Below are 70454 nucleotides of genomic sequence, written 5' to 3'. Positions count from 1 at the left end.
TATGTTAAACCTTATGGTCCTTATCCAAGCAGCACCCTCCATGAAATAAAAACAGGTATCGAGAATCTAATTAAATCCTTTGTTTAAGAGTGTCAAAATCGAATCTGCTTGGAATTAGTGTGATTGCATTCAATGCAGTCTTGAGAGCTAGAGTCGATGCTTATAAACATCAGAAACGAAAACTACATTGAGATACGGCATATTCATTGAAATTATACCAGTATATAATTAATTCAAAACTTGGTAAATGCACTTAGCTTAAAATAGAGAAGATGACTGGAAGAAGGAATACCCAACACCATCAAGTTATACATGCACTCAACTTGTGATCTGACTTAATGACCAAAATGTGACATATATGGAGCTAGCACATATTTCTTTGTTCTTTCTATTTCTTTTTTTTCTTTTTCTTTTGTCTTTTTTTTTTTTTTGATGAATAAGTGAGGACTTTTATTACCAACAACCAAACATTACAACCAGAACCTGTCCAACCAAAACAGAGGACAAAACCAAAGCAAACCAAAGCTCACACCCACCAAAACAAAATAGAACAGCAAGACTGCAAGAAGAACTAAACCAGAACAGAAAATGATATGTTCCAGTTTAAACAGAGATTAACACTCTCCCTAGTCTTTGAGAATTACCATTTCCAGAAAATCGGGAACGAACATCCCAATAGATCGATCGAAGCACCTGCTCTTCAGTTTTGGGACATCCATTGTGCTTAATTTCATTTCTTGCTCTCCACAGATGATAAACAGCAAATTGTAGGACTAATCTGCAAAGAGCACTCCACATTCTCTTAGTTTTCCACTGCCTACAGCCTGTACCCATCACATTCAGCCAGTCAATATCAGGATTTTCAATATTACATCTCCACATACAATTTTTCCAGATTCTGGAACTAAAGCTACATCGAAAGAACAAATGGTCCCAGCTTTCCAACCCATGTCTACAGAAACCACACTGAGTGTCCCCTTTGTATCCCCAAACCAAAAGCCTATCTCCAGTAGTAAGGCGGTTTCTCACAGCCAACCATAACAAGAAAGTTTGCTTAGGGATTGCATAAGGGAACCAAATGAGAGACCACCAAATAACCTCCGGTTTCTTCTTCCTCAAAGCATTCCAAGTTTCTAAACTCACATAAATTCTTTTACGAGCCACAGTCCAAACCGGATTATCAGAATCTCCTAAATTAATTTCCGGCAACCTACTCTGAATAGTGACTAACTCTTCAGACCGGGCAGGTTTCCAATGCCATTCTCCATTCTTTAAAACAGAAGCTACCTTGCCATCAATGCTACTCTGAGAGTCATAAATAACTTTGAAGCCGATGCTCTCAAGGAGAGGACCACAGGGATGCCAGTCATCATGCCATAAATGAATACCATGCCCATCTCCCACTTCAAACTTAAGAAAGCCTCGAGCAAGATTTCGGATACGAAGTAGTTTCCTCCAATTCCAAGAGCAGTCTTGAGGGAGTTTTACATTCCAAAAACTTCTCCCCTTCAAATATTCTTTCTATTTCCTTTTCTACTCGAGTTTCTAATCTCGTGTCCTTTGTATGTCATGCAGAAGATGGATGTTTTATCAGTTGCAGACAATGGAAATGCACCCAAAATCCATCGAGGCTTGAAGGACCAAAACAACTAAATCCAGTTCTCCTTCTTAATGGTCATTCTACTGAGAGTTACTGGTTGCCAACAGAACCAAATGATTTAGTCAGAACTTTACTGGAAGAAGGCCATGAAACATGGCTACTGCAACCAAGGTTGCATCCTTTGAATCCTTCAAAAGAATTCACGATTGAAGATATTGGAAGATTTGATGTCCCAGCTGGTAAAAGAATGCAAATTCATACATGCTTCATTTTATCAATTCTTAGTTTCTTGATCCGATGTCTATTCAGTTCTCACTTAATTTTTCTTTTGCAGCAATAAATAAGATCCTTGAATTGCATGGCCAGCATACAGTAATACATGTAGTTGCACATTGTGTTGGAGGCTTAGCCGTACATATAGCTCTCATGGGGGGCCATGTATCTGCAACCCATATAGCTTCCATGTCTTGCACCAATTCTTCAATGTTCTTCAAGCTTAACGCTTCATCAATGTTCAAAATGTGGCTTCCTCTGGTCCCGGTAATCTCTCTCTCTCTCTCTCTCTCTCTCTCTATATATATATATATATATACAGAACTTGATCGACATAAAGTTGCTACACTATGTTGGGACCGTTCAGAGAAGCAATCCGTATTGAGTTCAGAAAGACAGGAGGTGGGGATGTCAAAGAATGATGATAATGTCAAAATTGCTAATATTTTGGATGCTTGCTTAGTTGTGTTGATATTATTTTTTCTGTCCCTTTGTCTAAACATGCTCAGCCAATAATAATAAAGAATGACAATTACAAAGCAATTACTAACATACGAACAAGGAAGGAAATGATGAATTTAATTATTCCTGACTCCGTAAGTAATTAAGCTAATAAGTAATGATGAATTCAATTATTTAAATTGATATTTTAACAAAACCTCTAGGTCTAATGAATACATAATGTAATTTAGCACAATTTCTCAAGATCTCTTTCTCCTTGAGCTCAAGAAGGTGCATGTTTCAATTCGACGTGCAGCTTTCCATGGTTATACTAGGCAAGAACAAAATCCTGCCTCTGTTGGACACATCAAAGTGCAGTTTCCGTCATCGGCTCTTGAAATTTATTGCCTGCTTGATACCACGGCATGAGAGATGCACCTGCAACGAGTGTGAGGTTTTTTCTGGTATATTTGGAAGCACATTCTGGCATGCAAATGTAAGCCCCAAAATACACTACTGGTTAAACAAAGAGAGTTTGACAAGGCTTCCCATGGCAGCATTCCCCCACCTCAGGAAAATATGCAAAGCCGGCTTCATTGTAGACAGCAACGGCAACAACACATATTTGATCCATCCTGAGAGAATGGCGCTCCCTACGCTTTATATTTCCGGAGGACGGAGTCTCCTTGTGACTCCAAAGACTTCTTTTCTTGCTAACAAGTACATGACGTTACACCAGCCTGGTTTTAGACATGAGAGAGTTGTTGTGGAGGGTTTTGGGCATTCGGACCTTTTGATTGGAGAAGAGTCTGATAAGAAGGTTTTTCCTCACATTTTATCTCATATCAGATCAGCTGAAGGAGGAAATGATGCAATCGGTGCTCCGGGAAGGAAGTACACTAAAGAGGCAGCCCTGGAGTGGGAAGATGATCCAGATGAAGAATATGGAGGGTTTGACAGTTGGTTTTCTCCTTTAGTTGTTGTTTTGTTGTTTTTCTTGTTGTTTCTCATGTTAGTTTCATAGTACTTGTAACTTGTGTCGGTGGTTTGTGAAGTGGGAATTGAAAGAGTCCTTGACCATATGTAGTCGAATGATGTAATAATTCTTTGGACTTCTCTCGAAAACAAAATCGATCGAAATAGTTCATTTAATTGAGCCTAACTAGTAACTACGAGACCTTTTTGGAAATGGTTTTGCCTCCATATATATTATGCTAGAAAAAAGCTCCTATTTTACTGGTGGAGTTTTCTCCAAATTGGATTGGTTAAATTTTTAATAGCATGTTAGAAACATATACATTTTTAATAGAATTTATTCCAACTCTTTAAATGCTATTAAAAAAGAATCCACTTCTCACATACCCAAAGTACACATGACAATTTTATAGGAATGTAAAAATAAAGAATTTTCCTTCAAACTGAAATAAAGAGTCATTTCATGATTCAAATTAAATTTCACGAATCTAATAGTATATAGGTTAACACATCATTTAAAATTTTAAATAATGTGGCACCATATGCACCGGTATATACAACAAAATTAGTGTTGGCAATTTTTGACACGACCCGCGAACTCGGCATGAACACGACACGAAAATACAGGGTTTGAGTTTATGGTAATCGGGTTCGGGTCATAATCTGGTCAACCCGATTATGACCCGGTTATAAATGTGTCTGGACCCGCTAACACAATAATAACCTGTTTCTTTAAAAAAAAAAAAAAATCGAAACAAACTTACAAACCCTAGTAGCACCCACATGCCCGGCAACCCATATCACTTTTCTAAGTTTTCTTTTCAATATTCACACCTCCTTCACACTGAAAATGGACGAATCCTTGCTTTGTCGTCGTCGACGATCTCGCGGCCGACGATCCTTACAAAAGTGATTTGGCTGACGATCCTTACAAACCCTCGAAAATGGACGAATCCGTGCTTCGTCGCCGCCGACGATCTCGCGGCCGATGACTGCAATGAGGCAGGCTTGGATCTGGGTTTTGTGGTCATTTTGGCATGGGTTTCTGTCGGGTCATCAAGACGAAGACAAAGACGAACACAAATTCAGCTTCAAACTAAGACAATCCTTATTCGGACGAAACTTCTTCTTCGGAAGAGGAAATAAACATGTCAATCGGGTTCGTGTCGGGTAACACGATTTACAATTGGGTCGTGTTCGGGTCATATGTTTCAACCTGATTAATAATCGGGTCAGGTTCATGTTATACCTGTTTATGTAATCGGATCAGTCGGGTTGACTCGAACCCGACTCGTTTACCCGAATTGCCAACCCTAAACAAAATAAATTTTTAATTGTAGAAATGAAGAATTTACTAATACATTTTTCTGGATTGATGTGACAGTGCTCATAAGCCTTTAAAAATTTATTTATTTTCAAATAAGAATTGATGGTACTGCATGTCACATCAGTCCAACAAAATGAAAGCGAGAGGGAGGTGCACGTAATATTTAGTATTTCTGTTTAATTTTAGTATCCCAAGTAGTTAACGTAACAATAAACCCTTTGCCATTGCCCTCACGATCAGTCATCAAATCATCCACTCACATTTTCTCCTTTTATTTTTTCTATTTGCATCAGGTGGGGCAAGAACCCTACTGTGTAATTCTCTTTCCCTACTTTTCCCTATTTGAATAGAAAAAAGGAAAAAAGAATCAACAAAAAAATAATTGGTCTATTCCTTGACTTGCCGATAAAGTTTGAATCACACTGGCAGGTAGGCATGTATACGAGTCGAGCTTGGGCTGTTAAAAATAATTTAGACATGAAATTATTTTAACCTAACATGCGCAGCGGAAAAAATAAAAAAACGTAGAAGAGTTTTTAGGCATACCTCCGGCCATTGTTGCTCAAGCACTTCTTCAGAACTTCTAGGAACAAAATATGAGTGTCTTCTAACCTATGCCTATTGCTTGATGGCTGTACTGATGGTGTACACAGGCACTTTATTTATAGGCTAGGTTAGGGACCCTCAAAATGGTAAACACCGATTCCATCAAGGAAACAATATCGTTAATTGATTTTAAAATCAATTAACCGATTCCATATTTACAGTAATCTAAATTAATAGAAATAACCATAATACCGATTCCATATTTACGGTAATCTAAATTAATAGAAATATCCATAATACCGTATATGTTTATTATTAAAATAATAAACATATTAAACACCGTAAATGTGATATAAAGGCCACAACCAAAAAGGAATAATATATATTACATTCTCCCACTTGGACTTTATAACACATGACCATATGGTATTAGGTTCTTTAGTTTTGGCCAATCTTTTTTGGAATCCTCCAACTCAGTTAAGAAATGTTTCACACGAATCATGGCGGTAAAATCATTATAAAAGTAGGTCGTCCCTTCCATGTATCACAATGTAAACCACTCCTTACATGAGTACCTTATGGATAATCAAGCTTTATGAATGAACTTCCTATAAGTCATTCGGGTCCAACTTTATTTATCCTCATGGATAAAAATAACAAATGTGCACAATAAACTTTATTACATTAACTTTATGTCTATAGATCAAAAAAGAGTACAAAGTGAATCAACAAGTCCCATATGGTCCACATGACCTTTAAACTGTTTTACCGGTAAACCTTTTGTCATGGGGTCCGCAACCATTGATTTTGTACTAATATGCTCAATAGAAACTTCACGTCTCTTAATGTTATCCCTAACACTAAGATACTTGATGTCGATGTGCTTACTTCTGCTTCCACTTTTGTTATTCTTAGAGAAGAAGACTGCAGCAGAATTATCGCAAAAGATCTTAATGGGTCTTGCTATTGAATCGACAACCTTTAGTCCACCAATGAAGTTTCTCAACCACAGTGCCTGTGTAGTGGCTTCATAGCATGCAATGAACTCTGCCTCCATGGTAGATGTAGCAACTATAGTTTGCTTGCTGCTTTTCCAAGATATAGCCCCTCCAGCTAGAAGAAAGATATATCCTGAAGTAGACTTTCTGCTATCTACACATCCAGCAAAGTCTGAATCTGTATACCCAAAGACCTCCAAACTATCAGCTTGTTTGAAAGTCAAACTGTAACCCTTGGTTCCTTGCAAGTATCTCATGACCCTCTTGGCAGCTTTCCAATGCTCTAATCTCGGATTACTTTGGTACCGTCCCAGTATTCCAACTGCTAATGCAATATCAGGTCTGGTGCAGACTTGAGCATACATCAGGCTTCCCACTGCAGATGCATATGGGATACTTTTCATCTGCTGTTGTTCCAACTCATTTTTGGGACACTGGTCTTTACTGAATCTTTCTCTTTTAGAAATAGGTGCCACACTAGACTTACAGTCACTCATCTTGAATCTCTCTAAAACCTTTTCAATGTAGGCCCTCTGAGACAGTCTTAATATTTTCTGTTGTCTGTCTCTGTGAATCTCTATGCCAATGACATAAGAGGCTTCACCCAAATCCTTCATTTCAAAGCTTTGAGAGAGTAACTGCTTAGTTTCATGTAGCAAACCTAAATCATTGCTTGCAAGTAAAATATCATCTACATACAGGACTAGAAATATCACTTTACTCCCACTGACCTTAAGGTATATGCATTGATCAACAAGGTTCTCAATAAATCCAAATGAGGTAATAACCTTGTGAAACTTAATATACCATTGACGGGAGGTCTGTTTTAGTCCATATATAGATTTCTTCAACTTGCAAGCTCTCTTGCTATCATCATCGAAGCCTTCGGGCTGTTTCATATAAACCTCTTCATCAAGATCCCCATTCAGAAATGCTGTTTTCACATCCATCTGGTGTAACTCTAAGTCAAAATGAGCTACTAATGCCATGATTATCCTAAATGAATCCTTCTTTGATACTGGAGAGAAGGTTTCGTGATAATCAATGCCTTCCTTTTGAGTGAAACCCTTGGCCACAAGTCTAGCCTTATATCGTTCAACATTACCAGAAGCATCCCTTTTGGTTTTGTAAACCCATTTGCAGCCTATGGCTTTAGCTCCCTTTGGTAAGTCAACGAGATCCCAGACTTGGTTTTTAGCCATGGATTCCATCTCTTCCTTCATGGCATCGTACCATAGTGTGGAGTTATCCCCACTCATGGCTTGTGAAAACATACTTGGATCATCCTTAGGTCCAACATCAAAGTCAGACTCTTGGAGGTATACAACATAATCTGTAGAGATTGCTGGTCTCCTTATTCTAGAGGACTTTCTTAATTCTACTTCCTCTGCATTTTGCAATGGGAGAGTAGATTCATTCTGAACCTGTTCTGTATGAGTTGGTTGTTCTAGAACTGGTTGTGGCTCAGGAGGATCAAATTGATCTCCCTGTTCTTCATGAGCCGGTTGTTCTAGAACTGATTGTAGCTCAGGATAATCAATCTGATTTTCCCTGAATACAATCAATCTTCCTCTGTGAGGAGGAGATTTGGCCAACTCTCGTGCTTCCACTAATTCTATCCTTTGTGGATGAGCACTCCCACTAGGTTCAGCATCCTCTAGAAACTTTGCATTTATAGACTCAACAATCCTAGTACTGTGAGAAGGACAGTAAAACCTGAATCCCTTTGAGTTTTCTGCATAGCCAATAAAATAACCGCTGGTTGTCCTTGGGTCAAGTTTCTTCATGTTCGGATTGTAAATCCTTACTTCAGCAGGACAACCCCATATGTGTATGTGATTTAAACTTGGTTTCCATCCCTTCCATAATTCAAAAGGTGTCTTGGGGACAGCCATGGATGGAACTCGGTTTAATACATACACGGCAGTCTTTAAGGCTTCACTCCACAAAAACAAAGGTAATTCAGAATTACTAAGCATGCTTCTGACCATGTCCATAAGTGTGCGATTCCTTCTTTCTGCTACACCATTTTGTTGTGGTGTGCCAGGCATTGTGTATTGAGCAACAATACCTTCTTCTTGAAGGAATTGCGCAAATGGACCGATCATTTGTCCCTTTTCTGTGTACCTGCCGTAGTACTCTCCGCCTCTATCAGATCTCACGATCTTGATTTTCTTTTCCTTTTGCTTCTCCACTTCCACCTTATAGGTTTTGAAGGCATTGAGCGCTTCAGCCTTGTCAGTTAGGAAGTAGAGATACATATATCGCGTATGGTCATCAATAAAAGATATGAAATATCTTTGACCATTGAGGCAGGGAGTAGAAAAAGGTCCACAGATGTCTGTGTGTATGATTTCTAGAATCTCAGAACTCCTTCTGGCACCTTTAGTGGTCTTGTTGGTTTGCTTTCCCTTTATGCAATCCACACAAGTACCAAAATTAGTAAAGTCAAGAGTTTGTAAAACTCCATCACTTACTAATCTTTTGATTCTCTCGATGGAGATATGTCCCAATCTCCTGTGCCATAGCCAAGCGGAGTTTTCATCTACAAGGCTTCTCTTTATGCCAATATCAGTATGCAACGATAAATAATTGTTCTCAAAGTTGGGATCTAAAGAAAGTTTGTATAGACCATCAATTTTTATTCCACCACCAACAAAATTATTATTTCTAAAAATACTGAAAATTGAGTTAATAAACCAAAAACCGTATCCAAATACATCAAGTTTTGAAATAGAAATTAAATTTCTAGAAAATGATGGAATATAAAAAACATTCTCAAGGTCTAGTACATATCCAGTTTTCAAAATAAGTCTATAAGTCCCAACTGCTACGACCGGTGAGAACAATTTATTTCCTGAGTAAACACGTTGCTCACTTCTTATCGGCTTCCTTGTTTTGAGAAATCCCTGCAATGTATTCACAATGTGGATTGTAGAACCAGAATCAATCCACCATGTATTGCAAGGAGCCTCAACAAAAAAAGATTCATGACATACAAAAGAGATGAGATTACCTTTCTTTTCCAGCCATTTAATGTATTTCTGGCATTCTTTCTTCATGTGCCCCTCCTTCTTGCAAAAGAAACAAGCATCCTTATTGCCTTTGAATGACACCTTGTTTCCTTTCTTGGAGTGGTGGGCAGCCTTGCCTTTCTTAGTCTTTGCTTTAGCATGAGCAACCAAGTGAACACTTTCTGGTTTCTCGTGTTTCAATCTCTCTTCCTCTTGAACACACATGGTCAAGAGTTCATTAATTGACCAGTTATCCTTATGTGTGTTGTATGAAATCTTAAAGGGACCATACTGAGGAGGAAGAGAGTTGAGAACCAAATGGACCAAGAAGGATTCGGAAATCTCAACCTCAAGGGACTTTAATTGAGCTGTTATATCCCTCATTTCCATGATGTGCTCACGCACACCTTTGGAACTGTCGAAGGCTTTGACTTGATAGTCTCTTCATTAGAGTGCTGGCCATGGCTTTAGTTGAACTCACAAACTGTGCTTCAACGGCTTTCAAAAAATCCTTAGCCTTAGAACATTCGGGGATAGAACCCCTAATGCCTTTGGCAATGTGAGACTGCATAAACATTAAGCTGAGGCGATTGGATCGCTCCCACCTTTCATGTTTAGCCATCTCTAGTGCAGTACTGGTATCCGTTAAAGCGGGTGGTTCATCCGTCCGGAGTGCCATGTCTAATTCCAAACACCCTAATGTAAAGAGTAAGTTCTCTTTCCATTCAGTAAAATTATTGCCATTGAGTTTCGGAACATGAAAAGTACAGTCAAATAATCCAGCAGGTATAGCTGCAAGAACCAAGGAAAAACAAAACTACTTAATTGCTATGAAGTGACTTTAATTTAAATCAGCCAATGTTAATTTAAATAGTAAATTTCAACCTACCTGTGGGCAAAGGTTGCATCACGCATGAAATTTACTCTTTATTAATAAGACTAATCCAAATTTGAATATTAGTAAGCAAAATCATCCGTACCTGTGGGCCTAAGAGAAATTTTTCTTCTAATATTAAATTTGTTATCTTATTCTAATTAAGTCATAAAAATAAAAACCTTCCCTGTGGGGATAAGTAATTAAATTTATGAATTAATTACAACACGATGTTAATATTGCTATATGAAGTTCATATGTATGGTCTTGATGCAATTATTATTCAAAATTTTGGACGCTGTGGCTCTCCAAAATTATCATAATAATTGCGACTTCATTAACATCTAATGACTTTATAGATGCCCACAAATGACCCTAGGAATAAGACAAACCAACACGTAAATGAGGTAAATAGCATTCTCCAAGGTGCAAGCAGATGAGCTCTCAGGAAAGTGAGGGGGGTCACACCGGACACACTTAAATCCCAAGACTTTCCTTGCCAGAACTTTCCCCGACATTGCATTCTTAGATAGCGCCATAAACCCACACTAACATATTAGGTTTTGCTAATTATCCCTTAGGTCTAGGCATCAATCAATTTAGGTAAATATACAATAAAATAATTATTTCAATACACAATAATTTAAACCTCAACCTTAATAAAAAGATATTAAGAGGACACAATAAGCTTATAGCCTAATGGTTTAGAATGTGGCTTTAGGCCCTTTTACACTAAGTGAACCCAAGCTCTAAACCCCATAAAGTCCCTTTTTTTTTTTTATTGAACAGGCCCAATTCTGGATTGGGTCAGCCCACTTAATGTCAGGTTGGGTTCTGGATTGCGGGTCAGCCCACTTGATGTAGGGTTGGGTTTTAAACCCTACCCAAATAATAACCCGACCCGACCCGGCCCCGTCATGTTCTTTTTGGGTTGAAACCCTAGAAACCCTAGCCACCACCCTTGCTGCTGCCAAGCCTACCGCCGCCACCCTTCACTCCTGATGCGGCGGCCAAGATAGGCCGCCGCTGTGATGAGTCCGGCGACCCATATGGGTTGCTGTTTGCTGGAGAAGCAGCGGCCATAAGTCCGCTGCCTGGAGCACTGTCGGCGACCCATGGGTCGCTGACTTCTGGAGAAGCAGCGGCCTTTAGCGCTGTCGGCGACCCTGATGGGTCGCCGATTGCTGGAGTAGCAGCGGCCGAAACGGCGACCCAAAGGTCGCCGATTACTGGAGGTGCAGCGGCCTTTTGGCCGCTGCTCGTGGCGTTGTCGGCGACCCTTGGGTCGCCGACTACTGGTACCGTTCGACGACAGGGGGGGGGATTTTTTCCTGGGTTTCCAAACAAGGGCAAAAGGGTAATGTCCCCTTTCTTAATGGGTTTCAGTAACCTGTAATGCTCAATATTGCAATTCAGAACCCAAAAATTGCAATAGTGTGTAACAAATAACGAACAATAACAAATAAAATACACTTGATTCAATATTGAAAAAATACTTGATTCAATATTGATAACGCATAGTAAAATTATATGCCAAGCAAAATAGCACAGAGGCTGGCTCTGATACCACATGTTAGAAATAATTTAGACATGAAATTATTTTAACCTAACATGCGCAGCGGAAATAATAAAAAAACGTAGAAGAGTTTTTAGGCATACCTCCGGCCATTGTTGCTCAAGCACTTCTTCAGAACTTCTAGGAACAAAATATGAGTGTCTTCTAACCTATGCCTATTGCTTGATGGCTGTACTGATGGTGTACACAGGCACTTTATTTATAGGTTAGGTTAGGGACCCTCAAAATGGTAAACACCGTATTTGTTTCCTTCCATCAAGGAAACAATATCGTTAATTGATTTTAAAATCAATTAACCGATTCCATATTTACGGTAATCTAAATTAATAGAAATAACCATAATACCGATTCCATATTTACGGTAATCTAAATTAATAGAAATATCCATAATACCGTATATGTTTATTATTAAAATAATAAACATATTAAACACCGTAAATGTGATATAAAGGCCACAACCAAAAAGGAATAATATATATTACATGGGCGAGTAGTGGTTGTCCAAGCTCGGCTCGTGGAGAATGTTCATAAGCTCGAGCTCGGCTCGAGCTCGTGACGGGTATTGAATGTTGAGCTTGGCTCGGCTCGGCAAGAGTAAATTCTTGTCCAAGCTCGAGCTCGAGCTCTGTTTTTTGACAAGCCGAGTGCCTTATCGGGCACTCGGCTCGCCCGGCTCGTGAGATACTGCAGCGTAGCATTCCGGCTCGTCCTCCTCGAGCGTCAACAACCCTTTCTTCAGCCCCACCTTGCTGTAGCACGACGTCGTCGTCGTTGACTTGCTAGTGACTGTCGCCGACCCAGACCTACCTCCTGCCTTTGCTGATGCCTGCTTTAGTGCTTTGAAAGGCAAAAATGAGAAGAATCCTTCACAACTCGGAAGGTGTAAGAGGAAGAAAGAAATGAAGAAGGAGAAGTGGAGAACGGAATAGAAAGGGGAAGGAAAGATAAAAGAAGAAAGAAACAGGAGCGAAGACGTGTGTGAAGTGGATTGAAGTGACTGAGGCAGTAGACAGCTGGCTTGATTTAGAAGAGTCCGGAAACTTAAGGAAACACACAGTTTAAGGGCATAAAACGCGGTTTTGTAGAAAGAGTATAATTGTTTGCAAAAAAAAAATTCAGACATTTAATTTATTAACAAAAAAAAAAAAAAAAAATTCAGACATTTGAAAGTCGCTCCGCACAGTCCTCGGTAATGTGCATCCTGACGCAACAGTGCATTGTCACTGTCTAAGACTGGTGGCTATAAAATCAGAAGCGGGTCTCATTAATTCTGCACAGAGAAACAGCAAAACATGACCTGTGGGTCCCCTACTCTTTCATGTTTACACACATGCACCTCTCTTTTCATTTCTTCTTATTTGGAGACGCCAGATTCACCCAAGGGACAATGATATCCCTTTTAAATATGCATGTTTTTATGCAACATGGGCACAATGATATTGTATTATCATAAAAATAGGAGGGGGGTCACACAAATAGGACCATGTTGGGTCCTCGAACCAAAACCAACACGTAAAAGTTGAAACGGTCAGAATTCAGAAACAATTATCAATAAGCCTATAATTTAATTAAAAAATTATTATTTATATTTAAAAATAATTAACTCTAACTTATAAGTTACATATTATCATATAATATTATGATATTGACCGGACCGGTTTAATATATTGTGAAAACTTAGTCAATAATTTTAAATGATACCTTTTACATTTAATAATTTTTTTTTAAAAAAAAAAAATTATAATACATTTATATATAAAATTAATTTTTTTCACCTGTGAGATATAACTTTATCATATTGATAGTAATAAATTTGTTAGAAATTCCTTTTTAGATTCAATTAATTTTTTTATTATTTTATTTTTAACGTTTTTCATATCCAATGCATATTTTTAGCTAACATTTATAAATAAAAATTTTATACAAATGAATAATTGAACCTAATTTATCAAAAAGAGCTTCATTTCATAACAAGATAATCTAACATTAAACATAATATTGTTTTATAAAATAAAAAAAAATGTAAAATGTATTGTTTACGAGTAATAACATGCCTCTATTACGTAATTACGTCCTTAATAGTAATTTGCTAATTTAAGTTTTATTGACAAAAATAATATAATACTATTTTATAAAAATTAAAAAATAAAGTGAGGCTATTAAAACAGCAAAAATAAAAAAACCTTTTTAAAATGATTGAACTATTGCTAGCATGCCTTAGCCTCCAAATCCTTCTTCCGTCAACTTTATACTGTTTCCACTTTCCATTACTTCAGTCCACTTCACGTCACGCACATCTTTGGCTCTTTGCACTGCTCGATGCTACTACCCGAACATTCAAACTCAAACCCAAAGGACCGCCTGCTATTCTCTTCTTCTTATTTTTCTTTCCTCTTACAAAAATGAAGACTTACGGTGCGAGAGATTTTTGAAAGGGGAAGCAGAGAGGCCGACACGAGAGCTGGCTGTGGTCAAGCGGGTACTTTCTGACTATCGGGGAAGAGAGTTATTTTGGTAATTTGCTAGAGAGACGTTGATTTGTGTGTTTGTCTATGTGGGAGTTCTAAAGTCGCCCAATGGACAATAATTTTTTTACAAAATTATTGTGTTCCCAAACATGTAATGGTTGGATTTTCTATATGGGAGTTGTAGAGTCTGTAGAGAGATAAATCACTTTTCTCTTTTGAAAAATCGTGTTTATGAGCCTTAACTGTTGGTATTTCCGGTGGAGAAATAAAGCACTTTTTTTTTTTTTTTTTTTTACAAAATCGCTTGTGTATTGTAATTGGGCCTTCTTTTTTTTCTTTTTTTCTTTTTTTTTTTAATACAAATATAAATTTTATCATGGGGCCTTCTTCCCCTGTGGGCTTAGGCGATTGCCTAAGGGTAGAGCTGAGCCTGGATATTGATATAATTATACATTTATATTTAATTAATTGATCTGTTAAATTTTATACTTAAGCTAGAAGTATCAAGTATATATCAAAGTTATTTAAGTAATTATCTAAGTAACTAGATACTTAATCATTATATTAATTACTTAGTATGAATTGTATATTTATGAGTTATGAGTCATGACTCATGACTTGTGTAGTTATGTGACTATGTCATTATGTGGCTATAATAATTTATTGTTATAGCTTAATTTTTAATTATACATAGTTATGAATTATGATTCACATTATATGATATGAAATTATTTATAATATGATATGAAAATTATGAATCATACTTATCATAACTTTCTTAGTATCTAATAATAATATTTATATTATATAATATAACTAGATAAACATTATCATTATAATTTAGATACATAGGAGATTGGACCATATGATTATTATGAATCATACTTATCTTAACTTCCCTAGTATCTAATGGTCCTAACTTTTAAGATTTAGTATCAAGTATGTATTAAAATTATCTAAGTAACTAGATACTTAATCATCATAATTTATATTAGTTACTTAATGTGAATTGTATACTTATGATTTATGTAGTTATATCGTTATAAGTTATGTGACTATGTCATTATGTGGCTATAATAATTTATTGTTATAGCTTAATTTTTAATTATCTATAGTTATGAATTATGATTCATATCATATGATATAAGTATTGTTGATATGATTATTACATTATACATTGTGACATATGACATGAGATTTAATATCATATAAATTGTTAAATCATACTTAAATTTAATCAAATAAATTGTTATATCATATCATATATTGTTGTTAGATCATAGTACATTGTTAAAACTTAAATCACACTTAATTATACAATTATACAAAATAAGTATTGTTGATATGATTCTTACATTATATAATAAGGATATAATGTGTCATATCACCTAAAATTTAATATCATATAAATTGTTAGATCATATGCATTTCATATAAATTCTAGTGATTATAAATATGATCATATAATCTAATGGTATAAATTATAATGATTATACTTAATTTGTGATTAGAAGAAACATGTTGTTGATTTTTAATTTGATGTTTTTACTATTGGTAATGTTGTTGTATAGTAAATAACTTTGACTTTGTGATTCATGTGTTAAATATGAAATGATATTTGTAAGAATGCCGTGATCATATGATTATTACACTATACATTGTGCCATATGACATGAGATTTAATATCATATAAATTGTTAGATCATACTTAAATTTAATAAAATGAATTGCTAGATCATAGTATATTGTTAGAACTTTGATCACACTTGATTATACAATGATACAAAATAAGTATTGTTAATATCATTATTACATTATACATTGTGCCATATGGCATGAGATTTAATATCATATAAATTGTTAGATCATATTTAAATTTAATCAAATGAATTGTTAGATCATATCACCCAGTTATTGTTGTTAGATCATAGTACATTGTTAAAACTTTGATCACACTTAATTATATAATGATACAAAATAAGTATTATTGATATCATTATTACATTATATAATAAAGATATAATGTGATATATCACATAAGATTTAATATCATATAAATTGTTAGATTATATGCATTTCATATAAATTATAGTAATAATACATATGATCATATGTACGTACTTGCGGAACAAGCCTTTTCTAGATGATTTTATAAAAGATTTATGATCTCTCTCTCTCTCTCTCTCTCTCTCTCTCTCTCTCTCTCTCTCTCTCTATATATATATATATATATAGAGAGAGAGAGAGAGAGAGAGAGAGAGAGAGAGAGAGAGAGAGAGAGAGAGAGAGAGAGATAGAGAGAGATATATATATATGAATTCTAATAATTATACTTAATTTGTGATTATAAGAAACACATTGTTAATTTTATTGCTAATCAATTGATTAATTTGAGATTATATCAATTACATTGTCATTGTATATGATATGATTATTTGAATAATACGATTAAGTATCAAGATTTTTATTAAATCATATGATTAATAATTTATTGTTAATTCAATAATCATTAGATATTTAATTATTAGATTTAGAGTCTTGAATCTTGATCTCTTAGATCATATAAGATATAATCATATTAATTATCTTTTGTAATTAAATTATATATTATATAGATACTTATAGATATAGCTAATAATTATATATTGTATAACAATAAATCAATAATTAATTATTGTTAATTAATAAGTGATATAATAAATAAGTTATTTTTTATCAGTATATATGCATATATTTATTAATAAATATGTATATTAATAAATATATACGAGTCGAGCTAATAAGCGAGCCGAGCCTTTTTACGGGTATGTTCGCGAACTTTAAACGAGCGAGCCGGGTTTTATACGGGTATGTATCGTTTAATAATCGAGTATAGTTTCGTGTCCACGAATAGCTCATTTAATAACCGAGTCGCGCACGAGCCGAGCCTTATCGAGCCGAGCCCGAGCGAGCTCACGGGTAGCTTTGCTTCATTTACATCCCTACTGGCAGGCAATCGAAACAGTTTCTTAATGTGATATAGAGTATAAAGAAAATTTTATATTTTTTTTAAAGAAAAAGCGAAAGAAGCTGTTCAAAAGTAATTAATGTGGTTAAAAAATTAAAATAAAAAATTATTAAAAAAATATAAAAATTAAAATAATTTAAAGTTGATATTTTTAGACAAACAAAAAAAAAAAAAAAAAACAAGGTTACCAAAGAAGCCCGTAAAGTCAGCTTTACAAAATGGGCAGCTCTGATTGACTGGATTGATCCACTCAAGTCATGCATTCATACGGATTTTCTTCCGTCCTTCTACCTCTTTCCAAATGTCGTGGCGGCCGGAAAAGCATGCATGCAACAGCTTAACCTAGAAAAAATTAAGGTAGACTTATTGATAGGGGTGACAATTTTTTATACGGCTTGCGAATTTGACACATAGTTATAAGGTTTTGGTTTAATTTAAATGAGTTTGGGTTATAAACAGATCGACCCGTTTATGACACGTTTAATATACGTATCAAACTGGTCAACCCGCTTGATCCGCAGATAATCCGTTTGACCCCTTTAAAAAAAAACAAAAGGTTAAAAGTAGTTTATGTCGGACCCTTATTTTGCTATTGAGATATGTAGTTAATATTCATTGTAAATTGTATCGAAATTTTTACATTAAGTTTGAAAGCAATTTTTGGTAGTTTACATTAAAGATTGGAAGTAGTTTATAACTTTATATTAAGGTTGGAATATTAGATAGTTATTGTAAAAGTTTGGAATGATATTTCAATCCTTAATTTATTTTTTATTTTATTTTTTAAAAAATTATGCTGCTAAGTGCTAGCTTAGAAGTTAGAACCATCAAATTAATTAGGTGATTATATGGTTTTGGGCCTTTTCTATGCGGAGACCTTTGAAATTGCATTACTTTTAAAATTTTTGAAATGATTGAACATTAATGCTCCGTTTGTTTCGGCGTAAAATGATTTCTGGAAAACAATTTCAGCATTTTTCGGTGTTTGGTAGGGGCGAAAATAATGGTCAACGAAAATCATTTTCGGTTTGACCGTAAAAGCTTCTTTAATTTTCGGAAAACGATTTACGATTTTTAAAACCGTAAATCGTTTTACGAAATGAAACTCTTCGTCCTTACACACATGTTTGATATCCGATCGTCAGAATTTAACAATTATCGGTCGTCGGAATTCGGTCGGCGTCGGAGTCCGACAACATCCGGTCGCCGGAACCCTGCCGGTGCCGGAATCAGTCACTGGAATTTTGCCGGCGCCGGAATCCGGCCACCGGATGACCAAATTCCAGCCGGATCCGGAAGATTCCGTCCGGATCTGGCCAAAATGGCCGGGATCCGGCCGGAATCCGGTCAAACTTTTTCGCCGGAATCCGGCGACGGCGATCGGACGTTGCCGGATTCCGGCGACATTTGCCAAACTCTGATTTTTGCATTTCGTAATTTTTTTCGTGCAAACCAAACACCGAAAAATATTTTCAAGAAAATCATTTTTTCTGAAAATAATTTCGTCGAAATCATTTTACGACGGAAATCATTTTACGTCGAAACAAACGGAGCAAAAAAGAACAAAAATAAAAAGTGGGCAAAAAATAAATTAATGGGCCGTTTCGGGTCAATCGGGTTGTGTCAATCCAACATGACTTGTTAACTAAACGGGTCGTGTCGTGTCGTGTTACTCGTTAATTTAACGTGTCATGTTCGGGTTGACATGTTTGACCCGTTAATTTAATTTGGTCGTGTTGTATCAAGCCTAAACGGGTTGGCAGGTCAAATATATTGACCCGAACCCGACACACCAACCCGTTTTGTCACCCCTAGTTGTTGTTGAAAAACCCTATTTGATCTCGATGCATGTTGACCGACTATCCTTTGATATTTGCTAACAATTGGTTGCCAAATATTTTGGAAGGAAAATAATCATTTTCTAAGATCATTAGCAACAGTTTTTTTTTTTTTTTTTTCTTAATATAAAAATTCAAATCACTCTATGCTTTCCTATTTTAATGTATTTCACAATACTTTCCATTATCTTTTCTCTATACCATTTGAATATTCTTTTTAAATTAAATGGTAGGAGAAAGAAAGAAAAAATAAATCATTTAAATATTGTTTCAAATAAATGGTAGATGAATAAGAGAGGCAAGATAAAAAATTATATATTGAAATAATGTTAAGAAATTACTTTTGCTTCTTTTGATGTTTCCTTAGTTTAGGAAACAACAAGATAATCTGATTCAATGAATTTTTTAAGAGTTTTTCCTACGTATAAGAAATGGAATAAGATCTAAGGAAGCTGATGCTAGTGCTCTAATATTTTATAATACTGCCCTTCATTTATCATATGTTTAATCCTGAATTAATTTCTATAATTATTCTCTAATTAATTTAGAAACGTTGGCCTACAATTAAGTTAAAAAGTTTCTCGGCGTCCGAACACGAACAGAAGTTGCCTACGAATTGAATTAGTACAAATTGGTCTCATAAAAAAACAAAAACTAAATCGATAATTCTCTAAAAGTGGCAAATTTAACTTTCTCCAGCCGCGTCTAGATACGGATTGAGATCCCCGGCAATAGCAAAAAATTTGCCCAAGAACAATTTCTCCAATCTAAGCCATCCATTTAAATCCATTTAAAATAACGGCTATTAATACGCCACCTCATCGATCCGCGTCAACCTCAGAAAAAAACATCTTCTCCCTCCGCCAAATACGGTATGCGTCTCTCTCTCTTCATTCTTCATTTCTTCTTCTCCTGATTCTTTTTTTTTTTTTTTCTTACCCATTCTCCATTCTTCTTTCCCCCAAAACATCTTTATTTTCAGAAAAATCTTTTCTTCCCCAAAACTTTCCCCCAATTTTTTCCCTCCTTCCTCACCCCACTGACGGCCATCCCCCCGCCACCCATCAGCGCACTGCCCACCGCAGTTCGCCTCCCACTGCCGACCAGGAGAGCTGCCTGCCGTATTCTCTCTCTCTCTCTCTCTCTCTCTCTCTCTCTCTCTCTCTCTCTCTCTCTCTCTCTCTCTCTCTCTCTCTCTCTCATGGTTTTTTTTTTTTAAAAAAAATTTCTCTCTTGCTTTGGGTTTGTTTGGATCTAAGCTTCTGATTCCCTAAACGTTGCCAAGACCGTTGGATCCAAAGCTTCTTTTCCGTTTTCTTCAACTGGGTCTTAAATAAGTTCTTGTATTTTGGGCCTGAGCCTAAGATTCAAGCTCTTACCTTTTTCTATTTGAAAATGGTAGTGAGGTTCTGTTTGGTTCCCTGAAAATTTGAGGGAAAAGAACGAGAAGGGTAGATGCATAACGAGAATTTGAAACACCATTTCAATGGGGATTTTCCCCTGCTCTAGGGCTGTAGATGTTGTTGGGTCAATTACACCATAGAAAAGGGAAATTACAATCTCAAGTACGACATAACCCATCTAGGCCATGCTTAAAATTTTAAAAAATTACACTATCAAATGATACTCAGATTGAACAGAAGGAAAAAGAACAATCATGGGTACCTTTTGTTACCCATGGGATTCGCGACTAGAGCCAACCATAAGAAGTCATAGGTCTAATACTTTTACTATTTTGTTGCTGAAAATCTTTTGCTAGTCATGTATTTTGGGTGGCTTTCTTTTTTATTAGCTCTTTTCTGCTGAACTTTTTCCTTTTAGAAAGTAAAGGAACTGATTTGTCTGATTTATTAGAATTGCCCTTGTGGTTGGCTTCTAAGGAGCCATAGGAAAATAGCCCATAGTTCCCAATTTCTCTCAGTTTTTTTTTTTAGTTACTTTTCCTCAGTAGCCAATTTGGAACATCAAGGTCTAGCATTTTTTTAACACTAATTGATCAAATTACGGTGTTCCAACTTGAGTTCCATGATAATCTAAAATCACAGCTTTGTCTTCTTTTTTCGTTATCCCCATTACTTTAACAAAAAAAAACATGTTTTATGGTTTGGTTCAATCCCATGCGGTCTTTTTTCATATGCTGTAATCTTTCTCTTTCATGACTATCTGTAAATCATTTTTTGATTGTTTTATGGGCAAGACATAGTAGTGACATACATGACAAATTGCAGAGAGGAACCCCCACGAGGTGCTCGAAACTGTTAGCAGTACATGAAGTAGCTAGCTTGTTGTTCAAATCTTAACCATAGAAGCCCAAGTAATATTGCAGTCAAAAGAATGTCCTCCAACGGCTGAGGCATTACTGTATGGAATTCGAAGTTGAAGATCAACAGGAGGGACTTTCTTCATTGGTGGACCAATTTGAATCCATCAAACTTTGTACATTAAGCTCAGACTTGTGACATGGCTGTATTGTGATGATTGATTCTACGTGTATCATAACTTGACCCCTGGGCTCTAATGGAGTTGTCAACTGTGTTCCACATGGAGATTCTCTTTGTATCATTGGCTGGCGACTTCCAATTAAAAATAACAGAAAAAGGACAACTCAAGGAAATGAAACTAACAAATCGAGGGGGTGCTCTAGCAAAATTACAACTTGATCACATTACATTTAAAAGCTTTGTATTTGTATTCAGATTATTGATCAATATGACTCAACCAACCAAAAATCAAACAAGCAAAAAAAAGCTTCTACCTCAATATCACGTACAATACGTCAAAGTGCCCAAATTGAGGATCTTTAGGAAACTCCATAACGGAATTAAAGTTCGATATCAATTTACAAATCATTCTTTAGAGCCTCAATACAAACCAATTTAAAAACAAAATGACATCAAATATTCCTCAAATAGAAATATTGAATCACCCTGTGCATTAATTTGCCTCACATCAAATGCTCCACCAAAACACTAAAGTATGCTCCATGGTAGCATTTCTGATGTATGTTTCTAACCCAATCTCCATGACAAGCAATGTCTCCCTGCATGTTTTAAAAATGACCATATCAGCAGAGAGAGAGAGAGAGAGAGAGAGAGAGAGAGAGAGAGAAAAGAAAAAAAGAAAATAAAGACAATATACATAATGCTATATAAGTATGATAAACTTGCAATTTAAACAACATAATTACCAATAGTGACAACTAGAAAATCAACCTTGATTAACAGTGTCACAACCTGATTCTCCAGGAATTGAGATTATAGATAGTACCAACATTTATTTATACAATTCATCGGTTATCATATGAAGCTTCTTTTGTTTTGTAATACCTGAGTAATTACACTATTTTTAATTCCAATTACATTGTCACGTTGAAAATCAATTACAGGAGGCCAAAAAATATTCAAACAAACATAATTAAAATACAAGGAATAGAAGCGTCTTCTTTTTTTCTGTTTTGTTTGTTCTTTGTGTCGATTGGTTGTTAAAATACATTAGAAACAATCCTAGTGCAGGGAAAAAGAAACAATGGATGTTAAAATACAAGCATAATAGAAAAACATGAGTGTCTTTAAAAAAAAAAAAAAAAAAAAATCAGAAAAACCAATGTATTGTTTGGGGAAAAACGTGGAAAAAATAACATTGACAAGCAAAGCTAATAGTGGTTCTGGTGGAGGGCCAGGACAAACAAATTGAACAAATTCCATTAAATACCAAGGTGGCAATGCCCTTGGTGAACGAAAAAAAATTGTCCTGCTTCCAAACTCGCCCTTGTACATATCTGACTGTTGTATTTTCGAACTCGACCTTTCGTGGCCCGGAAAGTCTCACCAAAAAAAGATGAAACAAACAGAGACGAAAGCAAAGCAGGAAATGAAAAAAACAAAAAGAAAAAAAAAAAGAAAAAAAAAAAGGACCCAATCTGCAACACTTAAATACTACATTGTCTTTGACAACAACATGCATTTCGGAAGCAGAATTTACAACAAATTTCGGATCTGTACAGTGGGAAGAGATGGAGATGGGGATGGATCAAGCAACTCAAAAAAGCAGATCCAAAAACAACTCAAAAAACCGATCTGTATGAAGAGAAAATCGAAAGGAAAATCGAAACAAAAATGAGAAGACCTTACGGTGGATGGGTCGTCGGAGTCGTCTGCTGTGTTGGTGGTGATTCGGCGGCAGCGATGGACCGGCTGGGCTCGTTGTGGCGGAACGGTCGATGGTCGTTGGAGTCGTCGGAGCTGAATAGGGGATGGAGGCCGGAGATGGAAGAACCGGTGGCGGTGGTAGCTGGTGGTCGAAGGCGCTCAACTGGTGGGTGGCTGTCGGTGGGGTGGAGGGAGGGAGGAGATGGAGCAAATTTTTTTTTTGGGAGAAATTGAAATGACGCTGGGTTTGTGGGATGATCTGAAAATTTTGAGAGAAGGAGAAAAATGAGAGAGAGAGAGAGAGAGAGAGAGAGAGAGAGAGAGAGAGATGGGGAAATCAGCAGATAGATGAGAAGAAGTGTGCGTCTGAGAAAAAGAGGATTGACGCGGATTGTGATGATGTGTCATGATAATAGCCGTTCTTTTAAATGGACGGTACAGATTAGAGAAATTGTCGCTGGGCAATTTTTTTGCTATTGCCGGGGATCTCAGTTCGTCTAGATACGTGTGTAATTGAGCAAAAGAATGAATTAAGATCCCCTCAAATTCTTTGCCTGAATTTGATGGAATTCGGGCAGGTAGTTGTGAGTGAGCATTTATGGGATCTACCTGACCAAATAAAAGTTGGTCTGCCCAACTGTTTATCCGGTCAGGTGGATTCCATAAATGCTTACTCACAACTACCTGCCCGAATTCTATCAAATTCGGGCAAAGAATTTGAGGGGATCCTGATCCCAAAAGAATGAGAATTTGAAAGACACGATGAACAAGACCCAAAATAATTAATCCACCTTTTAATTAATTATTGATGATACCAAATACCTGAATTAAGATCCCCTCAAATTCTTTGCCCGAATTCAATAGAATTCGGGCAGGTAGTTGTAAGTGAGCATTTATGAGACCCACCTGACCAAATAAAAGTTGGGCTGCCCAACTGCTTATCCGGTCAGGTGAATCTCATAAATGCTTACTCACAACAACCTGCCTAAATTGTATCAAATTCGGGCAAAGAATTTGAGGGGATCCTGATCCCAAATACCTACCCTTTAGACCGGGCATTGAGTTCTCAGGTAACCATCACTTTCATTAGGAACGGAATTCGAATTTCTCCTAATTAAGGGATCAAAACATGAATAATGGGCCAAACCTAATTCTGATAGGAATCATGTCCAATTTTTGAGCCGAAAAATTTTCAAAATCGGAGCCCTGAATAAAAGGTACCATCGACAATCTATGGCAAGGGTCACCCCTACATATATAGGGCTTCTTGTCGGGTACGGTGGTACCGGTGTATATATGTAAGGAACAATGGCTAAGATTTTTCCTAACGAATTTGGTGTTAATGTCTCAATGGGTATTATAACTTAAATAATCATAATTGAGCAGGAAAATTTGACTTCTAGGCTTGATTTACGGCTAAATAACTTTCCTAATTCTGATAGGAATCATGTCCAATTTTTAAGTTGGAAAATTTTCAAAATCGGAGCCCTGAATAAAGGGTACCATCGACAATCTATGGCAAGGGTCACCCCTACATATATAGGGCTTCTTGTCGGGTACAGTGGTACCGGTGTATATATGTAAGGAACAATGGCTAAGATTTTCCCTAACGAATTTGGTGTTAATGTCTCAATGGGTATTAGAACTTAAATAATCATAATTGAGCAGGAAAATTTGACTTCTAGGCTTGATTTACGGCTACATAACTTTCCTAATTCTAATAGGAATCATGTCCAATTTTTAAGCCGGAAAATTTTCAAAATCGGAGCCCTGAATAAAGGGTACCATCGACAATCTATGGCAAGGGTCACCCCTACATATATAGGGCTTCTTGTCGGGTACGGTGGTACTGGTGTATATATGTAAGGAACAATGGCTAAGATTTTCCCTAACGAATTTGGTGTTAATGTCTCAATGGGTATTAGAACTTAAATAATCATAATTGAGCAGGAAAATTTGACTTCTAGGCTTGATTTACGGCTACATAACTTTCCTAATTCTGATAGGAATCATGTCCAATTTTTAAGCCGAAATTTTTTCAAAATCGGAGCCCTGAATAAAGGGTACCATCGACAATCTATGGCAAGGGTCACCCCTACATATATAGGGCTTCTTGTCACCCCTACATATATAGGGCGGGCTTCTTGTCACCCCTACATATATAGGGCTTCTTGTCGGGTACAGTGGTACCGGTGTATATATGTAAGGAACAATGGCTAAGATTTTCCCTAACGAATTTGGTGTTAATGTCTCAATGGGTATTAGAACTTAAATAATCATAATTGAGTAGGAAAATTTGACTTCTAGACTTGATTTACGGCTACATAACTTTCCTAATTCTGATAGGAATCATGTCCAATTTTTAAGCCGGAAAATTTTCAAAATCGGAGCCCTGAATAAAGGGTACCATCGACAATCTATGGCAAGGGTCACCCTTACATATATAGGGCTTCTTGTCACCCCTACATATATAGGGCTTCTTGTCGGGTACGGTGGTACCGGTGTATATATGTAATGGCTAAGATTTTCCCTAACGAATTTGGTGTTAATCTCTCAATGGGTATTAGAACTTAAATAATCATAATTGAGCAGGAAAATTTGACTTCTAGGCTTGATTTACGGCTACATAACTTTCCTACTAATTAAGTTTTGTTAGCCTACTTAATAGAGATTGTAGGAGTCTCTTCTCGTAGCCAAATATTTCTCAGCTACAAAATTAATTAATGGAACCCAATTGAAGTGGGAACAAACCTGTGCTGCCAATTGACTTGAGAAATTCCAGTCACAGGAGGTTAACTTATAAAAGCTATATATTATAAGTGCATGGTCTTTGTGGGCAAGGAAGTGATCGAAGACCGTGATCACCATCGACAGCTTGTTTTTCTCTTGACCTGGGATTTCAAAGAAAATAATGAAGAAACAAGCAGAGTTAATGAGAAGGCTTGGAGATGGAGAAGAAGGTGGTTATGATGCTATTGTTGTGGGGTCTGGATATGGTGGTTCTGTTGCTGCTTGTCGGATGTCAATGGCGGGAATAAAGGTATGTTTGATTGAGAAAGGCCGGAGATGGGAAGCTCAGGATTTTCCAACTGACAGCTTGAAGATCATGTCTGCTGTGAGGATGGAGAACCAGAACTTAGGTGTCAGCTTTGGCCCAAAAGATGCTTTATTCCAGGTTAATTACTTTACTTCCTCTTAATTTGTTATCTTCTTCTCGATCTTGCATGGAAATCAAACATATATAAACATGCATGAAGATCGACGTACAAGGTTACTTCACAATAATTAACGTTTTAGTATTTGGATATATATTTGGAATCATTGAAATGAACAACTCATGAAGAAAAATATCATGCATCCGTTGTCAAATCACCAAATACGTACAAGAGATATGTTATACATTCTCTTATTGTCTTTACCTCATTTTTTTCACTTTTGAAAATTATTATTAAATGTTTTACGTGGCCCATATAAGGGACTTACATGAACCCTATATATCCAAGGATGATTTTAAAGAATTGGAAGGATGAAAGAAGAACAGAAGGAGTGTGGCGTCCCACATTGCTTGGGTATAAGAATTAGAATGTGCTTATATGTATAAATGCATCATTCTTGACACAACGTTTTTTAAAGCCGTGATGACCATAAACCTATCAAAACTTTGCAGTTAAGCGTGCTTCTGTGAAAGTAGTATTAGGATGGGTGACCTTTTGAAAAGTCTCATTTGAGGGAGCTAAAAGCGGACAATATTATTGTGTCAATGGAGGTATGTCATTACAAATGATATTAGAGCCGTTGTTCAGCCTTAGATGAGGGAGCGTGCACAAGCTTATGAGGGTCACTAGCGGGTACTCTTTGGGATGCCAAGAATTGGGTGATCCCATGAGGGTCGCCAGCGAGGACGCTGGGTCCCAAGATGGGGTGATTGTGACGTCTCATATCGCCTGGGTTTGAGAATGAAAATGTGCTTATACGTATAAACGCATCATTCTTGACACAATGTATTTTAAAGCCGTGATTGTTATGAACCTATCAGAACTCTGCAGTGAAACGTGCTTCTGCGAGAGTAGTATCATGATGGGTGACCTCCTGAAAAGTTTGGTTTGTGGGAGTTAAAAACGAACAATATTGTGTTATTAAGGTGACCGGGTCGTTACAAGGAGGAAATAAAACATTTCTCTTTTATGAAAATTCTCAACGTCTATAAATTTTTGAAAAGTTCAACTTGTTTACTTTGTTTAAAAGTCCACTTTTTACATAAAAAAATGTTATTTCATTTTCTGTAATACATCTCTCATCCATCTTTTGTTCAAATCAAGCATTGAAAAGTCTTGGAAGAAGATGAAAAGTCCCGTGTAGAAATATATAATGAATCGGTTGTCAAAAGAACTTAAGCAGGCCAAAAAACGGTAGTCACATGGAGTTGAAAATTAACCAGATTAAAACATGCTTAGTTTCTAATTAACTCAAGACTTCAGTGTAAATTAATGATAATATATATGAATCTGTTTGATGAAAATATATATAGGTACATGAACAAAATGATTCTCTAGCAGCAGTGGCATGCGGGCTTGGTGGAGGTTCACTTGTGAATGCAGGAGTGACGGTGCCAACCCCAGTTCGAGCCAGAAGGAATCCGAAGTGGCCAAAGGAATGGGAAAGGGATTGGGAAAATTGTGAAGCTTCTGCCGCAGCCATGCTGAGAATACAAAGTGTTCCTGTCAAGTTTCCTGTTGCCAAAGTCTTGGGAGAAATATTAGCCGATGGACAGATTGAAAAAAGTTTTGAGACGTCTTCATTGCAGCTAAGCATGAATTTTGGTCTTGAAGAGCCTCAAAGCAATATTAATCCCTGCTTAGCCTGTGGAAACTGTCTTGCTGGATGTCCTTATAATGCCAAAAGTTCTACTGACAAAAACTATTTAGTTTCGGCAATCCAGGCATTATTTTCTAGCTATCATTTAATTTGTTTATATTAACTGCAAACTATATGTTTTTAGGAATATATATAGTACGTTTGTATTTTCAAATGCCATAGGGTATTTACGGCTACTTTTGGTACTTGAATAATTAATAATGGTTCTTTAGAAATTAATAGGAAGAGGTATTATTAGAAATGAACGAACATTCTTATTCTTAATTAGTATGGTTACAATACAAGAATAACCAAAGTTTTTAAATGAAAATGAATTATATTTTGCCCAGTTTTTCTAAAACATCATAACCGTAAATATTATTGTCCCTATAGGTGGCTGGCATGGCCACCCGGTACCAATAGAAGCTCTAGGGGTGGTTGCGGGCTTGTGGCAACCACTGGTGCACCATGGGGGTGGCTACGACCACCCCGAATTGCACAGGTTGCATGTCCAAACAGTTTCTTATTCATATTTGGATCATACTTTTTCTGTTAAATTTCTTTGTGATGCAGGCAGGATGTCATGTAATAACAGAATGTCAAGTTCAATATGTGGTTAAAAAACCATATGAAATTTACGAAGAAGAAGGCATAATTGGCAGAAAGAGAAGAAGATGGCATGTTTACTTGAATGAGATTGACTGCATAACTGCTGATTTTGTAGTCCTTTCAGGTACGAAGCAGTTCTAGCAACAACAAATGATATGTATCTTTTGTTAGAGAATATTTTCCATATCATTAATTGTGATTGGATTTGGTATGAGAATTTATCTTGTGAAAGTAAGTTGTACACCGAATTAAATAAAATCTCGTCTCTGTTTATCTTTATTCCCCTTTATCTTTACTTTTCTATTTGATTATCAATTCTTTCATTTTTTTGAAATTTTGTCTCAAAACAAAAAGTTAAACAAGTTCGAAATATGTTTCCTTTTTTCCATAGCGGGAGTTTTGGGCACAGCTGAGATACTTTTCCGGTCACAAATGAGAGGATTGAAACTTTCAGATGCACTTGGGTCTGGATTCAGCTGTAATGGGAATAATGTGGCTTATCTTGCTGGAAGCCCAGCACCCATGAGTGCTTACGGATTAAACCGAAAGCAACTCTCAAACATACCTTTTCAAGAACGGCCGGGGCCATCCATCTCTTCATCTTATACATCTTCATTGGGATTCACAATCCAGGTCTCGAAACTTCTCTACATCTAAAACCTAAATTCACTCATGTAGTTCTAACTGGGTTTTTTCTTCGGGTCATTGTAAATTTTTATAAACACGTAAAATCGTTAGTTATATTTGCGTTATCATTCCAAAATGACTAATCAATTTAATTTAAACTTTCATAGAATCACTTATAAAGCACAGTTTTACTTAATAAGTAAGCAATGTAAAATCATGGGTGGTTTGAGCCTTAAATAATTTAGGCGGTCGCCTAAGTCCCCCAACTAATAATTATACAATAAATTTATATATTTTTTTTTAAAAAAATAGTTAAGGCTAAAAAAAACATTTTAAAGCTCTAATATGGTAAAAAGTTAATAAAATACTATTTAATTAAGGCCCGCACTTAATAATTTTACAATAAAATTATTTCCGCCAAAACAAATTTTAAGATTCTAATATGGTAAAAATTTAATAAATGGTTTCTAATTAAGGCCCTCAATCATGGTAAAAGTAATTACAAATTGAAAGTCTCATTATTCACATTAAAAAGAAAAATTCATAAATTCTTGAAAAGTTTCACTTATTTACTCTCTTTAAAAGCCTCATTTTTACATTCATGAAATTAGTCTAACGTGCATAATTTTTTTTCCAATGTTTATTTGAATTGAATGTTTAGAAAAATATAAAAAGTCTTCAAATTAAGTGCATAAATTCTCATTATTTGCAATGTGCATAATAGATAGAATTACACATTCGGTGAATCTTCAATGCCCAACAATTTTTTCCATATTATGTTCTATTACAAATCAATCTTTATATAACTTATTTTCATTTTCCTCTTTATTTTTCTTTAAATCTTATTATTTCATGTCTTTGAATCAAGTGATAAGTCATTCTATATCTAATAAGTTATTAAAAAAAATTAAAATACATTTAACAAATATAAGAAAATGCTCTAATTGACATATTAAGTAAAAAAACTAATATAAATATTAAAATAAATTTAATTTAATTAATATTTAAATATAAAAAAATGACATCACTTAAACTTATTGCCTTAATCCTCAAAATATATCGACCAGGCCCTGTGTAAGACTAAACACCCATAATTATGTTTATAAATTATCAACTCTACGTGAATTACTGATCTTTCCAATATGGGCCGGTGTGTTACACCAAACATGATTTTTATTTTTTTCAATACGGCGAAGAGGAAAGGGGATACACCAAGCATGCATGCTTGCATACATAGATATACATTTGAACATATAAGGATAAAAACTCTCTTTCATTTAGGATTCATCCAACATTTTCCCTTTTTCTGCATGTTGGCTCAGAGTGCTATACTTCCAACAGCTTATCCTTACTTGCTGTTCAAAGGGATCGTAACTTATGGTTGGCCAGCTGGATCCTGGTTCTTTCATGGGATAGTTGACAAGATAAAACACATTGCAGGTTTTAAAGCAAGCCAAGCAATGATTCTCAATGTAATGGGATATGATGACAGTGATGGGAAAATTACATTTGATAAGGACATGAATAGAATCTGCTTTAGTCCACCTCACGATCCTTTACTCCCAAGGAAAATCAATGCCTTTCAGAAGCTCACTAAGAAATTAGGAGGAATACTCTTCATGTCAAGGTACCGAAGCACATCAGTTCATCTTTTAGGTGGGTGCAATGCATCGTCCGATCGTTTATGTGGTGTTTGTAATCCGAGTGGTCAGGTTTTTGACCCAGAAGGTACCGCCATTGTACACGCCGGCCTCTATGTCTGCGATGCCTCTTTAATCCCGTGTTCTGTTGGCATAAACCCATCTCTTACTATTGCAACTGTGGCTGAGTGCGTAAGTAGGCACCTTGTGAGGGATGTTCTTAAGCACAAGAGCAATAACGGTATTGAAATTCCTGTTAAAACTGTTCATCAAGATCCACATGATTCGATCACTGATAAGAGTATAAAGAGTGATTGGAGATCGATGGTCACTTTTAATGAAACCATGGAGGGTTATGTAGGCGGTATGCCATGCATAGCTTATCTGAAAGTGAAGATGAACTCTCAAGATCATCAGGGCCCGGGTGAGTGGAAATGTCATCCTCTTTTAAGAGGGAAAGTTGGTGGATATGTGGAATTTAAAGCCATTGAGAAGGATAATTTACATATAATAGATGGGGAAATAAATTTGTGTAAAGCAGAATGCAGAACTCCTTACACACAGTATATGCATTATCATCTTCTCCTTGCAGCTTCTTCTGGTTCGAGGTACGTATGAGAAGGTTTAAGATAAATTTCCTCGTTATTTTCTTCTCTGATATTAGAGAACTAATAAATTTCAAGTTCATGCAGATATATTCTTGAGGGAAGGAAGATAATGAATCCTTATCTCTTTGGATTATATGCTTGGAGGGAGACAACAACACTGCATGTGACATTTAAAAAAGTTATTGAGAACAATTCAAGGGAAGACATGGTGAATCTAAAAGGCGAGCTTTGTATCTCCATGGTACAGCTTTTGAAGAGCATCTTAAGTCTTGGAGGAAACGAGAGAGGGAGGTTCATAGGTCATCTATTACACACTCTCCTAAGAACCTATTTTTTACAGATACCGCGAGGGAGTCAAGCGGACTACACCCTATCAGATTCGCATGTTAAACCTTATCCAAGCAGCACCCTCCATGAAATAAAAACAGGTATCAGGAATCTAAATCAATTGTTTAAGGGTGTGAAAATCAATTACGTCTACTTGGAATTAGTATTTGTGAGGGAGATTGATACTTTAGAGTCTTTTACACTCGTACGTGTATATTCAACAATCCCTTTTCTACGATTGAGTTCGTGACCGCATTGCTACACTCCTTAAACAGTTTATATTTTATTTTATTTTACTTTTATCAATTTGATGAGCTAGCCCTCGCCAAAATCAGTACTTGTGAGTTATATGAGTGGTTTGGACCAACTATGCTATAATAATCACTAACAATTATGAACGTCTTTCTAACGTGGGACTCAAAGTATATTCAAGAGTATGATTGCATTCAATGCAGTGTTGGAAGAGTCAACGCTTATAAACATCATAAACAAAAACTACATTGAGCTGCGGGATATTCATTAAAGATCTTTGTTCTTTCTATTTCCTTTTCTACTTGAGTTTCTAATGTCGTGTCCTTTGTATATCATGCAGAAGATGGATGTTTTATCAGTTGCAGGCAATGGAAATGCACCCAAAATCCATCGAGGCTTGAAGGACCAAAACTACTAAATCCAGTTCTCCTGCTTAATGGTCATTCTGCTGAGAGTTACTGGTTGCCAACAGAACCAAATGATTTAGTCAGAACTTTACTAGAAGAAGGGCATGAAACATGGCTACTGCAACCAAGGTTGCACCCTTTGAATCCTTCAAAGGACTTCACAATTGAAGATATTGGAAGATTTGATGTCCCAGCTGGTAAAAGAATACAAAATCATTTTTTATCAATTCTTTAGTTTCTTGATCCAATGTATGTTCAGTTCTCACTTAATTTTTCCTTTTGCAGCAATAAATAAGATCCTTGAATTGCATGGGCAGCATACAGTAATACATGTAGTTGCACATTGTGTTGGAGGCTTAGCCATACATATAGCTCTAATGGGGGGGCATGTGTCTGCAACCCATATAGCTTCCCTGTCTTGCACCAATTCTTCAATGTTCTTCAAGCTTAACGCTTCATCAATGTTCAAAATGTGGCTTCCTCTGGTCCCGGTACTCTCTCTCTCTCTCTCTCTCTCTCTCTCTCTCTTGGTGTGATATATATATACAATTCCCTGATAAAGATATATAGAGATAGGCAGAACTTGATCGACACAAAGTTGCTATATAGTATGTTGGGATCCTTCAGAGAAGCAATCTGTATTGAGTTCAGAAATAGAGGAGGTGGCAATTTACTTTAAAGAATGACAATAATGTCAAAGTTGCTTGCTTAGCTGTGTTGATGTTTTTTCTTCTGTCCCTTTGGCTGTAACATGCTCAGCCAATAATAATAAAGAATGTCGATAACAAGATTAGAACGAATAAATTTAATTATTTAAATTAATATTTTAACATTCCCCATACTCAGGATTTCGAGTTTGATAAATATATTATGTCAGCCGCTTAAATCAAAAGGAAATAATGAATGTAATTATTTTAATTGATATTTTAATGAAACCTCTAGGTCTAATGAGTCCACAATATAATTTAGCACAATTTCACAAGATCTCTTTCACCTTGAGCTAATCAAGAAGGTGTCTCAATTCAACGTGCAGCTTTCCATGGTTATACTAGGCAAGAACAATATCTTGCCTCTGTTGGAAACATCAAAGTGCAGTTTCCGTCATCGGCTCTTGAAAATGATTGCTTGTTTGATACCACGCTATGAGAGATGCACCTGCAACGAATGTGAGGTTTTTTGTGGTATATTTGGAAGCGCATTCTGGCATGGAAATGTAAGCCCCAGCATGCACTACTGGTTAAACAAAGAGAGTACTTTGACAAGGCTTCCCATGGCAGCATTTCCCCACATTCGAAAAATATGCAAAGCCGGTTTCATTGTGGACAGCAATGGCTACAACAAATATTTGATACATCCTGAGAGAATGGCGCTCCCTACGCTTTATATTTCCGGTGGACGGAGTCTCCTTGTGACTCCAAAAACTTCTTTTCTTGCTAACAAGTACATGAAGTTAAACCAGCCTGGCTTTAGACATGAGAGAGTTGTTGTGGAGGGTTTTGGGCATTCGGACCTTTTGATTGGAGAAGAGTCTGATAAGAAGGTTTTTCCTCACATTTTGTCTCATATCAGATCAGCTGAAGAAGGAAATGGTGTAACTGGCGCTCCAGGAAGGAAGTACACTAAAGAGGCAGCCTTGGAGTCGGAAGATGATCCATATGAAGAATATGGAGGGTTTGACAGTTGGTTTTCTCCTTTAGTTGTTGTTTTGTTGTTTTTCTTGTTGTTTCTCGTGTTAGTTTAACTTCCCAGAGGAATACTATAAACCACACTTAGAATTAATTATTTTTTTTTTAGTTTTTTACAAGAGCGAATCCAAGATTTAATTGACACTATAGTGTCAACACAGTGATATATATATATATATATATATATATATATATATAGTTGTGAAATAAAAGCCTATTTTATAGCATTACTCTAGTTTCATAATACTTGTGGCAATGGTTTCTCAAGCAGGAAATAATGCTAGCTTGAGCATGTAGTTGAATGATGTAATAATTCTTTCGACTTCTCTAAAAAACCGAAATTGAAATAGTTCAATTGAGCCTACCTACGAGTCATCTGCATGGGTCGAATGGTTTTGATGTAATAATTTTATAGGCATAGTTTTTCTTTAAATTGGGATGAATGCAGCATTACAAGAAGTATATATATATATATATATGTGTTTTTTTTAATAGAATAATGCTAGATGTTATAATTCTATTTAATAATATTGATGTGGCACTCCCACCTATCATTTGGATTAATTCTTGTTAAATAAAAAATATATATACAGTGCTTGGTTGGGAGTGACATACATGCCAGCATTATTGAATGAATATTGGATATAAATATAGTATATAGTATTTCTCTTTTTAATAAAATATGAGAAGCATATACGTACATTTTTAACAGAATTTATTCAAACTCTTATTGCTAAAAAAAAAAAAAAAAAAAAAAAAAAAAAAAAAAATGTGTTTTTCACATGTTCAATGCAAACATGACAATTTTATAAACTGGGTTAGATGAATTCCTCCAACCCATTTTGAAGGAAAACTCTACGGGTACATTTAATACACGAAATGACTATTCTATTAGGAAAATGAATAGTTTTTATTAGAAATTTAAAAAGACGAAAAATGTGAAATGTAATAATCTTGTAATAGTCATTCCACCGAATGTTAGAATATATGATAAGAATTTCGAACACCAAATCTACCATATATATATATATATATATAAATGCTCAAAAAACCTTGAATCAAATAAGGTTCTTCTTTATTTCGATTGAAATGAAGATGAGGCATTTCATGATCCAAATTATATATATATATATATATATATATATATATATATATATATGATGATACCATATATAATAAAATTATAAATAATGGGATACTATATACATTATTAAATATAATAAAATAAAATATTAATAATAAAATAATTAAAATGGAGAGAACCATCATCATCATACCTGAGCTGTCGTTCTACTCTATTATGGTACCTCAGATCGAAGACAAATGTAGAACCAAAACTGTTTTATATCATATTAAAAAATAGGGAAAAATACACACAACTCCTCAAACTACCACTCTATTGTCAATGTCCCTCTCCAAACTAACAATTGTGTCAATGTTCCCCCTTAAACTACCAAAAAATATTAATGTCCCTTTAATGACAAAAATACCCTTCATAAAATTATTAAAATAAAATAAAAACTAAAAAAAAATGATTAAAAAATATAAAATAAAAAAATTTATACAAAATAAAAATAAAATTAAAAACTGGTTTTTCTTTTGTTTTTTTAATTTACTAAAAAAACTTGTTTTTCTTTTTTCTTTTCCTTTTTTTTCGTTTTTTTTTTCGTTTTTTAATTTAATTTATTTAATTTGTTTTTTTAAAAATAATTTATTTTTATTTGTTTTTAGTTTTAGTTTTAGTTTTTTTTTCGAATTTATAAGGACATTTTTGTCTTATTCAAAATAATTCAAGATCATTTTTGTCTTTTTGTTGATCTTAGGAGGGACATTGACATTTTTTAGTAGTTTGAGGGGAGACATTAACACAATTGGTAGTTTGGGGGGACACATTGACAATTAAGTGATAGTTTGAGAGGAATATGTGTATTTTTTCCTAAAAAATAAGTAATGTTATCAGTATATTCAATACATTCGCTAAATAAATTATTTTAGATCATCAATTAATTAAAATATGCAAAAATCCTTGTGGGTATCATTTTTTTCGTAGGCTAGGCCCAACTAAAAGCGAACTGAACGAGGCCGAAAAGCCCAATTCCCTGCTCTCTTTTACAACAGTAAAACATCACTGTAACGGTCATGAAAAGTGAAAACTCAACCATAAGGATGGCAACCGTCAACGGTAAAGAACAATCTCGCGCTGCAAAGCAGTCGACATGAAACACGTGGCATCACACTGATCGTTGGATACATCGAGCAGGCCTTAGATCCCCCTCGTCCTTTTCCTGTAGATTCCCCCTAAACGCCTCACCTACTTCCTAACATTATCTCTCTCTCTCTCTCTCTCTCTCTGTCTGCAATTTTGGGATGACCAAAGGATAGAGACAATGTCTACTCTCTCTCTCCGCTCTCATTTCCTCTCGCCAACCTCTCCTCCAAAGCTCGATTCCTCCAAAACCCTAATTTTTTTTACCTCTTTCAATGAAAACGCGAACCGTTTCGCTTTCTTCAAAGGCACCTCCACACGCCCTCGAATCGTCTGTTCTTCTTCTTCGAAGGACGCCTCTAGCGATAACAACCCGAGGTTTTATTATTATTATTATTATTTGTTTGCTTTGAATTTTTTTTTTTTTTTATTCAAATGTTTCGTTTATTTCAGTTTGATTGCCGAGAAAATGTGGGAAAAAAAAGCATGACACTATGACAGCATTTAGGAATGAATTTCAGATAAAAGAAACTATTAGAAAGCTCCTAGCTTGTTTGTGTGAGCTACAGAATTGAATTTTCCTAATGAATTTGTATGAAAGAGGTTGAGTTATATAAAGCTGAAATAGTCTTCCTAATATCTAAGGACCGGTACCGGCGGAGAGTAAACACTTATTTTTCGTATGCGTGAAAGAAAAATGCTATGAATCTCATTCAAATTTTGTGTTTTTTTTTTCCAAATCTTTTTAGCAACTTTTGCATCATAGAAGGACCGGAAACCGTCCAGGATTTTGTTCAGATGCAGCTGCGGGAAATCCAAAATAACATAAGGAGTAGACGCAATAAGATCTTTCTCCTCATGGAAGAGGTGAATTTTGTTAAATTTCTTAGAGTCAGTTCCAAATGTATATTAATCTGGCAAAGCCTAATTCCTTAGAAATTTTTCTGTACAAAATTGCACTTTCTGTGGGTAAGTAACTTTTTTTATGGATTTACATAAATGTTTTAGCTGGAACTTGTATAGGTAAGGAGATTACGGGTGCAAGAGCGCATCAAGGGTGTGAAAGGTATTGAAGAGAGTGGTGAGGAAGAAGCTGATGAGATGCCCGAAATGCCGTCGACTATTCCTTTCCTCCCTCATTTGGTGAGTTTCGAAATGATATTGTTGCGAAGAAGATTTGGATATTCACCTAAGAAAGCATGTCTATAGTTACCAAACCTGTACTTGGGGTTCTTCATTTTATGGACGATGTAGAGAGGAAAAAAGTTGATGAAAAAGATGGTTAGAATCCTGTAATTATTGATATTTAGCACCGCAAATGCATCATTTTTTTAATACGGGTTACCTAATGCATTTCTGAGATACCCTCTAAGCCTGTGAGCGGGAACAGCATGTCCTCATACTCTGTTCTCTTTGTTTTTAGTCTCTTTAAATCTTTCTCTCTTGTGAGATCTGTATCATTAAAGCATTTATCTTTTTTATGTGAGGCTAACCGTATGCATTTTCCTTTTGAACTAGACACCAAAGACGATGAAGCAGCTGTACTTGACTAGCTTGTCATTTATAGCTGGGATAATTGCATTCGGGGGCCTTATTGCTCCAACAGTAAGTTTATAACAGTGGCTATTTGATTTGTCATTAACTTTTACAATAATAAGAAAGTATCAATTTCTATTGCCTAATGTCAGTAACTGTCCTTTTGTTTTTTTTCTTCTTCTTCTCTTGTATGTATGTGTGTGTGTGTGTGTGTGTGTTATGGAGCTGTAATGTTCAGTTCCGCACTGTTAAAATTCCCAATAAATCTGATATTACGTGTTTCTCATCACACTGAAGGTGATTACATTTTTTTTTTTTTATCCAATCATAAGTGTGTTTATGTTCTTTTAGTGCTTAACCATGATGTGTGTTAAATGTCTAAATTATTTTCATGGCAGCTGGAGTTAAAATTAGGTTTAGGTGGCACCTCATATGAAGATTTCATACGCAGCATGCATTTGCCTTTGCAGCTAAGGTATTGACTTGAGTTGCATTTCTCCTAATTTTTTTATTCTGAATTCTAAAGCAACTAAAATTTTGGCGTTGATGAACAACACATCTTCTTGATTAGTGCTCTGAATTACGCTTGTTCAATTTTCCTCAAATCAGCCAGGTTGATCCCATTGTGGCATCTTTTTCGGGTGGGGCTGTGGGTGTCATTTCAGCTCTGATGTTAATTGAAGCTAACAATGTGGAGCAACAAGAGAAGAAAAGATGCAAATATTGCCATGGAACTGGTATGGTACCAATGAACTTTTTAATTAGTACATTCATCTGGTATGTAACAATTTTAATTCAGGACATGTTTTTGTCTATCAAATAGAACTTGAGTTTCCTGCTTAATGGTTGCATTTGAAAGTGAGAAATACTACGTACACTTTTAAGTGTACACTCTCTGACGTGGTAGTGAAAATTGTCAATGGTAATTTTTACTGCCATGTCAGAGAGGGTGCACTTAAAAGTACATGTAATATTTTTCTTTGGAAGCACATTCATCTTCATTCACCAATCGTTGAGATATGAATTGTATACTTGATAGGCTGAAGAGTATGGTACTAATGAACTTTTTTTTAGTTGTGCTAGACCTGATTCTCTAACATGAAAGGGGGGTTCCAAAAGAAAATTCTCATCATTTCTCTTTTCCTGTACTTCTTTTCTTTAACGGTGTAACATATTTTCTGTTGTCCTATGGTTAGGTTATTTGGCCTGTGCTCGATGTTCTACAAGCGGTGTATGCCTGAGCATTGATCCTCTTTCAGTATCCACCGCTTCTGATCGCCCTCTGCGAGTGCCGACAACGAAGAGGTGTCCAAACTGCTCCGGTGCAGGAAAGGTATATAATCTGACAAGAGATAGCTAATTCATGGAAAAATGAATTGGCACTTTCAAATTTTAAGACTGCTTTTGAGGATAACTTATAGCTTTGATCCATGAGCCCTAGGTGTTGTGGCTAGTTTTGGTTTGTTTGCTATTGCAGTGCCTCTGTTAATCTCTTCCCCCTCTCACTCGCTCACTCACTCACTAATACATGCACTCACATACAGATTAATTGACTCTGTTATCATTGAGTTGCTGTGGCTAATTATTTTCCACATGTAGGTGATGTGCCCGACATGCCTGTGCACTGGGATGTTGATGGCTAGCGAACATGACCCACGAATAGATCCGTTTGACTGACAAGGATTGGAGGCCTTCTCTGTAATTTTCTTCTAATGTAACTCAGGAAAAAAATAAATAAAAAGGTAAACATTTTGTTGAAAGACAAACGGCCACATATTTCCCTACTAGGCTACTTCAATCTTCTCTTTGCTTCCTGATTATAAATATTAAATCATACGAATTGTGTGCTATTCCCATTGTGAGTACTGAGGGAATTATCTGTCGCACCTAGGGCTGAGCACTGCCCTTACGGGCGAAGAACAGCTCCAGACTGCCACCAGAACCACCCCCACTTGCTGTTTTGAGCATCTGTCTGCCTGTCCAATAGGGGTAGAATCCCTTTTCAAAAAAATAAAAAAAAATACGGGTAGAATCCGCATGTAACTGCCCACGGGCAGACAATTATTTGCCCGAGAAATATGTTGGGCTTTGGGCAAAGAATGACAGATCCATTGTCTTTGGGCCTAGACCTGAGAAGAAAGGCAAAAGAAAAGAAAAAAAAACATAAAAATTTATGAAACAAATCAACGCTTGAAGACGAGAGAGAGAGAGAGAGAATGGTTCAATGGAGCAGCGGGAGAGAAAACGCAAAAATGGCAAGAATAACGGTTTCTAAAAAAATCATTTTTCTTGCTAAAATGTCGTCGTTTTGACGTTATATATAATTTTTTTATAATATATATTGGTATGTGGGCGGCGCAAATAATACTCACACTAAACCGCTACCCGCCTAGTCTCCCTTCTCTCTAGAATTCTCTAGTGTCTTCTGTGCTAAATCCCATGGGATGGAAGCTTTGTGCTTCTCTCCCCATCACCCATCTCCGTTCCATACCTCATCTTTTCACCACACCTCCCAACCACCCATACTTCTCACCTTTCGTCATCCCTCCTCCATATTTACAATTTTTCAAGCCACTGGAGATAAGGCAAAAGCTCCATCTACCCATCTATCCTTTCAATACTTTACTTGTTTTCTAGTTTGTCTCCACATAGCGTTTATTTCTGGTCTTTCCCTCCATCCCTAACCGTGCTCTTTGTAAATTTTGGAAAGGTTTTACAATTTAAATTTTTGGATCTAGATTTATTCTTCTCCTTCAATTTTTACAAGACACGCTCCTTACCAACTGGTTCTCCGGCGTCCCCGGCTTCCACCGACGGTCTCTGTTCTTTCCACCGCCGCCTGCACAACAGCGCGTGGCCTACAAGCGCCAGAGAGTTCTTCGCTCTCGCCGGCGCGTGGCGACCACGTCCGCTCCTTCAGCCTCCCAACGCTTAGGCCATCGGTGGTTCCGGGTCAAACCAGCGTTTCCTGATGCTGAGAGGCCTCCCCTTTGCTACACGTGGCCCTCACGCGCCGTCAGGAAAGGCTCCCACCCCTTCTCCTTCAACCGGACATCTGCTGCTTTTGTTGTTTTTGTGTTGTTGTTTTTTTGGGCTTATTTGTTGTTTTCCTCTCCCCATGTTTACCCCTAGGTCCTTGTGACCCAATTCACTTGTGATATCACCTTCACTGGTGACCCCGGCTTTGTGGTATCCGTGCCTCGAGTCAATGGGTCAGCATCTTCGGAAGCATTGCCTCCGCGTACTTTCGTTCATAGTTTAAATTTTGGGTTGCCAAAGTCCTGCTGTGTTGGTGCTTTTTATTTTTTGATGTAATCGGTTACTGTTGTATTTAAAATAAAATTTATATAAAAAAAAAAAAAAAATGCTACCCGCCCGCATATGAGTGGGTAGCCTATATGGGCACTACTAACTCGGGTTGCTGAGCAAAAAAAAATGCTTAGTACCTTTGAGGGAGAGCGGTTCGCACGACCAGCATGATGCATAGTCTTATGCTCCGTTTGTTTCGGTGTAAAATGGTTTTCGTCGTAAAATAGTTTCAGGGAAGTCATTTTTCAGAAAAATATTTTCCGTCGAAATCATTTTTCGGTGTTTGGCGCGTACGGAAAATTAAATATATTTTTTATATTTTAATTTAATCATATTAATTTAAAAAAATTAAATTTTATTCACAAAATAAAAAATACTAATATAAAAATATTTTTTTTATATTTGCAATATACAAATTTCGGCAAAAGTCGCCAGAATCTGGCCATTTTTGCTAGGTTCCGGCGATCTTTGCCAGGATCCGGCAAAAACGGCCGGATTCTGGCCAGTTGACCAGATACCGGCCGTCCTGGCCAGTTTCTGGCCATCTGGCTGGAGATTCGGCCAAAACGGCTGGATCCGGCCAGATGCCGGGGGTCCGGCAGTTCTGGCCGAATCCCGGCCAGATGGCCGGTGATTCGGCGTTCTGGCCGGATCCGGCCATATAGCTGGAGATCCGACCGCTCCAGCCAATATCCTGCCAGACGGTCGGATCCGTCCAGATAGTCGAAGATCCGGCCGCTCCGGCCAGTTTGGCCGGAATCTGGCACGTATCCCCGGAATCTGGCGATATCTATCGGACATCGCCGGATTCCGACCTAATTTGTCGGATCCCGGCACCGACCGGAGTCAGAATTTGACTTGTCGAAATCCGGCAATAGTCAACTGTTTGAACGTAAAAGTCGACTGCGTTGTTTAAAAGAGAGTCGACTACATCTATCATCTACGGAAAATAATTTACGCTTTTAAAAAGCGTAAATCATTTTCTGAAATTTATTAAGCATTTTTGGTCAAACAGAAATCATTTTTCGGTTAATCATTATTTTCGCCCCTACCAAACATCGAAAAATACGGAAATTATTTTACGCTGAAACAAACGGAGCATTAGTTACACTGATTTTACTTAAGCAAGCAACATAAGCTTTCGATCATCATTAGGAAGTCTAGCAAATGAAAATTCATCAATTGACAGGACATTGGTTTTTGGTTTTAATGGCGATGGGGACTGAGTTGAATCAAAAAAGGATAAATTTTTCCTCAAACTAAGTCGGGCAAAAATTCTTTAAACTTAATCTATTAAATTTATATATGTTCTTAGAACATGTAATTTTCACACGCATTTTTAATAAGATTAATGGAGCAAGTGACCTTCTCAGATGCATTTTTAATATGATTAGAAATTAATGTAAAAATTACATGTTGTAAAATCAAATGTAACTTTAATAGACTTAAAATTAGAAGAAATTTCATCAACCCAATTTGGAGAAAAAATTTGTCCATAGAAGAAAAAAAAATAATGAGAATTCTTTGTCTAGAGATTTGAGACTATTCTAGAGCATAATGGAAAAGTAATCTACAAAAAGTATGGATGCTAACAAGTAACTAATCCATAAAAAATAAAAATAAAATAAAGAAGAGTAAGAATAAAATTAATTAGGCAAGTTTATGGATATATAATTTTATTTGTACGGTAATAGCCATACGACAGTTTGGCCGAGTGGTCTAAGGCGCCAGATTTAGGCTCTGGTCCGAAAGGGCGTGGGTTCAAATCCCACAGCTGTCATTTTTATTCTATACAATTTTTGGCCAATCTCACATTAAACGAGTAGACGTCGTCGTTTTTCCCAACCCCTCGTTCTTTCATCGCACTACTTTTATTTTTGTCCCTTGTTCTTGGCCTTTCGTACCTCGCTGCTTCTCCAACCGAGTTGCTCCGACTAACGCCTCGAACGGAAAGTGGAAATGGCAAGAACTCTGAGGAACAAACCGGGTTTCCATCTCCTGACTCGGTTCCTGAACTCACCGAGTCCACCTCATCATCATTGTGGAAGCAGAAGATTGCTGGAAACCCTAGCGTATGAAGAGGTCCGAGCTTCAACAGAGAAGCCGTACAACTCAACAGCCTTTGTTCTTCATGGCCTCTTGGGTTCTGGCAGAAATTGGAGATCTTTCTCTCGAAACCTCGCTTCCACCCTCTCCAATTCCTCTCCTTCCTCTGGTAATCTCTCTCTCTCGACTCTCGCAATCTAATCTTAGATTTTTTTTATTGTTTGGGACTAGTTAATATTTCGTTTTCACTCAAATTAGTGTTTCCTTCTGAAACCAAAGCAATTTGGATCATAAATTTGGAATTTTTGTTTTGTTCTCTTGTATGAATTATTTCTTAGAAACCAAACACATCGTAAGGTTAGATTTTCCACATTTACTCAATTTCAGAAGCCTTTTTGTTTTTTGTTATATATGTTTGTATAGAATGGAGGATGGTGCTTGTGGATTTGAGGAACCATGGAAGATCAACTGAAATAGAAGGCCTAGAACCACCTCATGACATGGTCAACGCGGCCAATGATTTGGCTCATTTAGTGAAGGCTCAAGGTTGGGCTTGGCCTGATGTTGTTATAGGCCACTCCATGGGTGGTAAGGTTGCGCTTCAGTTTGCGAAGAGCTGTGCTCGTGGCGACTATGGTGAATTTGTTTCATTGCCCAAACAGGTTTTTCTTTGCCAAAGTTTCATAGATATAAGTGCACATGTATTTAATACTAAAATTGATTGTCCGTTATTGAATTTGTTGTATGCTTTATATTATCATAAAATACAAGGTATTCCGTTATTTTATTAGCAATTATGGAACTGTGGAAAATAAGCAATGGGAATGATTATCTAATTGTAGCAATATCAGTTTCGAATTTAAAACCTTGTGTATGTGGGGACTTGGACAATTGCATTGTCTCTCTTCATGTCCAGGACTCCTGGAGCACTGTGCTTTGCACCCACACACGTGTGGGCTGCACATGTAATGCCCACAGGTGGGACTCACATGAATGTGAATGCGAAGCCTGGTGCTTTGGGAGTATTGAGAAGTCTTCCCTCTGTACTTTGCAGTATTGCAAGCATAAGTCAAGATCTATAAGAAAATGAGAGTTATAATAGTCACTCAACATTGGTTTGCTGTATTTTTTGGCCTGTATCAAGCGCATATGTCTTACCTTTTGGTGATCTAAATTTTGGAAACATGATGAGAAATCCATAACAAAAAATCGTGAATAAAAAAGAAAAGCGTGACGAGAATTCTCAACCCAAGATCTTAGAAGGTGCAAAATCAATGGGTGCCGGAGCTGCTACATGGGACATTTATCTTTTTTACCATTCTTATGGTTTTACTGATGTGCATGTCAGTTTAGCCATGAGAGTGCTCCCAACAATATACTCATTGGTGAGGATAAACTTTGGCCTCTGATGGTTCCTTTCTTTTAAATTCATTCAATACTTATCAAAAAAAAAAAAAGAGAGTGCTCCCAACATAGAATTACTTTTTGCAATATCTGGATGTATTTGTGTCTCTATGGGTTTGCTAACCTACTTCATCCTTGGATGAGGCTAGGCTATATCTCCCTTTTACTCTGACGTAGAATACCCCAACTTCTGATCCAAAAAAGAAGAGAGAAAAAAAAAGGATAGAAAAAGAAAAATCTGACCTAGTGTCACACACACACACACACACACACACACATATATATATATAATTTTTTGCATGTTATATTTCTGAAACTGGAGGTTTTATCAAACGGCACATGCTATTTGGTTTGATATTATGGGTAAAGAAGTTTGAAATATATTCATCAATTTACCATTGTTGATTAGCTTGTAGCAAGCAGTAGAAGAGAATCTAAGTTATCTTTGTTTAATTAGAGGTGGGGACATTGTTGATCTCCTCCAAAGTTGTTGGTGCTTAGCAAAATAAGAATCATTCTTAATGGTTCAACCTATAGCTGCATATGCGCTTACAAATAAAACGGGCATGTGCATTCCTATATGTATTTATGTGCATGTATGCGTATTGTTGCATGTATTATGTAGAAAGTACATAAGTTAGATAATGGGGCCGACATGGAATGTTGGACATGGGAACTCCCGATGATCTAGATATAAGTAGATAGCTACTTGTCTGTTGGTGAAGTTTCTACACTGGTGTTTGTAAATTTGAAAGTAGAACCAAAAAGTGTCACTTACTAAATGAAGAATTCCACTAAAATAAACATAATGCAGTTCTTATGCATGGTTTCATAGTAGATAAGTTTGCAAAGTGATTTTCCAAGCAGGTATGGAGCATGGGTATCGTGAGAAACTTTGCCTGGCCGATCAATGGTCATTGTAGAAGTGTCCCCTAGATCACGGATGCACAAATAGTTTATGAATAATAGGAATATGAGTGTCCACATTTTGTTTGACTATTTGTGATTGTAGTTGCATCATTTGTTCTAAACAGATTATATTTATTACGGTTGTTCTGTATGGCATTAATAAATATTAGATTCCGTCTTTTGTATATATTTGCTCATTAGCAGCAAGACATCTTGCCCACGGCTTTATTTCAATCCATATTTGTGATTGTCTCATTGGATTCTAAATGTACCATCTTGCTTTTTTTAACACATTATTTCCCTTGCATTAGTTTTTATTATGCTATTGATATATATGTGGGGCTTTTGTCGTTGCAATGTGATTCCTGTTGTTAAGAGTTCAGGTTAGCCAGTGACCAAGTAACATTTTAAATTTTCACCACTAGGTAGTTTAACAATGTTCAGTTACTTGCACATCCGAAAATTGTTTTGCCATTTTCTATTTGCCTGATGCAGAACAGCTGTGGGTACTGGACTCCGTCCCTGGAGAGGTGAACCCTGAAAGCAGTGATGGAGAAGTTGAGAAGGTGTTGCAGACCTTACAGAGCTTACCTTCATCAGTCCCATCACGAAAGTAAAACCTTTTTTTCCCTCTTGTAATGCATTATTATTTGTGGCAAAACCTAGGTTTAGATCCTTAGGTCAAGTATTTTAAGTGAAAAAAATAAAAATCACCATATTAGTGGTAAGTGTTTTCTTAAATTGCAAATAGAAGATCAAGATTCGTCATCTCAAAATTCTCATTGAAATGTATAGTCTACCCAAAAAAATGATGAATTATAACACTTGATCTAAACTACGAATTTTATCACAATATTCTGATAAGTTCTGAATCACTAATAAAGCCTAATGAAGTTTTGTTGAGTTCTATACTGAACATTTTATCACAAAATTCTCATTGCAGACATCATTTCTTACTGAAACATTTCCTCACATATTTATTAATCGAGGCCTAGTAAATAATAAATTCCATTTTTGTTATGTACTGGTTGAGGTATGAGAATTTAATGAACCTAGGCTAAGGAACTTTACGAAAGTCTTGTCCATTATTTGTATGCATGGGTAATGCAGTGTTGGGTAAGTGGGCCTACCATCTCCCCGGGGTAGACAATCCAAATGTAGGTGTGAGATGAAGTTGCATTCTAGAAGTATAAAGATTAGCTTCTTAGATGTCTTTCGTAAAAAGTATCTGGATCTGACAAGGAGAAATGGATGGTCATTCTGCAATTTTTTATATTTATTTTTTACTTCTTTTTTGTTTTCAGATCGATCTTAATTTTTTATCCAACTTTTAGGAGTTGTTAATTTTTATTTTTTTGGGATAAGTTAAACTCAAGTTAGAACTTTGACTGGGATTTTCAGTGGACTCGACAGTGATGCTTATAGTGGCCTGAATGCCTGATAGACTCTTTACTTCAGTATAAGGAAGTTAAATAAGCACCTGATCTATAAGTGCTTCACTTTTGATTGGTGATTACTCTTCAGCATTTTAGTAATTATCTTTTAGTCAGCTTAACTGAGAACCTTGTTGTTTACTAAATATCAAAAGTGGATTAAATGTATGACCAGTCATAGCAAATAAACAAAACAACTTAGTTGCTGTTACAAAATGATTTTGGACTGTACATGGAGGTTAATATAAGATGTAAAGAAGCCATAACGTCTTAGAAGTTTGGAAGATGGCACATTTGTATTTAATGTGGTGCATTTGGAGAGAGCGGAATGTAAGGAATTTTGAAGATCGTGAGATTTTGGTGGTCAAGCTAAAAAGCATTATGATTAAATCCATTTATACATGGACAATGGCATACAATAGTCTACATTTTCCTAGTTTTTTTGAATTTTGGATTTTTGTTCTTTTTCTTCGTATTAGTGTTCTCTTTTGTATACTTCTTGCGTACTTGGGTTGTGCTTCTTTACGCTTTTAAATAAGATTGAATTACTTATTAAAAATTAAATATATATAAGTTGCTTACACATATATACACACTCACACCCCTTACCTCACTCAAGCATCTGCCTCGGAGGCTTCTTATTTCGTTATGTCTGGTTAAATTGGAAAGGATCATATTAGATTCTTAATGAGAAAAGTGATTCTTTTGTTGTTGTCAAAAGCTAAGTCGGTGGGGATATATACAATGTTGTCAGATGCCATCATTAGAGAATCCACCATGCTGAATTCTTTTTGAAACAAATCTTGTTCCTGAGACTTCAGGTGGCTTGTGAGTCATATGATTGAACTTGGGTTCTCAAAGTCATTGTCGGAATGGATAGGCAGCAACCTCAAGAAATCAGGAGAGCATGAGACATGGGCATTTAATCTTGAAGGTGCTGTGCAAATGTTCAATTCATACAGGTAAATATATGATTTTTCTTAGAGATCAATTTGAAATCACTTCCTTAAAAGGAAAAAAATAAAAGATAAAGACTTCTACTGGTATCCTTTTTTATATTTTTCTTCATATGACATAAAAGTAAAAGATGAATGTAAAAAAAATCCTGTAGGGAGAAGTCTTATTGGTCTCTTTTGGAGCATCCACCAAAAGGTATGGATATAGCAATCGTGCGTGCAGAGAACAGTGACAGGTGGGACTCAGATGTGATCCAGCGGCTGGAAAGCCTTGCCAATCGGGGAGGAGATGGAGATGGGTCTGAGGGAAAGTTTTCTATTCACGTGCTTCCCAATTCAGGCCACTGGGTTCACGCGGACAATCCAAAGGGGCTTTTAGAGATAATTGCTCCAAAGCTTGCATCTCTTAGACCTAATAGTAGTTGATTTCTTGGATATCAAGTATCAACAATAGACAAAATTTATATGCTGAAATTTGATTGGTTATTCAGTGATGACACACTTTAAAATAATTTTTGATACTGGGATGAGGCAGTGATATAATGATTCAGATGATGACTTTGGTAGAACCTCGAAACTTGAGAAATGCAGAATTCTTGATCAAGACTCGATCCATTTGAAAGTATTTCAAGTTTTCTTCTAGTTTTTGTCATATTCATACATATGAATTTAGTGTGAGCAATGCTATTCTTCACGGCCATTTATTACACTTATTTCATATTAGCTTATATGACGTGTTTTAAATATTTTTTTATATCTGTCACTTAAAAAAACTAAAAAATAAGTTATTTAAAATGCGTCACGTCGTGTGCAATGGGTATGAAGGGTAGCATTTTTCATTTAGTAGTGCTGGTGTACTCGGGGCTTTCATTTGCATTACGTCTCTGCATTATGAAATGAGGCTTGCTACACAGGGGACTGAGTGTCCCTTGTGAGCCTTTTTTAATAAAAAATTAGTTTTTTTATTAAAAAGTTGGTTCTGATGTCACATCAAAGCCAATTTTTTAATAACAAATTATTTTTTTATTATAAATGGGTGATGGGGGACGGATGAGTGTCTCCCATCAAGCATTTTCCTTGTGAAACATCTGTTTTTAACTAAAAATTTAGAAAAATTATATTTTATTTCCCTCAAAACTGTCATTTTATTCCTAAACATCCTCCCAAACTCCAAAAAAATTGATAATTTACTCCCTCAAGCTATTATGGTCATGGCTGGCCTCCTCCGGCCATAGAGATCTACGGTGCTAACTGTGTGTTTTTGGTCATTGTGATCTACGGTATAATTGTTAGTCTTTTCTCCCTTTCATGGTCAATCCCTTCATGCCCTTGGAGCTTGATCAGTGACAATCGGTATCTTCTATTTTTTTTTAAAAGTAAATAAAAAAATTCGATGTGAGAGTATAATGTATAGTTTCAATCAAAATCGTTCAAATAGGGTGACAATTAGAAGGAATTGGATGACATGTTTTTACAACTAATTGGATTGCTTATCCCTTAAAAAAAATATTGCGGGACTTTACGTACTATATCTAATAAATGCCTTAATCCTCTCTCCTCTCAATTTCAAGTAAAACGTAGATGAGTCATTTAATGATCGATAGTTTATTTTGTTTCATCGACCAGTATATATGATATCACGTAATTAATATGTTATCATGTGTATATGTGGATGAGTCACTGCTTATGGGTTTCAGGGGTGGTTGGACCACCTAGGGTAATCCGGCCACCCTCCTCCCCTCACGTGTTGGGGGTGGTCTACCCACCCTACTGCCTCACATGTTGGGGTTGATTCGAGCACCTCAGGATATGTGTTTATTTTTTTTAATAAGAAGTTTTGTTATTTGGAGGATATTGACAATTTTTAATAATTTGGAGGAAACATTGACCTATCAATAATTTGGAGAAATATTGACAATTGTATAATAATTTAAGAAGGATATATAAACTTTTTCCAACGAAATAATACTTTGATCGTGACAATGGCTCATACGCAAGAATCATTTTCCCTTTAGTTGGACTTAAACAATTAGACATTGTCCACAATCTGGAATACGAGTTAACTTTCACGGTCAGATTTACAATTTAAACAACTTCAGGGTAATTTGGGTTATTTCGCAGCTCTTTCGGTCCAAAAACCCTAGGTATAAAACGGCAACGATGCACGTCGGCTCTCCTACAGGCTAGGGTTTCCGAAGGCCGAGCAGCGTCAGAGTTTTCAATACACCTAATCCCTCCTAGCTTGCATTTGCTCATCGCAGCCATGGTAAGCGACTCTACTCCTATCTCTCTTCTCTCTTTGTCTCCCATTTTAGTGATCTGAGAACCAGCATTGCTTAATAGAAACTCTCGTAGTTTGGTTGCCGAGAAAGCGCGGAAAAACAATATGAAAATAACCGAAACTTTGGAATATTAGGTTGCATTTGTCTTAATATCCGAAAATTAAAATAGGTTTTGTGTAACTACTAGTGAGAGTAATGCAACCGCTGGCCTAGGCTGCTGTGAATTTTTTTAATTTTATGGAAGCATGAGAAAGAAATTTCCTTTTCTCAGTTTCCTCGGCAACCAAACACCGTTATTGGATTTACATTGTATTATGTAGTGGGATAGAGATGAACCTTGGTTTGACGTTCTCTTCTGATGTGCTGAAGAGATTGGGTTACCTTCTGTTTGATACCGAGAAATTGTGGGAAAAGAGAAGATGTGCTGAACAGTGTTGTTGTTGTTCGGAAAAACTTGAAATTGTTTAACTCAATTATGCCTCATATGGTTATTGAACTGTCTTTTTTGTGTGTGAATCATGTAAAAGAGAATAACAGAGATTTAGTCTTTTTTAATTATTTGCTTCTTTCCAGGTAACCAAACCGATTCGTAATGGTAATGTCATACCTTTCTGTAAGCTAATTACTATGTTACTTTGATGTTGACGAGTGCTTCAATGAGTGTGATCTCTGTTGCTATGCACGAGCTCCCTCTGTATTGTGTATACTTATGGCATATCAACCAACATATGAGCACCAAGTGTAGACTCAATTTACAGAACTGCAGGTCAAAATTCATTGTTTAAAATATCAATAGTGACACACCATTTCGTTTGTTTCTCTGAAAATATTAGGGAAAGGAAATAGCTTTAAATGGTTTAAAGATATCCAACAAAAGTAGGTAGATTCTTTTTTCCTTTTTATTATTGGGCTCCCTGTTGTATTTTTTGAGAACCCACTGGCTCATTTTTTCCCAGAGTATTGTGGTCAATAAAATGCTTGGACTTGAAATTTTGCGAGTGGGGTAGTTGAGCCTAACATGTTAGTTGGGGCATGTGTCTTAATTGAGATTTTGGATGTATAAGGATTGATGGGAGAGCTGATTATAGCAAAAGAGAGTGGCCCTTATCACAGTTTTCTTCCTTTAAAATTTGAGCTCTTGAGTATGTATGAATACGTTTTCTGTTTGTGCAATGGTGTCAATTGGATTTACTTTTATTTGGTTTTCCCAACTCTATGTTGGTAATTCTTGGATGATGTGTATGAGTTCTTACATATCCTTGTGGATTTTGAAGTCAAGAAGGAAAACCAGGGAGCCCAAAGAAGAAAATGTTACTCTAGGACCTGCTACACGTGAAGGAGAGCAGGTTTTTGGTGTGGCCCACATTTTTGCCTCATTCAATGACACATTCATTGTAAGTACTAACTATTGTATATGTTCATTTATTTTTCTTGTAATTGATTTGTATTACTTTTTTGATAGATTAATTATCTTCCAGTTCAATCAAATAAAATGTTTTTGTTTGAATCGCAGCATGTGACTGACTTGTCTGGAGGGGAAACACTTGTTCGCATTACTGGTATGATATGGTCTTGCTCTTGGTTCACTATAATGTGGATATTTTTATGTCTGGGTCTTAAACATTAGCATATCTGACATTAACTAAACTTTGGACGTTCTATGATCAATTGACCAAAGTTATGCGGTGCCTAAAGCCAAGGGTTAGTTTGAGTGGCTCTTCAACATGGGTTTAGAATGTCTCAGGAAGAGTTGGCCTGTGTTCAAATCCTACCATGTTGGCCTGTATTCAAATCCTACAGCAATCCCTTTGGTGCAACCCGTGCTAATCTTGCTAGTTTCATGGTACATGTGGGGATTTAGCACAGGCATCTCATTGTGTGTATATATGTGTGTGTGTGTAGATAGATAGATAGTAAAAGACCATTTCTCTGATATCTGATTATTCGAGAAGTTGAAATTTTGTTTCTGGAAACAATCTTATTGTGTTCTAATATATGTACTCTTCTCCTATAATTCAATTCTTTTGACAATCTTCCTTGGTCCTACTTCTATTTCATTGATTTATTTTTTCAACTAGAAGGCTATATGCTGTTGATGTACTTGGTGGTTGGTTGCTGCTTGATTTATATATAGCATCTGTTCTTCTTTTCAGGCTACTTTGTCTTAACTGACATTTTCTTTAGTTTGCCTCCTGTTTATTCCATGACTCATTTTCTCTTTCCCAAGGTGGTATGAAGGTGAAAGCTGATAGAGATGAATCGTCACCATATGCAGCTATGCTTGCAGCTCAGGATGTTTCTCAAAGATGCAAGGTTTGTGCTTTACCTCTGCTAAATCCTTAATTGATGTGCAACTTATCAAAAAAAAAGTCCTTAATTGATGTGCAACAGCAGAATTTGATATTTTTTCCTTCATGAAAGTGGGATGTTTGTATTTCACTCGTGTATTAATCAAACTTTTTCACAATTCTTGTTTGGTCTGGAAATTCTTCTTGAGTCTTTTTGCTTGTAATTTGCAGGAACTTGGCATTACTGCTCTGCATATAAAGCTGCGGGCAACTGGAGGGAACAAGACTAAGACTCCTGGTCCAGGTGCCCAGTCAGCACTTAGAGCCCTTGCTCGTTCAGGCATGAAAATTGGCCGCATAGGTATTGCTGTTCTCTTTATACATTAAGACTTGTTGGGTTTTATTATGTTTTATTCTAATTCTCTAATGTTCTTATCCAACCCCCCCCCCCCCCCCCCCTCTCTTTTTTCCTCTATTCCTAAAGACTCCCGACTCCCGTATCTGTAGTTCTATATGAATTATGCCACTCTTGATACATAACTCCCATACCACTGATTTGTAATTATTGAACTTTTGTTGTTGATATCTGGTTCAGTGCTTGCACTGCACGCACACAATTGTCACTATTAAATTGAGATCCCACGATCCTCTTGCTTTATCGAGAGTAATAGAAACCTTGTTGTATTGTTTTCAGAGGATGTGACCCCGATTCCTAGTGACAGTACTCGCAGAAAGGGTGGCAGAAGGGGGAGAAGGTTGTGATTCCTTTCCATGTCAGATCAAGCCGATTCAGCTGCTATCTTTCTTTGCTTGGACTTCTGTCTAGATGCAAACTTGTTTTTAACTTCCTTTTGAGGACAATACTTGTAGTTTTGATTTTTGTTAGGTTGAGATCTGATCATTTAATTGAAACAAAATATGTTTGTTATGGATTACTTTTAATATTTACTAGTGATCTTCTGAAGCGAAGTTGGATATGGAACTTTTAGTGATTGTCTTGATGGTTCCATGTTTTCGGAGGTCAGAACCTTTTTCATGATTTTGTTTGACAGACCAGACAGGCATCTTTCTGGTAGTATTGTACTATCTTTTGGTGCAAATGTAATTTCAATGTTGGGGCAGGTAGCAAATATTCAAGTAACCTAAAAGCTAGTCATAGTAAATTATGTTAGAATTGAGCTGTATGGCTTCTCATCTGTTATGGCTAGACTTTTTATGGCAGATATTGGTGCACAAACTCCTTTTTACTTAAGACTGTCGCTTGGCCCTTAAGTCTTGATACTATGTTAGAATTTTAGCTCTTCTAGAGTGGTATCTCATTGATGGCTCATGCCCGACCCTTTTGCTAATCTTTTGCTACAATCAAAGTCAAGAATAGAAGTCTATTTGCTTTCCAAAAAGAAGATATCAATGAACTCTTATGAAATAGTTTTGCCTTATTTGGTCAATTGTCTTGAATGTGGGATATGATTGATACCTTAGTTCAAACCCTGTTTTCATCATCTACAGTCCGAACAGTATTAAGATTGTCAGCAGTCTGTCTCTTCAGGTGTTTGCAACTAAGTTGTTGGGTTAAACAATCATCGAAATTACTACTGTCTTCAACTAGACAATCCCATTTGCCGATCTCTGTAGTTTACCGTCTTTACACTAGGAATAGAAAAATGGTTCTACTTTTTATTTTTTATTTTTCTGGTTTGTTTAGTAGGGTTCTTTTTTTCTTCTTCTTTTTTTCGGGATAAGATCAGAATTATATAAAAACTGCAAAAATAAAAGAGATAGTGCACAAGCCGCAAACTCATTCTAAAAAGAAACTCAACACACTCTCAATAAAGGAGATCCAGTCACTACCGATCCCACTTTTTTAAAGAATTGTCTAACGCAATATGTTTTAGAGATATGATATTTTGTAATTCCAAAATACAATTTTTTATCATGTTGGTAAGGTAGTTCTTTAGCTAGCTTTAGGAAATTTTTTTTGTTTGTTTTTTTTTTCTTCAAAAAAAAAGAAGTAAAAGTTGCAACCTGGGCAAAAGTAGTCAAGAGTTGTGTTTTGGGTGGCAATGTATTACATCTTTATGTTTTAAAGGGGAATGCAAATGCGAATGCGAATGCAGCTAAGGATATTATAATTTTGAGTAATGTTACGTACTCAATTTTCATTCTACTTCCATCTTTTTTTCTTTTTTTTTTTTTTTGAGATCAACCCCCATTTTATAGAACTGAGGTGACAGTAACTATTAGTCATTAGCTCATCATTTAGTAAAAAATATATAAATTTAAGGCTGATAGGCACTGCAACATCAGTCTAGTGGAATGAGAGTTGAGTATTTATAATTATTCTATAATTTTACAATAAATTCTTTATAAACTAACTTAATAATTCACATGACATTTAAATTTAATTATAGCTTATTTGGCAGTGTTTTATAGATTGTTACGACTTTGTAAGTTTATGCACTTAACACATTAGTCATTAAACAATCAAATTTGATTGTGATCAGGCATAAAATCAGGATTTTTCATTAAGGGGGCCAAAGTATGAATGAATGATCAAATTTATTTTTAGTAGGGGTCAGCCTAATTTTTAAGCCTTTATATATATATAGCTTAATAAAAAGGTGTTAAAACAAAAGATTTAAAAACCAAGAGCGGCCATGACCCCTTGGTCTATGCATGAGTTTGTTCATGATTGTGGTTTGATGTGAAGTACCATGTAGTTGGCAATGTTAGTTTGTATAGGGTTATATAGTAAAAACCATAATTCTTCAAACATTTTCCAAAAAATAAAGGTCACGATTTCGATTTATTTCTTCAATCATCTTTTAATTCATGATTGCAATTAGAGAAAGTCTAAATTGTATATCGCCATCTTTCTCCCATACATTTTTTTAAAAAAAAAAAATAAAAAAAATCAGTAATGAGATCAACATTTAGTTTTTTTTTTTTTTTTTTTTTTTTTTTTTTTAAAAGTGCTGATCCAATATTTATTTTTTAAAAAGAATTATACAAAAAAAAAGGTTAGAAGTATACTTAGTAGCAGCCCTCGATTCACTTCACTTCAAAAAAAAGAAAAAGAAAAAGAAAAAAGCAGCCCTCAATTAGATGGAAGCCGAACTGAAAGGGATTCTCTAAGCACCGGCAGACAATATTACTAAAAGAACGACGAGCCGTTTCTAGCCCAATGTGCCAAACTTCTTTGCTGTTAAGAACTTAAGATCATAAGCCACCGCCCACCGCTGGTTTTGGGCTGGGTCGGGTCGGGTAAAAAATTCGCAAAACAAATTCGTAGCCTAGCGTCTCGCCTCCTTGATAGAACCAAAGCGAAACCCTAGAAACAGAGTATAAATATCGGACATTCGCACTTATTTTTACGGAGTAGATAGAGAGAGAGAGAGAAATGCAGATATTCGTGAAAACCCTAACTGGGAAGACCATAACTCTCGAGGTCGAGAGCAGTGACACCATCGACAATGTCAAGGCCAAGATCCAAGACAAGGAAGGTTTTTTTTCTAAACCTCTTTGTTTTCTCTCTGATTATCAGAACTGAGTGGTAGAGATTTTGTTAAAATCTGTAAGCTTACAAGATGTTATGGTGTGTGTGACTGCACAGGAATCCCTCCGGATCAGCAGCGCTTGATCTTTGCCGGAAAGCAGCTCGAAGATGGCCGAACCCTAGCCGACTATAACATTCAGAAAGGTCTCCTTCTCTCTCTCGCGCGCGCGCGTTCTCTCGCTTTGTGTTGAAATTTTATTTTTAATTGGATTTATTTGTTTTTCTTTTCGTTGGTGTTGTTCAGAATCGACGTTGCATCTGGTGCTGAGGCTTCGTGGAGGGATCATAGAGCCTTCTTTGATGGCTTTGGCCCGCAAATACAATCAAGACAAGACAATTTGCCGCAAGTAAGAATGCTCTTTGTGTGGTTCATATGATATTACTGCGTTTATAGTTGAACCTTTTGGATTTCTCTTAATTTTTGATTTCAATTATTGTAAATTTATTATTTCGTTTGTTGATGATATTTTTTTCCCCTTTGGGTGTCTTGGTTGATGGTGACATGTAGGATAATAATAGTGAGCCAAAGTACTTTTGTTTTGCTCGGATGTATTATGTTTAAGCCTTGATATTGTGAAAACTTCAATCAATGAATTTTATTTGTTTATATTGCCTACATTGGTCATTTGGCGTTGATTTGAATGGAGGGACTTCTGGGTGTTCAAATCAGTGGAACTGATGATTTCTTATTGTATGTTCTTCTTTTTGGGTCAATGGGTTATATTTGTTCTTTAGCTGACGGGACAAATACTTAGCCTCTTCTGCCGTTGAGGTGCACAACAGGTTATGCTTTATCCCCATAATAATTTCCATTCTTTAACTTTTGTCAGCTGGACTCATTTACTTGCAGCGGGGCTGTGACATCATCATTTCATTTTAGAATTAATTAGAGGTGGCACTTTGTTGTTCTTGTTTGGTCTTGGACTAGATGGGGAGAGATTCAATTTGAGAGTGGCTCAGATGCTGCGTGTTAGGGGGTGTGTTGGGTTCTTTATTTTTTGGAATAAGTAACCATTCTTGCTATGACTCGTTATTTCATTTGCAGAGCTGGGTGCATAACTTTTTTCTTCTATCTCGTTCTTTTCTCTGATTGATTTGTGTGTTTTTTTATCGACGGGACAATAACTTAAAGACTCTTCTGCCGTGTAAATGCAAAAGTGGTTTTTCTTGTTCCCAATATTGATTTCCATTCAACTTTGTCAGCTGGACTTGTATAATGGCAGTTGATTTTCACGAGTGGTACATAATTGTTTTTGGCATAAGAATTACTTCAAAATATACCTAAGGGGTGACACTTAATCATGAGTGTTCTGTAATTTTATTTTGTTTTGCCTCAGTAGTGTTTGTATGCTGCTTTTGATATATGAATCATTTTTTCACAAATTGGAATGCAGTATGGTTTTACTGTGCCAATCATTATCTCCTGTTTTTATATGCTAGATGTTATGCTCGTCTGCACCCTAGGGCTGTAAACTGCCGGAAGAAGAAGTGTGGTCATAGCAATCAGGTATTTTTTTTATTGGAAGTTAAATACTTTGTTTTAATTCTTCTTGTTGTGAACTGTTGTCTGCTGATTCTCGACAAATCTCTACAATATTGTAACCTAATTTTTACTTGCAGTTGAGGCCAAAGAAGAAGATTAAGTAAACTCTGCACCACAATTGTGTTTAAGTGTTTCCGATTATAATTTTAAGTTGATATTAGAACCAAGATATCCTGTATGTGGTTTACATCATAATGGATTTTCTACTGTTAGTCAACCTTTATGGATGTGTTCCAATTTTGATATCCAAATAAAATATTGTGGTAGTTTTTTAGTTATCACATTCATGTGCATGTTGTGATTTTCTTGATATACAATATGCACATGTTGTGATTTTCTACAATGAAAGGGGAAAAAAGGGCGAGATTGTAAATTGGCTGATTATTTAGAAGGGCAAAGTACACCTACCCCGCAAATTAAGAGCACTCTCCCCATTCCATTCCTTAAATGAGGTAGTGGTATCGAGTGCTGATGAGCTGCTGGAGCTTCTCCTGCTTGATATAACTGTTTGCAATTGGTCGACCACCTCCATCGGCTCCTTTGAGGTGGTCGGCCACTTTTATTGTAATTTGGGATTTGGATCCCCTGTAATGTCTTCACTGGGAATTTCATTCTAATTAATTATAAAAATGATTCTTCACAATTTTTTTTCACAACTTTTACACGATCAAGACATTGGTAGGACTCATGCATGTGGTGGTGAATGGGTCTTACTAAAGGGGGCGAATGGGTCTTGGTTGTATGAAAGTTATGTACAAGTTCTTGGTTGTGTGAAAATTATGTAAAAGTTGTACAAAAATCACTCCCAAGTACTGCGTCATTAACTATTGTGAAGTAGGGTTAGGGGCAAAAAAATATTTGTTGATAATTTTTATTTTTTACCTTAAAAAGATTATTTATTTATTTATAATAAGGAATTGAGGAAGGCCATAGCCTCTGTTTCAAAAAAAAAAAAAAACTATAAGAGTGCTGCCCGTTAGGGCCTGCGTAGAGCCTATGATGTTTAGTCAAAAGAGAATTCTCAAAAAATCATGAAAAACTGAATAGAGAGTCTTTAGAGGAAAACTATAAAAGAAGTTCTTATCTTCTTTTAAGGATGATGATCACTTTTTATATTAGATTCCATGTTTAATTGGCACATTATAAGGTAGGAATGAGGCTCCTAAGGTTTTTTGTTAACCTTTCTAGTGAGTAGGTTTTTATGTTGATTACGCCCAAAGGCTTTGGGCCCTAGGCTTTTTTATGATATCATCATATAGTTTAATTATTTAAGTGAATTTTCTTAAACTTGCTATAAACTTGTAAATTTAATTGTTTAATTATTACTTTAATACTCTCAATTATGTGTGGATTAAAACTTTCTATCAACAAGTGAAATGTAACTGAAATGGAGGTAAAATGTAGAGTTAAGATTTGAACTAAGTACCTTTATTTTGATTCTATGTTAAATAAGTGATTAATTTAAAAGTTTAAACTAATTAAAAAAATAAATTTATTATTCAAATGGCCATACATTGGAAGCTTGGCATAACAAGTCTACAATAACCATCTCTCACTTATTTGCCCATTTGTGCTTTCTAAAGGTGTTGAAGGGAAAATGATTCTTGGGAGACATTCAATCGTCCCCAAGAATCCTTTTATATTAAAAAATTTGTTTTTAAATCAAAAAGTTATCTATGATGTCATCAAAGACAACCTTTTTATTTGAAAACAAATTTTTTAATATAAAAGGCCTCATATCGGGCCTCATGTCGGAGATGCTTGTACCTCATGAATATAAGGTGGGAAGGAATTCTTTATTCTTGGATTATATGATTATAGAATTAAGAATCGCAAGCTTTTCAACAAAAGCGTTGCCTAATGATCAAAATGGTAGATGGCACAGTTCTTTCCTTTTCCACTTTCCCATATCCATATATAAAGTAGGTGGCACTAAGCCATCAACTTCGATAATGCCAATTTCTCGGATAAACCTCTTAAAGAATTAAAGAATTCTGATCAAGATTTTGTAAGGACCTTGATGCAGTGTGGGGTAGCGATAAGTTGAATTTGTAAGTATAGTAATTTACCGAACTTAAAAAATTCAATGAATAGTAGGAAAATTCGGGGGAAAAAATAAAACCCCTCTTATTGGAGTGATCTTTACTGACAAATTGAGAAAATATAACTTATGGTCAGCCATACCATTTTTATTGAGCTTAAATAGAAGTAAGTTTGCAACTTTAAAAAGAAAAAAAATACAAAATAAAACAAAAGATTACATTTTCGGTCGATCGAAGCATCAATTGGACTCTTGGAATTTCTTTTCATCACTTAATAAAAAATCAATCAGACTATCGATCACACACTTCAAAATTTTGTACTCGTAGCTTCTCACCCTCTCGATCAAACTCAATCGTAGCTTAAGTAAACTCCCTTATTCGAGTGGCCCTCGAGAGAAAATCAATCAAACTCTATGATACTTGCTGAATCACAAGCAATAACCCTTCTAATAAACCCTTCCTCCAACAAATTTTCCATTAAAAAGTCAAATTGACAATAACACACAGACCCACCCAAAAGAGAAAAGATGAACGGAAAAGAAAAGAAAGTGATTGGTGCACAACAATGTTATGCAAATATCATGAGCATAGTTCAATGTGAAAAATGATCTCTCTCTTTTGAGTGTGATGAATTATATTTGAATAGTTTATTGATATTCTGATTAGCTAGTGAGGATGAAAATTTTCATGCTCAACACCTACATGGCTCATAGGGTGTCGGTAGCATTACTCTATATTAGGGCCAATTTCTTACCTTCCCCCCCAAAAAAAATAAAATAAATAAATAAATAAAAGAGAAGAAGAGTACAACCCTTGCTGACTAATTAAAGAACCATTAATTTCCTTGGACCAGCAATATTAATAAGAATTGGATTCATGTAGATAACATAGGTGCTTCCATATGTAGCAAAGCTGATCAATTAGATAGGGATCGAGCGATCCCTTTTATTTACAAAATACTTGGTATATATATATGAAACGTACATGACATGCTAGTTAATTTTGTATTTTAATTTTATCAATCATACTCTTACTATCCAACCCTTTGTGATAAAAATTCTCCAAATATTCCTTCATGGTGAAGTTTCGATAGATAGCTGGTTTTTCCCATGACAACAACTCCGGCAGAGGTCCACAATAGTCATCTTCCTTCAATGTGCCTATGTTGAAAAACATGACGATGGAGATCCGTGCTTCGTTATAAGAATTAGCCAACACACGGTGTTGTACACTTTTGTACTCTCCATTAGAGATTATCTACAAATAATTAAGAAAGATAAAAACAAAATCAAATTAAACAAGTACTTGACAAAATTTCAGGATGACAGAATATATATTACTACTTAATTTTTTTTTTGATGAATAAAAGATTTTATAAGGCTCAACTCAGCAACCAATACACTCCAGTGAAAACTGGAAACAACTCCTGCATAGGGACAACAAACCCCTAGCTAGGAAACCAAGAGAAAAAAAACCCATCAACGACAACCCTACTGCTTCCAAGAACACAGTACACAACAGCATAAAACAAAGCAAACATCTACAAGATCAAAACAGAGAAATCAAACCCCCATCAATCCTCAAAGACACATAGGACTCACAACATCCCATCACTCCAGAAAATGCAAATTCCATTTAGCAACAAGGTTCATATTCTTCCTGAAATGGCTGATCTTCCCTTTTGCAACAATCTTCACTCGAGCTTCCCACCTAACACGAGTCAAAATTGCTTCCTCCGTGCATGGAGTGTTATTGTGCAATAGGTCGTTCCTCTGCTTCCATATATGGTATACAGTAGCTCCAAAACATAGTCGACCCCAAACTGCTCTTAAACTTTTCCCCTGCATCACCTTCAAGCTCCAGACTACAATATCATCCCAATCCAAAGGCACATTGTAAAAAGAACACTCAGCCATGATTTCAGTCCAAATCCGCCTACTGAAACTGCACCTAAAGAAAATATGCTCACGGCTCTCTTGAGCTCCATAGCAGAAAGGACAGAGAATCTGTCCTGAATAACCCCAGCAACACATGCGTTGTTTAGTGATCAAAGCATCCCTGAAAACTAGCCAAAGCATGAAAGAATGCCGAGGGATAGAAGCAGGAGCCCAAACAATCTTCCACCATTCAACTACCGGATGCACCTCTCTTAATTTTTCCCAAGTGTCCGAGCACTTATATATGCCACTTCGAGAATTCCACACTGGCTCATCAGCATCTCCAACCTCAACTGTGTGGAGTTGACTCTGAATCTCAACAAGATCATCTGACCGTGCATAAGGCCAAAACCAAGCACCATTCTTCATAATGACATCCAGTTTGGCATGCAGGGGAAAACCTGAATCATGAACGATTCTATAACCATATTTATCCAAAAGACCGCCTGCAGGATGCCAATTATCCAACTACAAGAACACCTTATTACCCCTCCCAACCTTAAATCGAATGAATCTTTTGGCTAGGTCTCGAAGCTTGAGAATCTTCTTCCAACTCCAAGAACAAGAAGCTGGAATAGGAACTGTCCAGAAGCTCCTACCTTTCAACCAGTTTGCTTCAATCCATGCTACCCATAAAGAGCCTGCTTTTGAAAATAAATTCCAAACATGGTTAAGCATCGAAGCCTGATTCCAAATAGCAATGTCCTTGATCCCAAGACCCCCTTCTCTCTTAGGAAGACAAACCTTACTCCAAGCCACCTTAGCATGAGCTTTTGAATCACTACCACTCCATAAGAATCTATTTAGTTTCTGCTCAATCAAATGAATAACTCCCTTGGGCAGAATGAAGACTTTGGCCCAGAAAACCTGCATACTAAGAAGCACAGATGACAGAAGTTGAAGCCGGCCAGCAAAGGAGAGGTTTTTTACAAGCCAAGAATCAATTCTTGCTGTAATTCTATTTACCAGGCATTCACAATCAGAGGAAGATATACGCTTAGTGACGAGGGGAACACCAAGATACCTTACTGGAAGAGAGCCCTCTGGCATGTGAAGAATCTCCAAGATGGGTTGCTTGACAGCAACAGGAACACTGGCAAGGAAAATAGAACTCTTAGAAGGGTTAGCCTTTAACCCTGATAAATCCTCAAACTCAGCAAGAACCTCAACTATAGCAGTAACTGAGGAAGTAGTAGCAGCAGAAAAAATCAGAAGGTCATCTGCAAAGCACAGATGAGTTAGATTAACTGCAGCACATTTTGGGTGATAAGTAAACGCAGGGGAGCCAGCAACTTCACCCAATAAAGAAGACAGCCCTTCCATGGCCATGACAAAAAGATAAGGGGAGAGAGGGTCCCCTTGCCTCAGTCCCTTCCTTCCCTCAAAATATCCCACCAAGGTTCCATTCAGAGATATAGAAAAACTTGGACTAGTAATGCACGCTCTAATCCAGGCAATGAACCGTCTAGGAGCTCCAAAACATTTAAGACAATGCAGAATATATTCCCAATCCAAGGAGTCATATGCTTTCATCAAATCAACCTTAAGAGTACATCTAGGAGCCCCCTTGACCTTGTGGTAATCGCAAACAACTTCCTGCGCTAGGAGAATATTTTCAGCAATACCACGTTTGGGAATAAAAGCTCCCTGGTTAGTGCTAACCACCTCATCCAGCCCCTTCATCAAACGATTGGCCAGAATTTTTGTAATGCACTTATACACCACATTGCAACAAGCAATCGGCCTGTAATCACCCATAGAAGATGCATTCTTTTTTTTAGGGATCAAAGTGAGAATGGTGGAATTCACCTCCTTCAAGAGCTTCCCATGAAGAAAAAAACTCCAGAATAGCATCACAGAAGTCATCACCAATAACCGCCCAAGCTTTCTGAAAAAACCCAGCAGAAAATCCATCAGGTCCAGGAGCCTTGTTAGGATTCATAGAGAAGATAACTTTCTGAATTTCTGATCTAGTGACTGGAACTTCCATACAACTTATACTATCATCAGAAAACCTCCTCTTAATAAGACTATCAATCCTCTCAGCCTTGACAGTAGAGAACTCATGAGAAGAGCTTCCCAAAAGCTTTTTATAGAAATCTATAGCCATATTCTTAATCTCCTGAATATCAAGAATGCTATTCCCCTTATCATCCTTTAACATCTTAATAAGATTAGAAGAGTTTCTAACCTTAACAGAGTTATGAAAGTAGGAGTTATTTCCATCACCAAGCTTGAGCCAATTAATCCTAGACTTTTGCTTGAGGAGATTCTCTTCAGCAGCCGAGATAGACACCCAAAGATGCAAACATTCCTTCTCTTTTTTTTTACAATCTTCATTGCCTCGGGAAGCCATAAATACAGCTTGAGCCTTGACTAGATCAGACCTAGCCTGTAACACCTTCAGCCCCAAACCTCCAAAAATCTCTCTGTTTTTAAGTTTTAGGACCTCCTTGACAGATTTGAGTTTAGCATATAGTCGAAACATAGAAAAACCAGTCACCTCTACCCGCCAACCCTCCTCTATCCAATCCAAGAAGTTCCTATGATCAGCCCAAAAATTAAAAAATTTGAAGGGCTTGGGACCATAGCTAACAAGTTTTGCTATAGTCACCAAAGCAGGGGAGTGGTCAGAAACTCCTTTCTCAAGAAACTCCACTGCAGTATTGCTGAAAGTAGAAAACCACTCACCATTTGCTAATACCCGATCAAGCTTTTTAGAAACAAAATCTGATCCTGCCTGATTGTTAGTCCAAGTATGATAGCATCCCGTATAGGCAATGTCTTCCACTTCCAAATTCTGAATACAATCCACAAACTCTCTTTCATAACAAGAAAATCCCTCCTTGCCCCATTTTTCCTCAGGAAATCTATCAACATTAAAATCTCCTGTGATAATCCAGGGTACTCTTCCCATATCAGCCTTTAACAACCTCATCTTGGACAATAAATTTCTTCTGTCAGGACCAGAAGTAGCACCATAAACCACAGAAAGCATCCAATTTACCCCAGACACTTTTGAAATTACCCTACAAGTAACAACTTGAGCATGAATATCAAACACTTCAAGATGAACACCTCCCGGATCCCAGCAGATCCAGATTTTCCCCAACCAATGTTTAGAATAGTTATTGATAACTTCCCAACCAGGAAGCATAGAGCCAGCCACCACAGGAAAATTATCCAACTTCACCCGAGTCTCAACCAAACATAGGATAGAAATCCTATGATTATGCACCATTTTCCTAATCTCCCTCTGCTTTAGGGACTTATTAAGACCCCTAATGTTCCATGACAGGAGCTTCATAACCCACCAGTAGGAGAAAAACCCTCCATCCCAGGGTTACCTTCCATCTTCCCCTTCCCCTTACTCAACAGGACCTTTTCAAAAACTTGGAGAAAAGTGGTTGGGGATCTAGGCTTCTCCACCCCCACCATCTCCTCAACCCCACTTAAACCATCAAATGAATTAGAGAGCCTAAGCCCCTCTGCATTGGTTTTAGTCTTAGAAACCCCCACTGGCTTCCTAATAGTTCTATCAAATGGCATAGCCTGCTTACCCACAGGGCTAGTCTTCCTCTTAGGAGTTTTAGGCTGTTTAGGAATCCACACCTTCTTGTCTTGCTTCTTACAAGCAAAAACCGCATGACCAAAAGCCTTACAACTAGAACACTTTGGAGGTAACCAAGAATAAATTAAGTAGTAATATAACCAAGGATATATTACTACTTAATTTCTTGTTGAAATAATTGAATTGCATGAAGCCTATAAGTATTAAAATATATATACATGTTGAACATGACCTTTAAATTATTTTTTTTCGTTTGTTACATTTTTACTTACAGATTTTAATTTATTTTCTTGTATGAAGTCTTACCTGAAGAAAGTCTCCAACGTTAATGATCAAACCTCCGGGTACTGGATTTACGTTTACCCACTCATCCCCGTGCTTCACTTGCAGCCCAGGAACATGGTTCTGCAGCAGAACCGTCACCACACCCGGATCAGTATGCGATGTAATCCCCACCGTCAGATCTGGCTGAGGGCAGTACGGATAACAATGACCCACAAAGACCCTCCCATCAGAAAACGTCAACTCCTTGAATTTCCCAGCCTCCAACCCCAACCCTTCTGACAGAAACTCCATCACAATCTCTGCCACCTCGGTTGCACGCTTATCCCATGCCACCACCTCGTTCCTACAAACCTCTGGTATATCCTCCACTTTCGGTGGCCTTGGACCCATCCACGCTTGCAACGAATCGTGCCACGCAGCTGCGTTGGCGCGGTACAAGTCGTTGTTGCTCGCATACATCACGCCCTGGGCCTCATCGCGTTTGTAGTACTTGCTTTTCACCGCGTGGGGTTCTTCATGGAACGCTTTGATGGCATTGATGGTATCGTCTAGTTCTGACATGGGTACGCCGTGGTTGATCACCTGGAAGAAGCCCCATGTCGTGGCTGCCTCTTTGACTTGTTCGACGATTTGGCGGCGGCGAGTGGTGGAGTTTGCGGCGGAGAGGTCGATGACGGGGATGCTAGTGCATGTGGAGGAAGATTTGAGGTCGGAGAGGGTTTCCGGCGGGTGGACGAAGAAGCGAGGGATGGAAGTGATACCGGAATCGGAGAGGCCCTTCACGCCGATCTTGGACTCGTCAAACTCCTTGAGCTCCTTCATGCGGTCGTAGCCGGAGGCTGCATCCATGGCTGCCATGTTTCTTTAGTGACGATTTGAGTTTCAGAAAATATGGGTTGCGTCAGATGCTTAATTAATTGATTTGGACTCTGGAGTAGTAATAGTTTGTCGGCCAAAATAGGCAAATAAAAGGGTGCTATATATATGTCGTTATCCCTTATGAGTGTGAAAATTAATGGGCATTAAGAGTGTAGATAAAGTGAGTTATCGTTGTATTAATTAAGATCGATGGGTCATGATTCCTTCCATTCTTTACGCGTTGAAAAATACAACGATTGAGACACGCTAGCTGCTTCGGCGGCGAGTGTCTTCTATTGTTAAAGTACTTTTTTTTTTTTTTTTTGGATACTTTTTCATATTTTTTAATAAAAGTTAATATCAAAATATTGTTACTTTTTATATCAAATTAATAATTTTTTTTTTGTTATTATTCAAATAAAAAAATTCACTACAATACAAAACTTTTTTACTTTATATCACATCATAACTTTTTATTAATTTCAAAATTAACAACTCATTACTATGTTCTGTATATGCATTTGCCAAACAACACTAGTATTACTGGCAATTAGGGCCGGCTCACCTAAGCCAATAATTTTAAATGAACCTTTTTCATTTCTTTTTAAAATAAAAAAAGTAAACGGATAAACAATATCTCTCAAACTACTAATTATGTCATTGTCCCTCAAGCAAAATAATAAACTATCATACTTTCATAGTTTCATATGCCTAAAATATTAGTTTATTAATATAAGTTTCATAAAGGCAGTCAGCGCACAGGAAAACAAAGTTAGGGAAAAAAAAATCATTTAAAAGCCCTGATTTTCTTCAAATTTTAAAAGTTTTCAATTTAGTGTATAAAATTTTTAATTTTTTAGTATATATGATTGTGATATATTATTTATGAAATCCACTTGATCAAATAAAAATTGGGTTGTTCAACCACTTATCCGGTCATGTAGGTTTTATAAATGGTCTCTCACAATCGTCTGCCTGAATTCTCTAAAATTCGAACAAATAATTTGAGAAGATGCACATCCTTTCTTATAACAAAGAGAGAGAGAGAGAGAGAGAGAGGAGAATAGAAGAAGAAGACAGCCCTTATTGAGTAATTAGAGAACCATTTCCTTGGAGCAACAATATTAATAAGAATTGGATTCATGCATATAACATAGAGTGCTTCCATAAGTTCAATATACTAATAAGCATGATATCAATGCTTATTAATTAGATAGGGATGAGAGATTTGAGAGGAGGAAGGGCTCCCTCCTCTTATCCATTTTCCTTTCTACTCCCCGCTCTTATCATCCCTCTCCCATTCTGGTTTCTTTTGTTTGTAAGTGTTTTCCAACCAAATTAGCAATTTTGGCATCTTCCCTATACATCTGCCCATCTATCTCTGTGTCGTGTTGTTCATCTCTTCCATAACTGTTGTTGCTGTTTGTTGATTGTGTTCTTATTTTGAATAAGAATTTTCTTCTTTTTAAATCTACCCTCATAGGCGATCTATGAGATGAAGGTTAGTCAAGTGTGAAAGATAATCTTTCACGGCCTGAATAGTTCGGTGTGAGGGGTTATCTCTCACGGCCGGTTTAAATAAATTTTTTTAGGATATTACTTGTCTACCATTGTCTTGGATCTGGTCTACTCGAAGCAGATATGCTCTTTAATTATTTTTGTACATAGGTTCGCGAAAAATGAAAGTCATAAATAACACTTTACTGTAAGAATTTTGTTTGTATCTATGACTATGTAACTTCATAGCATGTGGTTATGATTTTGCAGAACTTTATACTTTGTGATGTAATAGCTTTATGCTCTTGATCTTTGATCAATGAAATACTCAAATCTTTCGTTAAAAAAAAAATTAGATAGAAATAGAGTGATCCCTTTTATTATACAAAATACTCGGTATATATAAATGAAACACAGATATGATAGTTTTGTATTTTAATTTTCTCGATCATACTCTTACTATCCGACCCTTGGTGATAAAAATTCTCCAAATATTTATGCATAGTGAAGTTTCGATAGATAGCGGGCTTTTCCAGGGACAACAACCATTTATGATAAAAATTCTCCAAATATTCATGCTGAAGAACAATTTTGTTTCTAAACTAATTGAATCTTAACCTAGTTCCAAAAAAGGTTTGATTTTTGATAAAAAGAAAACAAACTAAATAAAGTAAAATAAAACAAAAGAAAAGGTACTAAGGTTTTGGAATCCACACCCACCAAATCATAGCAACATATTCTCATGTTCATCAGTACACATTCGAAGTTCTCACCATACAAATCTTATGTATGTTTTACTATGCTTCATAAAAATCATTAAATTATTCAATGAATCCGTTCTTTGCACAAATCACAAAAGATATCCGGTTTAAACCAAATCATCAAATGTATCCGTAGAACGAAACACAATGAATATCCAACGTTTTGATAAATAAAAATCCAAGCAATCAATTATGTGAAACTATCTCAAATCATCACATGTATCCGTAAATCACAATAGATATCCAAGAATCATTCCACAAATTGAAAAGAAGTAAAACATTGGAAAAATTAAACCAAATAAAATCGGATAGTATAAACTTACATGAAAATATTGTTGCTCTTCAATGGTGAGGCTTCATCCTCAACCTAAGTTGAAAAACTAGCTACACATGACTATGAAAAATAAATTCTAAACTAAAGAAAAACTAAAGTAAAAAGAAAAGAATATATGTGGTCTCTAGCTTCTCTCCCTTTTTCTTAAGCCTTGGAGGTCTATTTATAGGGAGAAAACAAATCCTAGAAGCCCTAGAATTCCTAGAAAAATCTGAGGTTAGTCTCCTAGTTTGAGTAGGAGACTCAAAACTCAATCCAAGAAGGAAAATGACTCCAAATCCGTCCAGATTTGCGTTCTTTTATTGCGGGACACTTTTGGCATAGCAGACGTCCGAATTAGGAAACTCCTATTTCATAAGGATTTGTAGAAAATTGAGTTAGCTTTCCAACGCCACTTGATTCACCTTAATCGGATATTTGAGCTGAAAGTTATAGTCAAAATACTATGACATGTGCAGAATCTGAATTCTGATATGATTTTGACTCCAAGTAGAAAAATTTCGATTTAGTCCTCTCCTTGATGTGGTTGAACATACCCACATCCTTTAGGTCTTCTCAAAGTGTGCTTTCTTTCACCTTAAAGCTATTATTTTTTCTCAATAACCTGCAAAATACTAAAATACCAAAACTAACAAAAAAACATTAGAAAATTACAAAACTAAAGGTTTAGTAAATACAAATTAAGAGGTCTACATATGCAATATTTGACACTCAACACTTAGTAAAGTTCCGAATCTTCCAATAAATAGTTGGCTTTCATAGGGACAACAAATCCGGCAAAGGTCTATAGTAGTCATCTCCATTCAATTTGTCTATGTTGAAAAACTTGACGATAGAGATTCGTGCTTCGTTATTGGAATTAGCTAGCACACGGTACGGTGTTGTATACTTTTATACTCTCAATTAGAAATTATCTATGAATAATTAAGAGATAAAAATAACAATAAAGTATTAATAAACAATAAACATAGTGATGAAGGGATTTGGATTCTCAGCAATTTGCTCTTTGAATTGCTAGCAATCCGAACATTAATAAGGAACTCTCTCACATTTACTTCTCTCAAATTACTAGCAATCTTGAAGATAAAATTGATGAAAATATTTATCATAATGATGGTAATTAACTAATTGCTAGGAGCCTAGGACATCACTTTTACCTTATTTAGATAAGAACAAGGGCCTATTAGCTTGGGGGGATGAATTCCCCTATAATATAAAATTCCAATTGCATATAATAATTATGGTCACATGAACTCAATCTACACCGTGATTAGTTGCTGCACTTATCTATAACTCCTTGGACTTCCCAGTCTCCAACCCCAACCCTTCTGATAGAAACTCCATCACAGTCTCTGCCACCACAATCGGTTGCACGCTTACGGCTTATCCCATGCATGCTACCACCTCGTTCCTACAAACCTCTGGTATATCCTTCACTTTAAGTGGCCGGCCTTGGACCCATCCACGCCTGCAATGAGTCGTGCCACGAAGATGCGTAGGCTCAGTACAAGTGCACGTGTGCATCACGCCCTGGCCCTCATCACGTTTGTAGTACTTCCTTTTCAGCGTGTGGGGTTCGTCATGGAAAGCTTTGATGGCATTGATGG

General features: G+C 36.3%; 7 protein-coding genes and 1 non-coding gene across 8 annotated transcripts in view; 7 read left to right on the top strand and 1 right to left on the bottom strand.

Moving 5' to 3' along the window:
- LOC133874146 (uncharacterized) overlaps positions 1 to 3368 on the top strand; it is a 3680-nt gene extending 312 nt beyond the window's left edge. The window contains exons 1-4 of the mRNA XM_062311988.1: positions 1 to 55; positions 1576 to 1839; positions 1935 to 2140; positions 2631 to 3368. The exon at positions 1 to 55 is cut by the window's left edge and continues 312 nt beyond it. Coding sequence (XP_062167972.1) covers positions 1 to 55; positions 1576 to 1839; positions 1935 to 2140; positions 2631 to 3338 — 1233 coding nt within the window. The 3' untranslated portion in view covers positions 3339 to 3368. The remainder of the gene's footprint in view (positions 56 to 1575; positions 1840 to 1934; positions 2141 to 2630) is intronic.
- Positions 3369 to 25939: 22571 nt separating this feature from the next.
- LOC133872644 (uncharacterized) lies at positions 25940 to 34252 on the top strand. Its single transcript, XM_062310224.1, has 10 exons — positions 25940 to 26260; positions 27614 to 28052; positions 28333 to 28400; positions 28513 to 28672; positions 28940 to 29181; positions 30498 to 31423; positions 31508 to 31851; positions 32343 to 32606; positions 32695 to 32900; positions 33443 to 34252. Exons 1-10 carry the CDS (start codon positions 25997 to 25999, stop codon positions 34148 to 34150), a joined length of 3621 nt encoding a protein of 1206 aa, XP_062166208.1. The 5' UTR covers positions 25940 to 25996; the 3' UTR covers positions 34151 to 34252.
- A 2139-nt stretch (positions 34253 to 36391) lies between these two features.
- LOC133872987 (protein ORANGE-LIKE, chloroplastic) lies at positions 36392 to 39602 on the top strand. Its single transcript, XM_062310684.1, has 8 exons — positions 36392 to 36678; positions 37050 to 37167; positions 37324 to 37443; positions 37819 to 37905; positions 38235 to 38311; positions 38446 to 38573; positions 39033 to 39169; positions 39436 to 39602. Exons 1-8 carry the CDS (start codon positions 36482 to 36484, stop codon positions 39511 to 39513), a joined length of 942 nt encoding a protein of 313 aa, XP_062166668.1. The 5' UTR covers positions 36392 to 36481; the 3' UTR covers positions 39514 to 39602.
- Positions 39603 to 42845: 3243 nt separating this feature from the next.
- Positions 42846 to 42925, top strand: TRNAL-UAG (transfer RNA leucine (anticodon UAG)). The gene has a single exon. It is a non-coding gene; the product is annotated as a tRNA-Leu (tRNA).
- Positions 42926 to 42991: 66 nt separating this feature from the next.
- On the top strand, positions 42992 to 48518 carry LOC133874174 (uncharacterized). Its single transcript, XM_062312025.1, has 5 exons — positions 42992 to 43360; positions 43615 to 43853; positions 46005 to 46117; positions 47759 to 47899; positions 48049 to 48518. The coding sequence occupies exons 1-5, from the start codon at positions 43105 to 43107 to the stop codon at positions 48317 to 48319; spliced, it is 1020 nt and encodes a 339-aa protein (XP_062168009.1). The 5' UTR covers positions 42992 to 43104; the 3' UTR covers positions 48320 to 48518.
- Positions 48519 to 49999: 1481 nt separating this feature from the next.
- LOC133872231 (small ribosomal subunit protein uS11x) lies at positions 50000 to 53440 on the top strand. Its single transcript, XM_062309681.1, has 6 exons — positions 50000 to 50159; positions 51450 to 51569; positions 51689 to 51734; positions 52403 to 52488; positions 52695 to 52824; positions 53158 to 53440. The coding sequence occupies exons 1-6, from the start codon at positions 50157 to 50159 to the stop codon at positions 53223 to 53225; spliced, it is 453 nt and encodes a 150-aa protein (XP_062165665.1). The 5' UTR covers positions 50000 to 50156; the 3' UTR covers positions 53226 to 53440.
- Positions 53441 to 55803: 2363 nt separating this feature from the next.
- Positions 55804 to 57843, top strand: LOC133873107 (ubiquitin-ribosomal protein eL40 fusion protein). The gene is made up of 5 exons (XM_062310830.1): positions 55804 to 55966; positions 56077 to 56163; positions 56264 to 56366; positions 57460 to 57526; positions 57640 to 57843. The coding sequence occupies exons 1-5, from the start codon at positions 55864 to 55866 to the stop codon at positions 57664 to 57666; spliced, it is 387 nt and encodes a 128-aa protein (XP_062166814.1). The 5' UTR covers positions 55804 to 55863; the 3' UTR covers positions 57667 to 57843.
- Positions 57844 to 60483: 2640 nt separating this feature from the next.
- On the bottom strand, positions 60484 to 66374 carry LOC133872870 (1-aminocyclopropane-1-carboxylate oxidase homolog 1-like). The gene is made up of 2 exons (XM_062310506.1): positions 65419 to 66374; positions 60484 to 60861 (listed from the first exon to the last, which is right to left on the bottom strand). Exons 1-2 carry the CDS (start codon positions 66253 to 66255, stop codon positions 60601 to 60603), a joined length of 1098 nt encoding a protein of 365 aa, XP_062166490.1. The 5' UTR covers positions 66256 to 66374; the 3' UTR covers positions 60484 to 60600.
- Between the last annotated feature and the right edge of the window lie 4080 nt (positions 66375 to 70454).

Source organism: Alnus glutinosa, chromosome 7 (genome assembly GCF_958979055.1).
Source record: "Alnus glutinosa chromosome 7, dhAlnGlut1.1, whole genome shotgun sequence".
In the NCBI taxonomy this organism is placed as follows: Eukaryota; Viridiplantae; Streptophyta; class Magnoliopsida; order Fagales; family Betulaceae; genus Alnus; species Alnus glutinosa.
This window is presented reverse-complemented; position numbering and strand designations above follow the sequence as displayed.

What these genes read in the sequence shown, in the direction of transcription:
- LOC133872644 (XM_062310224.1), top strand. Translation starts at nt 25,997, where the DNA reads ATGAAGAAACAAGCAGAGTTAATGAGAAGGCTTGGAGATGGAGAAGAA. An exon ending in CAAAAGATGCTTTATTCCAG is followed by an intron (nt 26,261 to 27,613) that starts GTTAATTACTTT and finishes AAATATATATAG; the next exon opens with GTACATGAACAAAATGATTC. An exon ending in CCTCCATGAAATAAAAACAG is followed by an intron (nt 31,852 to 32,342) that starts GTATCAGGAATC and finishes TATATCATGCAG; the next exon opens with AAGATGGATGTTTTATCAGT.
- LOC133872987 (XM_062310684.1), top strand. Translation starts at nt 36,482, where the DNA reads ATGTCTACTCTCTCTCTCCGCTCTCATTTCCTCTCGCCAACCTCTCCT. An exon ending in GGGGCCTTATTGCTCCAACA is followed by an intron (nt 37,906 to 38,234) that starts GTAAGTTTATAA and finishes TTTTCATGGCAG; the next exon opens with CTGGAGTTAAAATTAGGTTT. An exon ending in CATTTGCCTTTGCAGCTAAG is followed by an intron (nt 38,312 to 38,445) that starts GTATTGACTTGA and finishes TCCTCAAATCAG; the next exon opens with CCAGGTTGATCCCATTGTGG.
- LOC133874174 (XM_062312025.1), top strand. Translation starts at nt 43,105, where the DNA reads ATGGCAAGAACTCTGAGGAACAAACCGGGTTTCCATCTCCTGACTCGG. An exon ending in CAATTCCTCTCCTTCCTCTG is followed by an intron (nt 43,361 to 43,614) that starts GTAATCTCTCTC and finishes ATGTTTGTATAG; the next exon opens with AATGGAGGATGGTGCTTGTG. An exon ending in TCATCAGTCCCATCACGAAA is followed by an intron (nt 46,118 to 47,758) that starts GTAAAACCTTTT and finishes CTGAGACTTCAG; the next exon opens with GTGGCTTGTGAGTCATATGA.
- LOC133872231 (XM_062309681.1), top strand. An exon ending in AACACTTGTTCGCATTACTG is followed by an intron (nt 51,735 to 52,402) that starts GTATGATATGGT and finishes CTCTTTCCCAAG; the next exon opens with GTGGTATGAAGGTGAAAGCT. An exon ending in CATGAAAATTGGCCGCATAG is followed by an intron (nt 52,825 to 53,157) that starts GTATTGCTGTTC and finishes TATTGTTTTCAG; the next exon opens with AGGATGTGACCCCGATTCCT.
- LOC133873107 (XM_062310830.1), top strand. Translation starts at nt 55,864, where the DNA reads ATGCAGATATTCGTGAAAACCCTAACTGGGAAGACCATAACTCTCGAG. An exon ending in CGACTATAACATTCAGAAAG is followed by an intron (nt 56,164 to 56,263) that starts GTCTCCTTCTCT and finishes GGTGTTGTTCAG; the next exon opens with AATCGACGTTGCATCTGGTG. An exon ending in GACAAGACAATTTGCCGCAA is followed by an intron (nt 56,367 to 57,459) that starts GTAAGAATGCTC and finishes TTTATATGCTAG; the next exon opens with ATGTTATGCTCGTCTGCACC.
- LOC133872870 (XM_062310506.1), bottom strand. Translation starts at nt 66,255, where the DNA reads ATGGCAGCCATGGATGCAGCCTCCGGCTACGACCGCATGAAGGAGCTC. An exon ending in ACGTTGGAGACTTTCTTCAG is followed by an intron (nt 60,862 to 65,418) that starts GTAAGACTTCAT and finishes AATTATTTGTAG; the next exon opens with ATAATCTCTAATGGAGAGTA.